This window comes from Eublepharis macularius, chromosome 7 (genome assembly GCF_028583425.1).
Source record: "Eublepharis macularius isolate TG4126 chromosome 7, MPM_Emac_v1.0, whole genome shotgun sequence".
Taxonomy (NCBI): Eukaryota; Metazoa; Chordata; class Lepidosauria; order Squamata; family Eublepharidae; genus Eublepharis; species Eublepharis macularius.
In genome coordinates this window covers 85310401-85382489 of record NC_072796.1, presented here as the reverse complement: position 1 = coordinate 85382489, position 72089 = coordinate 85310401, and the positions used below count along the sequence as shown (strand labels likewise).

The window sequence follows — 72089 nt, the reverse complement described above, 5'->3', positions numbered from 1 at the left end:
CACATGATTTCTTTATTAGTGGTGGGCCGCCCCATCCAAATGCATTCTATAAACAATACAAAGTAAATTAAAAACCAAAAAAGAGTCTTGCTGGATGAGACCAAGTCCTGCATGGTGCTTTCTATACAGGTAAACCATATACCTCTGAGAAGCTCATGAGCAAGGCATGGTGCCAACAGGCTTCTCCTGCTGTTGCTGTCCAACAACTGGTACACAGAAGCACACTGCCACTGAACATGGAGGTTTTTTTAAAAATTTTTAATTTTAATTACTAACATCAAAACTACAAACAGAAAAAGGAAAAAGGAAACAAGGGGAGAGGGAAAAAACAACATAAGAACACAGACTACCACTACAAGTATTGAATTCCCTTCATAATACAATTATTTAAAGTTAAACTTTCTAATATGCTATTAGATTGGTAGATTTTATAAGATATGAACTACAGTCAGGATCAGGTCTTCTCCCCCCCCCCCTGCATCTCTGTCTCAGTTCTCTTTGAACAGCTACAATAGCTGCGCTCACTCCCTCCTCCCCACTCCCCCCTTCAGATTCTGGATCTTCTTCTTGCTCGAACTCTTGATGATTAAGCACAAAATCTGTGCTTAATCAAAAGCTGTACTTCCGATATTATCTTGTAGGCTTGGTCTTTATATCTAAACCAGATGCCTTCTGGAAACAACCATTTGTATTTTATATCACGCTTTCTCAGAAGAACTGCAAACCTTTTGTATTTGAATCTTCTTTTCTGGGCTAAAAATGGAACGTCCTTCAATATTTTAACCTTATTGCCAAGAAAGTCCAAGTCCACGTTAGTCGAATTGTATAAAATGGTGTCCCGAGTCTTCTTAGATGAAAAATCAATAATAATCTCGCGAGGCAGCTGACGCTTCATTGCATATTTTGAAGATGTCCGACGGACTTCCAGAATATCTCTTTTTAACTCTTCTTTAGTTGCCTTTGCGAATGATGCCAAAAGTTCCGACACCAAATCCTTTAAATTTTCACTTTCCTCCTCCTTCACATTCTGTAAACGCAATACCGTCTGAGCACGATCCGCTTGTAGTCCTATCAATTGATTCTCCAAAAGCGTTACTTCTTTGTTTGTAGCTCTCATGAGTGTTGCATTTTCACGAGCAGATTCCTCTGCCTCGTGCGCTACATCTTTAATGGTTTTCACTTCATTTTCAACTGAGCCAACCCTTTGTCCGATTTCATTTAGCTTATCAACAAAGGGCTTCATAGCTTCAACGACCGACCGTTTAACCACCTCTTCAAGAGTCTTTCCCTTCCCCTGCAACGCAGCTGAAACCGATTTGCCCACAGCAGGGCTCTGCTTTTTCGTCGCCATCTTAGGGGTGGGGGGGAGTCTGCCAACTAAGTTCCAAAACTCAATGAAGGGGAAAATATCCTAACCTTCTTAAGCTTCAACTCCCACCTATCCTTCGCATATGCTTAGAGTAACAGAAGGGATCTGCTTACTTACAGGCTTTCACCTTAAATCTGCTTGTTGCCATTCTCCATGGCCCGGCAGCACGCGATGTGCTGCACAAGTCTGCCGGCCTCCATAGGAGCAGACGGGATGTTTACCCCCTGGATCGACTTCAGGGGGCTCTTCCTGCAGCGCTCCGGACCCTGACCCCCTACCTGGGAGTCCTGGGGGTTAACCCTCGCAGGTCAACCACTCGGTCAGGCTGCTCGGCCGCTTCCTCCCGGACCTGCGGAGAGGAGCATCCGACATGGCCGGGAAAACAAAACCGAATCAACATGGAGGTTTCATTTACCCATCAGGGCTAATAATTTTGGATAGATTTTACTTCCATAAAATCATCTAGTCTGTTCTTAAAACCATCTAACTTAGTGGCCATCACTAATCTTGTACCATAGTATACTATAAAGTAATAACACGGAATTATGTTAAGTAGTACTTCCTTTTATCTATTGACAGTCCGCTGCCACAACTTCAAAAGGTGAGGATCTCCTTCAAGGCCTACCTGCATTGCCCATATATTTTAATTATTATGGTTTTAAATAACTTCCTGGCATTTTGAAGTGATTCGCTTCGCTCTTTCTTTCAGTTTCATTTTGATGAATCCTTTTATTTCTTAGAAGTGTCCTATTTTGAAATTAAATATTATTGTGTTGAACTTTGAGGCAACTTTCCACTTAGAGATATGATGAATTTAATTGCACTTTGAGCACAGTTCCCAGTTGGTTTAACAACTGTTTCATATTGCACAAGGTCCAGGTTTAATACCAGGATTTTCTCTCCTCTAGTTGATTCTGAGTAACCCCACAGATTAGTCATTCCAGCATCAGGGAAAGGAACTCTTGGGAAAACAGAGTTAAGCACTGGCATGGCTTCAGCAACAGGATGGAAAGTACAGAGTTCTAAAAGCAATGTATACATTTGTTTTAGTAGTGTAGATATTTCTGGAACAGCACTTTGTAACTGGCTATAGCAAATGAACAGCATTAGATAATGTGTCCTAACAATGCTCCCCCTGTCTAAATATTTGTATTCTATCCATCAACATTGTTTACTACAGATATGCAGAGACCAATCAGCTTCCCTGCTGGACAATTCAGTGTTGTATATGCAATAGCAATTCATGTGGAATGATGTTCATCTTAGAATTTCTCTATATGAGACATCTTAGATGAGAACACTCAGCTGTAGGGAGATGCAATGCTATCTGGGAAGCGTAGTTTAAAAAGACAGAGCCAAAGGCTCTGTTAATTTCACCTCCCCTTTGGGGAGGCTTAGAAGAAATTAAGAAACTCTCTGAAGAGTGATCTTTGCCTGTTCTGTAGAGAGGTGAAATTGACAGAGCCTTTGGCTCTGTCTTTTTAAACTACGCTTCCCAGCTAACATTACATCTCTCCACACTTGCACATTCTCATATAAGATGTCTCGTGTAGAGAGACTCTTAGCTGAGGATAGGAAATATGTATTTTCAAATGCCTAATTACAAATGACTGTAAAACTGTAGAACTACTACCTAACAATTATTTCTTTTAGTTTTGTATGTTATCCTGAGCTAATCGTTTTAGCTCTTCTGTGGGATGAAAAATAATATACAAGTAAGGAAAAACCAAACAAAAAGAGTCACTTCATGGTAGAAAACATTCCCAGGCAAAGGGCAGATTTGTCTGTGGAAGGAAAATTTGTCATTTACATGGGTTTCATTTCAAAAGGTTGAAGATATATAGGGATGTGATATATGAATGTGATAGAAGTGATACAAATAGGTATTTGAGTGAGTAAGCTCAGTGTGGCAAGGGGAAGCAAGCTCCTAGCTGATTATTTTAATAAAATACATAAAAAAGAGGTTATTGCACTTAATAGCATAACTTTAGAAGCTTTATTTCAATATATAATTCAGTACTTTTTGTTAGTCCACACAAAGACCAGTTGCTTCTTGGGCAATGCTATCCTGAGGCACAGCTTGCCAGCGGCACCCATATGCCCACATACTTGTGGTGCCACTTGTCTTCTCCCTAAGGACTTTCATGGGAGAACTACATTGGTGGATGAGCCTGGCAAGGTGTGGCAAGGCCACAGCCGGGAGCCCACACCCCTCCATTCCCCTAAAAACTCTGCCAGCATTCCTCCAATAGCTGTGCCACCCCCATGACAGGCATGAGAGTGGCAAGCAAAGGCAAAGTGGCAATGCATAGTCTATGATCCCTGCTGCCTGTTGATACAGCCATCCTCCCTGCCAGAGAGCAGGCAGCTGGGGACCACATGCCCCTATGGTCATGGCACCTACATAGATGAACATGGGCAGAGGAACTGCCCAGCCGAGTAGCAGGCATGTGCACCCCCTTGGAGATGCAGCCCACAGCAAGGGAGATATGTGTTAACTGCCCTGCCACAGGGGAGGGACCCACTGGTGAGGCTGGCCAGGGCATCCCAGAGCACCTCCATCACTTGCTGTGTCTACTCCTCTGGCACTAGGCTCATCCACCACATCAGCCAGCTCCATCTCCTCCTGACTCCCCCAGGGTTCTAAGCCAGGGACCCATAGTGATGTGGTGCCCTCCCCTGTGCCCTCCTGACCCATGGCACCCAATAACTCAGGAGTAGCATCCATACTGAGTGGTTCACCTGCATGAGAGAAGCAAGGGAACTAGTGGCCTGCGAAGGGGGCTGAGGCTTATCCTCAGGGGCCCTGTCCACCCCAGTCAGCACCGCTCCTCCTGATCATGACCTCACTGGTCAGGACCTCAATCCCAAGGCTGCCTACTATGACAGGAGGGACCACAACATGCATGACCACCTCCAAACCGGGCAAACCTTCCGGCACTGCCCGCTCATTTGGGATATGCACACACTTGAGGGTATGCACACACTTCCAAGCTGTCTGAAAGACTCATTCCAGTACTTCATAGTAGACAACTCCATCCTCATGGCATGCCCCAGGGCTGACACTCACTCCACCACCATGCACCAAAAGGCCCAACAGTCAATGGTGGCTGATGTGTCTCTAGTTGTGGGATGGGCAATACTGACATGTTCTACTACCAAGCCATACAGAAGAACCTTCTTGGCCTCAGTCTAGTTTGGCTGCCACTGTCCACCTTCCTCTCTGGAGCTCTCCATGGTCATGCCACCCACACACAGAGGAATGCAGAGGCGAGGTTGCACAGCATGGGAAAGCCCTAAAGGAGAGACTCCCCTCATACCCCTGGTTGGCAAACTACAGGATGGACATTGAGCAGCAGGAAGCCACTCACAGGTCTTAGGTTGTGGGCCAAGAGGATGGTGAAGGTGATGGGTGCTGGGCCAGGTGGAATGATGGGCCCCTCCCCGCTACTCCTGCACTAACTCTGCCCTCCCAGAGCACCCATGCGGGAAGACCTCACCTGTTGTGTCTTAGACCAGGATATTTGGGTGGCACATCAGCGCCGGAGGAGGTGCCAGACCAGGTGATAACAGGAAAATATTTGCACTCTCTAGATCCCAAACATCACCTGCCTGGATAATTTTCACCTTGACAGGGTGACCATCCAGGACCTCTGTGAGGAGCTTATGCAAATGCTCCAGGGACAAACCCCAGCCCTCAGGGCCATTCCTGTCCTACAGAAGGTGCTGCTGTTCCTCCATTTCCTGATCACCAGATCATGCCAAGGTGTGTCTGAGGTCCTGGTTATGTCCTGGATGCCATGCTGGGTCACCTCTGGGAGCACGTTTGCTTCCCCGTGGAGAAGGCTGCACTGGCCTCCATCCAGGTCAGGTTGACCTCCCTTGCTGGATTCCTGAATGTTGTGGATTCAGTGGACGTTACCCTCTGCATCCCCCCACAAAGAGCCCCAGATCTACTGGAATTGCCACTGCTTCCACAGCATCAATTATCCAAGTGGTGTGTGACCACTAGCGCATCTTCATAGACTTGGTGGCCAAGTTCCTCAGGAATGTCCACAGTGCCCAGATCTTCATGATGTCCAGCCTGAACCAGCTCTTTGTTGCATGGCTGAAGGGCAAGGCTGGCTGCTGCATAGGTAGTCAAAAGGGGCTACCATGGGGAGAGGGCACTAGTGGTATATGACTTCCCTAATCATGCAAGTGACCAGGGCGACCCACTCTGTGAGTACTGCAAGAGAGCTGGAATGAGTTTGCACACCAGACACATGCTCTGATCTCCCCAGACTGGTATTCCACATGGAAGCACCAATTCAGGGGGGCAATGCCCCCACCTGTTTCTTTTCTTCAGTACTTTGTGGATTAATGGTCCCAGTTGGAACAGGGGAACGATGGGCAGCCACCTGTCCAGACCTCCACTTTCACTGGTGTAGAGTCGACCCCCCCCCCCAGAGGCACTGAGCTTCTCTCCTGGGGGTGTGTTTGTGCAGCACACGAACAACCTGCCCCTTCATGGATCTTCCTCACCCTCTGACCACCATAGTCATCTGCCTGGCATCTCTGACCCTAGAGGCACTAACGGGGACTGATAGCCCTCACTGCATACAGGTGAGACCCCGTGTCCCACCTTGTTTGCTTTACCACCATGTGAGGGGGGGGCAGTGGGATGGAGGCAGCATGCCATGGCAGCCCCCATGAGGTCAATGAATCCCCATTTCATGTGGAGGCTGAGCCACCCAACAGGGTGTCAGACTGTGGCTAGATAAGGCACTCTCTGCAAGGTTCCCTTTAGAAGCAAGAATAAGTCCAGTGTCTGGCAAAGGAAGTTTTATTGCAGAAAAGGTCCATTATAGTCCACTGTCCTGAATAGGAGACTCAGGATGGTACATGATCATTGTTACCAATGAAGAGCAAGCATAGGATACAGAGTAACAATACCCATCTGGAACAGCCTCCCCCCACAGTTCTCAAAACAACATCTTTCAGTCCTGGGAAGCTGCTCTCCTTCAAGGCCAATGCTTGGTGGAACGGTGTTAGACACAACAATCTCCTCTGGTGGGAATGCTGCCTGGGAACTGGTGCACCTGGGGAGAAAGCACGTAAACACTAGAAGCATTAGAAAATGGAGTCAGTACAGTTTAGATACATACTGGACCTGACATTCTGCCCCCCTTAAAATAGATCCCCCCCTGGCTTATATGGATAGCGAGTATGAAAAGCTTTGGTTAATCTAGGAGCATGAACATGTGCAGAGTTCACCCATTCATCGTAACCAGAATCAAAGTCCTTCCAGCGAATGAGGTAAAAAAGCTGGTTTCGCTTGAGCTTAGAGTCCAAGATTTGTTGTACCTCATAGTGTATTTGGTCGTCAATCAAAGTTGGAATGGGTGGAGCTTTGATGTGCCATTTGTTGTCGGTGGGAGCTCTCTTTAGAAGGCTGACGTGGAACGTATCATGCACATGGCGCAGGTTTTTAGGCAAAGTTACAGCAACAGTTACTTTATTTATTATTTTGCGCACAGGAAAAGGTCCTAGGAATTTTAGAGCGAGTTTGCGGCTGGTTTGAGCTAGCTTTAGGTTTTTTGTGGAAATATACACATGATCTCCAGGTTGTAATTCCCATTCGGCCACACGATGGCGATCTGCGTATTTTTTGTAATCCAGTTTGGCTTTTTCAAGGTGTTTCTTAATAAGAGTCCACTGCTGCGCCGCCTCCCCCCACCATGAAGATACATCTGGCAGTTTAGAGGAATGGAGAGGGGGTGCGTCTAACGGGAAGGGATCGAAGTGAGTCCCGTACACAATTTTGAATGGAGCCTCTCCCGTTGAAGCGTGTACACTGTTGTTATAGGAGAATTCGGCTAGGGGGAGAAGGTCCACCCAATTATCTTGTTGAAAATTAATGTAGCAACGAAGGAATTGTTCTAAAATTTGGTTAGTCTTTTCGGATTGTCCGTCGGTTTGTGGGTGGTGGCTTGAACTGATGCCTTGTTCAATATTTAACATTTTCAAAAGCTCCCGCCAGAAGTTGGCAACGAACTGTCCGCCGCGATCCGAAATCACCTTGGACGGAAAAGAATGTAATTTTACGATGTGTTTTAAAAACAGATCCGCTAGCTTTCGCGCGGAGGGTATAGCAGTACAGGGGATAAAATGTGCTTGTTTGGAGAACAGATCTACCACCACTAAAATACAATTATGTCCTTTTGAGATAGGTAGATCAGTAATAAAATCCATGGATATTACGTCCCAGGGTCTGTTTGGCGTTTCCAATGGTTGCAGGAGACCCGGAGGCTTCCCTTTCCTGGTTTTGGCGCTGAGGCAAACAGGACAGGAACTAACGTATTGGGAAATGTCTTTGCGCATGCCCGGCCACCAGAATTGTCTTTGGACGAGATGCAAAGTTTTTAGATACCCATAATGCCCAGCAGTGGGAGCATCATGACAGCGCTGCAAAATTTCCAGTCTGAGGCTGTCTGGGACATACAACTTGCCCCCGGCCAACCAATCCCCTTGTGGGGATTGGGTCAGTTTGCTCCGCGGAGCTCTATCCCCCTCCTTCTCTATTTCAGCTTTAAGTTTCGATTTCCATTCCTGGTTGGCTGGGAGGGGCTGCTTGGCGCGGCTGCGAGTAGTCACCACGCCCCCAAGTTGCTTAGGCGAGAAGACCGTGTCGACCGTCTCCGCCCGTTTGCTCCTATGTTGGGGCATGCGCGATAGGGCGTCCGCCAAAAAGTTAGTTTTGCCCGGGAGATAATTTAGAGTGAAGTTGAATTTTGAAAAGAATTCCGCCCACCGCAATTGCTTGGCATTCAGTCTGCGTGGGCTCCGGAGGGCCTCCAAATTTTTATGATCTGTCCAGACCTCAAAAGGATATCGCGCCCCCTCCAGCCAATGTCTCCAGTTAGTAAGGGCTGCTTTTACTGCAAAGGCCTCCTTCTCCCACACATTCCAATTCCTTTCCGCGGCAGAAAATTTTCTAGACAAGAACGCACAAGGACGCAATTTTCCATCCTCCCCCTTCTGTAGCAAAACCCCCCCTATCGCCGTATCGCTGGCGTCGACCTGTACTATGAAGGGGGATTGTTCGTTGGGGTGGGAGAGGATGGGTTCTGTTACAAATTGCTCTTTTAGGCAGTCGAAAGCCGTTTGGCAATCGGGGGTCCATTGTAATTTGGAAGAGGGCTTCTTAGCTTGGTCCCCTTTATCTTTGGTTTTCAGCAGTTCTGTTAAGGGGAGCGTGATTTGGGCGAAATTTGCTATGAAGTCTCTATAAAAGTTGGCAAAACCCAGGAAGGATTGCAGTTCTTTGCGGGTGGTGGGCGTTTGCCAATCTTGTATCGCCTGTATTTTGGCTGGATCCATTTTCAGACCCTCTTGGGAGATACAATACCCAAGGTAAGTGAGTTCTGTTTTATGGAATTCACATTTGGACAATTTGATGGGCAGTTTATTCCTCATCAAGGTGGCTAGGACCTTTTGTACCATTTGAACATGTTCTTCCTCGGTGTCCGAATAAATTAAAGCATCATCAAGGTACACCACCACCCCTTTGTACAGAAATTCGTGTAGAACTTCGTTTATCATGGACATGAATACAGACGGGGCTCCCGTCAATCCAAAAGGCATAACTAAGTATTCATATTGTCCGAGGGGCGTATTAAACGCGGTTTTCCACTCATCCCCTGCCTTGATACGAACGTGGAAGTAGGCATCTTTTAGATCTAATTTCGTAAAGATCTTACCTTGGGCCACAACGTTGAGAAGGTCTCGGATGAGCGGTAGAGGATAGGCGTTGTTGGTGGACACTGCGTTCAGTCCCCGGAAATCTGTGCAGAGTCTGAGTCCCCCATCCTTCTTTTTTACGAAGAGGACCGGAGCGGCGTGGGGGCTAGAGGCTGGGCGGATGAACCCACGTTGAAGGTTGGTGTCGATGAATTTCCGGAGCTCTTCGCGTTCATGGAGACTCATGGGGTAGAGTCGTCCTTTGGGTAGCGAGGCTCCTGGTAAGATTTCCACCGCACAGTCCGTTCGTCGATGCGGGGGTAGAGTGTCCGCTTCCTCCTCCGAGAAAGCGTTTAGAAAAGGCCAGTAAGGTTCGGGTATTTGGTTGACTTCTTCTTGGGTAAGGAGGGCCTTTTCTTTCTGAGTAGGGTCTTCGCCCCAGTTCTCAAAACAACATCTTTCAGTCCTGGGAAGCTGCTCTCCTTCAAGGCCAATGCTTGGTGGAACGGTGTTAGACACAACAATCTCCTCTGGTGGGAATGCTGCCTGGGAACTGGTGCACCTGGGGAGAAAGCACTTAAACACTAGAAGCATTAGAAAATGGAGTCAGTACAGTTTAGATACATACTGGACCTGACATTCCCCCTTCTCCCAATGTTGTCCCATGCCTGTGATCACCGGGATGGTTTCAGTTGCCCCAGAACTTGATACTCTCCAGGGGTTAGTGGATGCCATCCGAGCACAATATGAAGACCCCTTAGAAGAAACCAGGGCCCGAACAGAATTGCAAGCCCTCAAACAAGGCAGCATGTCAGCAAGAGACTATGTTACAAAATTCCGGCAATTAGCAGCCAAGTGCCCCAGGTGTGAGGAGTCCACAAAAATTATTCTGTTCAAACAAGGACTTAATCCGAGACTTTTGGACAGAGCCCTCATGCACGACAATCCCCCAACGCTGTTAGGTTGGATTCAACTTGTTTGTGAAGTGGAGAATCGCATTTTAGAAGTCCGTTTGGTTGAGCAACAACAGCAAACGGGACAAAGAAGACCATTGACCTTACAGAAGGGAGCTCGGGGAGCTGGCTACGCCACCCGTGGAGCGAGAGATGCTAGATGGCAACAAGGGCTGTGTTTGCAATGCGGACAGGCTGGTCAATGCGGACAGGCTGGTCACTTTGCAGCACAATGCAGCGGACAGGCTGGTCACTTTGCAGCACAATGCCCCTACCGGGGACATACTGAACCTGACACAGGGCAGAGGAGTCTGGTGGATATGCAAGGCTGCCCAGGGCTGGTGGCCCAGGGCTGTGGTCCATCCTTGGGGATATGCTGTTGAGCTCTACCAGAAGGAAGTGGCAGGGGGCTACTGTCAGCCTCAGGCGAGCAAAGAGGCAGGGAAGGACTAGCTATTTTACACAGATTTTACTGAACTGCCAACAATGACAAGGATGCCTGGCCACATGTCGCCAACTTCCCTCAGCCAGTGCAGGAATTGCACCTGTTTGTGCAGCAGTCAGAGCCATGAGAGCCATTCCTTGTGCTTCGTTCTCAGGAACAGGGTTGAGTCATGTGCTCCTCAGGGAACGGCCCCATGGGCAGAGCTTAGATAGCAGCTGAGGAGGATCACCAGGGGCTGGAATAGCCATGCTCCTTAGATTCCCTGATGCATAATGACCTGCCTGAAAGGGAAACAGACATATGTGTAGCAAGGGGCTGGGCCTTGCACAGACCATGGCCAGGTCTGCCACATCCTGGGAGGGTGTCCATGGCCAGGGGTGGCAGCAGCGGCTTCATCATCTTAGGTGTTGCTGGCTACCAGATGATGGATGCCCCTCTGGTGGGAAAATTCTCCTCATCTGCATTTGGCTGTTCTGCTCCCTTGGCTGCTTGAAGTTCTCATCCTGTGAGGGAGACAGTCAAGGGATCATGCTCCCACCATTGTGGGGGAGTTGCAAAAATGAGTACCCAGTCACGCTGACCACCCGCAACTGCACTCTCTACTCTGCTCAAGGAGGGGCACCAGACCAAGGGAGTCTGAAGACTTCATGGCATGAGCTTCTAGGAGCCCCTCCCCCCACAGAACAGTTGTGTCAAGCATAGCTCCCAGGGAAACTGTCTCTTTAGCAAGCATGTGCTGTGCTCCCCCACTAGTGAGCCTCAACCACAGAGGCCACTGTTGGTGGGGCTGGTGAGGGGAGAAGGTAGGCCAGTGTGAATGAGCAAGCCAGGGCAGTCAGTTCCTCAGCTCCTTCTTACCTGATGGTGTTCCCTTGCCCCTCCCCAAGCCAGGAGACCAGTAACCTGTAAAGCAACTTGAGTGGTGGTTGTTAGACATTCCGGACTTAGCTTTCCTCCCATATGTGAGTGTGAGGTGCACTCTGGATGCAGTAAATTTCCCCTTGAGCACTCTTGCCTCACCACCATGAGCACCTTCTCCCTTCAAGTCCCCATGGCAGAGGTCTCTTAGGCACAGCCTCCGACTGCCTCCCCACCTACCTGGGTTCATGGGCACCCTAACTAAAGGTAATATAGGGAGGTTAGAGGACTGATTGGCCACTGGAGAGGGGGCTCAGCTGCCATGGGAGGAGCAGGCTGGTTGCCATGGTAGTTGGCATCCTATGCTCCACCTGGCCACTTCGTCAGGGCCAGACATGGGAAGGGAGAAAGTTTTCCCCTACAATGGGAGCCTATAGGTTACAGCATCACTTTTCATGCATAACTTCCCATCACTGCAGGGGGCTTCCCAGGTCCGAAATGGCTTAGGGAGCAGACTAACTCACATCTCACTCCCCAGCCCACCTCCTGGCCGACCAGCACAAGGACTTACACCCCGGTTACACCCTCACCCGGCTATCATAGTGGAGTTTAATGCCAGCATAAGTCCAGGATACACCAGCGTAACTCTTTGTCAGCTTCTAGGGTGCTCCCCCCCATACATTGAACTAAAAGGCTTTTAAATTTCTCAAAGCCGTGTTTCATATTGCAACTCTACTAACTTAGAGATAGACAGTAAAGTATGGCCAGCCACTTATCCTCATGGCCAACAGACACTTAAACTGGAAACATTCATATTTAAACATATGTTCATTAGCCCTTTGTGGACTGGCCTTATTCATATAGCCACTTTATCATAAGTATTTGAGACAGAACCTCAATACTGAACCTGGGTTAGATTGTGCTCATACTGGCACATAACTGGTCTGGCACATAAGAAAGCAGCTTATGTATACATGCTAGATTTGTCCTGGGCATGTAAATTCTAAAATGTTTCTGTGACTCTACCCTTAGCCTTCTTACCTTTGTGTAGAGTTAAATTCTCAGCTCTGATCCCTAAATAACTGCAGATGAAGTATTTATACTTAAAACTGAATGTTTGCATTTCCAGTGAGAAAGGTACATTTTACTGTGTGCTTCCTTTGTGCAAATAGCCCAAGCTTGTACCAAAGTCAATTGAACAAAAGATCTTTCATCACAAACAAATCCTCTCCTATCTCTGCTTATATAGATTTTTGTCTAGACAGCTACCTTTGGAATAAGTGAAACAAATACTTGTTTTTTCCATATGACCAAAATACTGAGTTTATAAAGGAATTTTTTTCTTTAAAGATACCAGCACACTCATGGTTGATATATACTTACAAGTGGGAACCTGCATCAAAATATGGATTCAGCTGTGGTTTATTTCCATTAGTGCTGTGATTTTTGATGTCCTCTTTTTTGAGTTGCTTTTGGTATTGTTATGTTTTAGAGTCCTGTTTAGTTCTTGATAGAACAGTATCCAGGTTTTATAAAGGGTAGTTCTTTGTTTTAGCATTTTATTGTTGTTGATAATCCAGTCAGATGGGACAGGATGATGGAAGATACATACTGTTTCTTTAAACAGTTCCCATGGTTTGAGGAAGCCCCACAAGAGCCGTATGGGTGGAGAGAAAGGGAAGGGGGTAAAGCTTGAAGCTGACTTTTACATTTCCCCATTTGTTATGGTTTGCTTGTTTCCCTTGGGTTCAAAGTCTCTCTACACAATATTTGTTACACAAAGATGCTCAAGAGATGGGAGATGCAATGGTAGCTGGGAGGCATAGTTTAAAAGGGAGCCAGCAGAGATATTCCTCAGAGGGTTTGTTAATTAGATGAAATTAACAAACCCTCTGAGGAGCGATCGGGCTCTGTCTTTTCAAACTACCCTCCTATGGAGAGGGGAAATGGACAGAGCTTTCTGCTCTGTCTTTTTAAACTTCACATCCTGGCTAATATTGCATCTCCCGTCACTTGAACATCCTCATGTAAGAAGTATCATGTACAGAGACTCTGTCAGGCAGTCAAGGTGGGATCACAGTCACTTTGTTTATGTAAGGAGAGGAGTTAGTGTTTTGAAGTGTGTCTCCTTGGTTACTGCAGCCAGAGGATTTGGAGTGAGTGTTTTTTACCAGCACCGTAACATATAGTTTGACCCCAGATCAACCTAGTCCTTATACCAGTATATTGCAAAAGTATGAGTGTTGGAGAATCTACAGCCAGCAAAGAAGAAAAACACCGTGACAAATTAACTATACCGAAATAACAATCCAACAATAAGAAATTAACCAATGAAATTAATTATATAGAAACTATAATATCCATTTAATGCATGTAGATGGAGCAAAATGATATAGAAGGCAACAAGGGCCATTTCCACAAACGTTGAATAATGCACTTTCAATGCACTTTCGCAATCCTTTGGAAGTGGATTTTTTGTTCCATACATGGAAAATCAGTTTCAAATGTTCACTAAAGAGTATTGAAAGTGGATTGTCCAACGTGTGTGGAATCAGCCAAGGTCTAACCCGGAAACAGGCAATCACGATATAGCACATACAATTTAAAGATCAGTTTAAAGGTGCAATGTGCTTGTAAACAGTAAATCATTGAATCCTATGAAATATACAAAGTGCTAATGCCTGTACATAAAGTGACAGTGCCTACTTGTTATATCCAGAATGCTGTACAATAAAACAAATCACAAACTCAATAAAATACAATCAAGGTACATAAAAATAAAGTCCAAAATCCATTGTAAGAAGATTCTTCACAGCATGTCCAGATGTAACTGCTATGGGCCAACTAGCAAAGCCTCCCATTTCAATATTTCTTCCTTGTGGCAGTTACATAAAGAATGGTCTTCATTTCATGAAAACTGCTGTTTGTAGTGGGATATTGGCAGGCACTGTTTTGGGACTGGAACTGTTTTGACAGAGAATGCTCTGTCAATTTCCCCTCTCTACAGAGCCAGCAAAGATCGCTCCTCAGGGCATTTGTTTATTTCCTCTTTGCCTCCCAGAAGGGAAAGTGAAACTGACAGAGCCTTTCAGGAAGTGAAGAAGAAATAATTAAACCCACTGAGGAGCAATCTTATACTGGAACTCAATAACTTACCAACTTTGGATGGTGTTTGGATGGTTAGCCAGTCTTAAGAGCTTAGGGGAGCTACTGGATCCAGCCATGTTAATGGAGAAGCAGGATGGAGCAATTGCTATGAGTATCCACTTCATCTTTACTAGCCTGTTAATTGTCTTCTCTGGAGTCAGTTGACTTGACCACAAGATCCATGTTGTACTCTCCAGACTAGATTATTTAAGATGCTGTATGTGAAACTGTCCTTAAAGGCAACATGCTGGTTTCAACTACAGGGGAATGTGGCTGCCTTTTTCTTGACTAGGAGTAGCTGTTAGGTTTGTGCACATTACCCTGGTTTTAGAGCAACTACACTAGTTAACTATATATGCTGGGTTTCACTAAAGGGCCGATTCTACTTCTAAGGCTGTACTAAGCCTGGACCAGCATACCTGACATAGAAGGACCTGTGCATTGTTTCTGTTTACTGTGCCTTTTTCTTCAGGTGGCACCAGCTTCAGCTTTCCATTCAAATGCCAGTTCCGTTGTAACAACCACTATGTGGAATGAGTTCCCAGAGCTCATGCAGAGGTCCCCTTTGTCACCAGGTTTCCAGGAGGCCTATAAGACCATATTATTTTAAAAATGCTCTCCCTTGAATCCTGTGGGCAGAGTGGGAGTTGTTCCTTGGAATTTAAAAAAAATATTATTCTATAAATTTTCTCTATTTTTTATTTGTCTAATATATCTGGGTTTTAATTTATTGTTTGTTGTAATTTGTCTTGAGGTTTTAGGAAGAGTGCCAGGAAAAATGTAAATAAATAAAATGGTTTTGTTCTAATTTTCGCCTCTATTAAGTGTCAGCTGTACTTAGAGAAACAAAATTAGCTTTAGAAATATCACAGTCAATGGTCCATAAAAACTGAAAACAAGGTCTGTGTCAAAAGTGTAAATCGTGATGTGAGATTCATGCTGTTTACAGAATTTATGTGACTTAATACTAATTAACACTGTAAATCAAAACTCATTTCAGTATTAAATGGCAAAATGGGCTCTACCTTGAGTAATCTGTTTAAAAACAACACAGCCTTTTGAGGAACAGTGTGTATATCTCCTGTCTAGACTCTCCAGTAGAATTTCTTTTCCAACAAGCCCCATAAACTTGACATACTTCTAGTACCAATAAAAGGGAGTCTTCATAACATGGCATACTTTCTAATAAGAATAAAATGGAGTATGAAAAGCCTGGATCTGTTAGTAGACTGTCATTAAAACATTCTCCAGAGAATAATACCTTGCAGGAGATCTACAAATTTTCAAACTCCTGTCATACCTACGGGACCGCCTCCCTCTCTATGTTCCTCCATGGCAGCTTCGCTCATCTGACCAGGCTGCAAACAGGTGAAGTCAGCAGCAGCCCGTGCACGGGCTTTCTCTGTGGTGGCCCCTATCCTGTGGAATGACCTGCCTGAGGAAATCAGAAGAGCCCCCACTCTCCTGGCTTTCCGTAAATGATGCAAAACCGAACTATTCAAAAAGGCTTTTTACTCAAATGGGAGGGCTGTATAGTAGGAATGGGATCTCAGATGCTTTACTAACAAGCTGTGGATCATAGACTTCATCACCATTTTTGCCTTATATATTATCTGCTGCTTTAAATATGTACTCCTACATACAACCAGTGCTCTATGTTGTCTAATGTTAGTCCTAGAATTGATTATGTTTTGCTTCAGTATTTTCTACTATGTCTTGGATCTATGCTAATGCCATGTCTTTAAACTTGTATATGTTTACCTTATGGTATTGTATTGAAATGTACTTAATTGATAATGATTGTATTAACCTCATACTGTGTAATGCGCCTTGAGTCTCAGTGAGAAAGGCGGACTATAAATGACGTAAATAAAAAATAAAAATAATAAAAATAATAAATAAATAACCAAGTGTCTGTGTGTGTTTGTGAGAAATTAATCTTCTTCAATTTAGCATGTTGATGGGGTGGGGTGGGGTATAACTGTTGCAAGCATTCTAAAAAAACACAAGATGTTCTGTTTTGTTTATCTGGGAATTGCTGACACATAACTGTCATTAATTCTCTTAGGTCATATGTAGAAAATAGACTTCCGGCTGGGGATCCATTAAGGTCTAATGCAGCTCTAAGAGCTGAGCTGTCCGTGCCGCTGTTTTGAAGGCTGGAGGGGCACAAATTGCCTGCAGCCACCTGTTCTCAGGCGGAGAACAGGTGAGAACACTCGAGAACCTGAGGGCACGTTGATCTCGGGTGAGGGGGAGTTTCTACACAATGAACTCCCACCCACCCTTGTGGTCCCACCCGAAGAAAGGTTGCCAAGATCTCTGCAGTGGCTCTGGAGTCAAATTTTGGCATAAGACCTACATGCCCAAGCTTCAGCAAAACAGCAAAGGGGCTGGATTCGATCAGATAACAGAAGCAGCGACTACAACCCAAGAAAAACGCTAAAGGAGGTAAAGATCGCTATCTCTCAGTACGGGACAGATTTTAAAAAGAAATAAGAGGCAAAAGCGGATTAAAGAACTGCAACAGACTAGTTATATAAGGGGGAAGATTCCGGCAAGAAAAAATTTGAAAAAGTAAATTTGTAATGAGAAGCTAGCGCGGAAATTGGATTATTGTTTACATACCTGAGGCAGGGAAGAGATAGTAGACTGTGAGAAAGCTTAAAAATTGCGAGAACTGCTGTGCAATGGAGAGGAACAGGAAGAACGTCAGAACCATAAAGAGACAGAAGAGAAGGGCCCTTTTCTTAAACACCGGAAGTAGGGCGATGCCATTTTGAAAGAGGGCAACTGGCGACTTCAATGAAAAAGGAAGTAGGCCATCTTTAAAGAAGGTAAGGGCGAGCGCTTCAGTACAAAACCATAGAGAAAAAACGCCCGACATTTTGGACAGTTTAAAACAGCGTTTGAGAAAAATAAACTGCAATCGGACTTTTAAAAATAAAAGAAAGTAAAAAAGTAGAGTCACGGATTTAAGGAAAAGGGCAGACTCGTGGGAGCGAAGCACAGCTAGCCCCACGATGTCGAAGAAAGAGTGGCAAACTATGATGGAAAATTTGGATAAAAAAGTTTCAGAGGGAAATAAAGAGCTTAAGGATATGATGCTAGAGATGGCGAAAGAATTAAAAGACTTTAAAGAGACGCTTAAATTGGAGATGGCAGAACTGACAAAAGGTATGGGTAAAATACAAATTGACCTACAAGCTACACAGCAGAGAGTCAATGCAGTAGAGGAAACGGTAGAAACTTTAACAGACGTGCAAAAGACTGAAATGAGAGGGATGAGAGACAGAATGGCCGTTGCAGAAAGTAAACAGATGGAAAAACAACTCAGATTTCGTTCGGTCCCAGAAGTAGAGGGAAAATCAGCCCAAGAGCAGATTACAGAAATTTTGGCAGAATACCTGGGGAAAGAAGAGGAAGAAATTGCAGCTTTCTTGGACGTGGTGTATAGAATCAATTCCAGATTTGCAGCCCAGAGGAAGTTACCAAGGGACATGATTGTCCAATTTACGACTAGAAGCACAAGAGAATTAATTGTGAGCAAACAATTTCAAGATCCATTAGAAGTCGATGGAAAAGTGGTGAGAATTATGAAAGAGTTGCCCAGATCGGTGCTGTTCGAGCGGAAGAAGTATAGAGAACTGGTTCAGATGTTAAAGGAGCTGAAAATCAGATATAGATGGGAAATACCAGAAGGACTGACATTTGAGTTTGGTGGAGTTAGAAAGAGCATCAGATCTGGCCATGAGATGGAGACTTTTATTAGGGAAAATGAAAAGGACTTACCAAAAACTATAAGAAAGTGATCATGGAATGTAAAGTTATATCTTGGAATGTTAATGGACTAAATTCACCTTGTAAATGCAAAGCTACTTTCCACTGGCTAGCAAAACAAAAATGCAATATAGTTTGTCTGCAAGAGACACATATTAGAAAGCAGGATGAAAAATATTTGAAATTTGTTAAATTGGGAAAAGAATTTGTTGCCGCCTCTAAAAAGAAAAAGAGGGGAGTTGTATTGTACATAAAAGAAGAATTGCAGCCCAGACTAGTTTTAAAAGATGCAGAAGCCAGATATATAGCAGTGGAAATTATTTGGAATTCTAAGAAAATATTGATGATCGGGATTTATGCACCTAACGGTGCAAAAGAAAATTTTTTTAAGGACTTAGAGAAACAATTAGATGAATTGACCTATGATCATATAATTTTGGCGGGTGACTTCAATGGAGTTACAAACCTGGATGAGGACAAGCAGTCTAAAGCTGCTCACAAAAAAAGAGGACTATTACCAAAGACGTTTTTTATGCTTAAGGAACAAGAAAGTTTAGAAGATGTGTGGAGGAGACAATATCCTAAGAATAGACAATATACATTTTACTCTGCAAGACATTTCACATTATCAAGAATAGATATGATCAGGGCCTCTAAAGAACTGAAATTATGGACTAGAGAGGTGGAGATAATGCCAAAGGTAGGCTCAGATCATAACCCAATTATGTGGAGATTTGGGGAAAATAATAAAAGAAAAGGATGGAGAATAAATGAGGACTTGTTACAAATAGAAGAAAATATTGCGTTGCTGCAAAGGGAGACCAAATTTTTCATACAATATAACCTGAACAAAGAAGTGCCCACCAATAAAGTATGGGACACATATAAAGCGATGATAAGAGGCATACTAATAGACCTGAATGCAAGAACTAGGAGGAAAAAGGAGGAAAAGAGATCTGAAATTTTGGATAAAATAAAAGCCAAAGAGATACAACTTAAGAAAAGACCGGGGGGTGGGGGAGTCATATCAGGATATTAAAATTCTGCAGGAACAATTGACAGCAATGGACAATAAAGAATTAGAGTGGAATTTAAAGAGGATGAATCAGAGGTCGTTTGAAGGTGCAAATAAACCTGGGAAATATTTGGCGTGGCAACAAAAAAAAAGGAAGAAGAAAATCATAAGTAAAATTCTAGAAGATGATAAGGTGCTTATGGACCAAGCGGCTATTAGTAGAGCCTTTTTTAAGTTTTATGCAAAATTGTACCAAAAAAAAGAAGTGAGTAAAGATTTAATAGCGGAATACCTAGAGAAGATGAAAATTCCGACAATTCCTGAAAAATGGAAAGAGAAATTAAATAAGGAAGTGACGGAAGAAGAAATAAAAGAAGCTATACAATCAACGAAGATAGGAAAGGCGCCAGGACCAGATGGACTAACGGCAAAGTTTTATAAAGTGATGGCTAATGAACTGGCGCCATTCCTGAAAGAGGCAATGAATGGAGCGATGCAAGATCAAAGGATTCCTGACTCATGGAACGAAGCCAATATATCGCTGATACCGAAGGAGGGCCAGGACTTGACCAATGTTAAAAATTACAGACCAATTTCGTTGAATAATGACTATAAAATATTTGCAAAGGTGTTGGCAGAGAGGTTGAAAGGATGGATGTCGGAATTCATTGCTGAATAACAGGCGGGATTTTTACCCAACAGACAAATTAAAGACAATTTGAGGACAGTAATAAACGCTATTGAATACTATGACAAGCACTGTGACAGAGAGGTTGGTTTTTTCTTCGTAGACGCAGAAAAAGCATTTGACAATCTGAACTGGGATTTTATGTTTGCTACCATGGAAAAGCTGCAAATGGGAGAAAAGTGCATACAAGCGGTTAAGGAAATTTATAGAGACCAGAGTGCAGCAATCATAGTGAATGAGGATTTGACAAAAAAAATTGAAAATCAGCAAAGGAACCAGACAGGGATGCCCGCTGTTTCCATTGTTGTTTATTTTGATTTTGGAAATATTAATGATTCAAATATGTGAAGATGACACAATCCGAGGTATGAAAATAAAAGAGTTTTCTTACAAGGTCAGAGCTTTTGCGGATGACATAATGTTAATAGCAGAGGATCCAATTGAAAATATGCCAAAGGTAATAGAGAAAATAAAAGAGTTTGGAGATTTGGCTGGATTTTACGTGAACAAAAAGAAGTCAAAGATTTTATGTAAGAATATGACTAAACAGAAGCAGCAAGAGCTAACGGAGATAACAGACTGTGAGGTGACTAATAAAGTAAAATATCTTGGCAGTGAGCTGACTGTGAAAAATATAGATTTGTTCAAAAATAATTATGAGAAACTGTGGATACAAATAGAGAGAGACTTAATAAAATGGAACAAACTGAATTTATCATGGCTGGGAAGAATTGCAGCAGTAAAAATGAACGTCTTACCACGTGTGATGTTCTTGTTGCAAACTATACCAATTATCCGAGACTCTAAACAATTTGATAAATGGCAAAGGAAAATCTCAGATTTTGTGTGGGCAGGCAAGAAACCACGAGTGAAAATGAAGGTTTTACAAGATGCGAAGGAAAGAGGTGGCTTGCAACTGCCCAATGTAAGACTGTATCATGAGGCAGTATGTCTTGTATGGTTGAAAGACTGGATAATGTTAAAAAAACGTAAGTTGCTGGCCCTGGAGGGACATAAAAAAATATTTGGATGGCATGCATACATGTAGTATGACAAAGTAAACGCGGACTCTATGTTTTTGCATCACTATCTTCGGAGAAGCCTCTTCACGGTCTGAAAGAAATACAAGTTGTATATGGAAGATGGAATTCCTTCATGGGTGGTTCCGTATGAAGTAATAGATCTGAGAACTGTTGATAACGAACAGCAATGTCTAACCTACAAGGAGATTACACAAATACAACATTCAAAGCTGAGAATAAAGACAGAAGAAGAATTGTCTCCTTGTTATGGATGGTTCCAGTACAGACAGATCAGAGACCTTTATAATGCGGACTGCCAGAGAGGAGGAATAAGATTGGAAAATTCGGAGTTAGAGGAAGTGATACTACAAGAAGGCAAGAAAGAAATATCCAAGATTTACAAATTACTTTTAAAATGGTTTACGGTGGACGAAACAGTAAAAGTCCAGATGGTGAAGCGGGCAATAAACTTTCATAAAGAAATAACAATGGAGGCATGGGAGTACCTATGGAAAAATACAGCGAAGATTTCAACTTGTACGAACATTAAAGAGAATGTGTACAAAATGATTTACAGGTGGTATTTAACACCAAAGAAAATTGCGCTAGGAAATACTAATATGTCAGACAAATGCTGGAAATGTAAAAAGCATGAAGGATCATTTTATCATATGTGGTGGACATGTGAAGTAGCTAAACTGTATTGGGGAGAAATAATTGAAGCAATAAATGAGATTTTACAAATACAAATAAACAAGAACCCAGAATTGTTGCTACTGAACTTGGGAATGGAGGCAGTTCCAACGCAGTATAGAACATTATTATTTTACATGACTGCAGCGGCTAGACTTTTGTATGCGCAGAAATGGAAGACACAAGAAATACCAACTGTAGAAGACTGGATTTATAAATTGCTGTACATGGCAGAAATGGATAAAATGACAAGGAAACTTAAAGATCTTGACCTAGGACAATATATTGTTGATTGGGAGAAATTGAAACAATTTTTGGAAAAAAAGTGGGATGTAAAAGGAGAACTGTGGCAGTTTGAAATTTTTTTAAAAAACAATGTTGCAATGAGAAGAGAGAAGGGATCTTACCATTTAGGGGGTAATTATAATCTAAGCTAATATAATATTTAAGGGAATTTTACATTGAATATATGAGATAATGAGAAGGGGTATATAGATTTCTCAATGAGATATACTATATATGATATATAACATAAAATAAAGGGTTAGTGGATCAGACTTTACATTATAACATATTATGTGGTTATGCTATATGGTGTTGTGTGCTGTGCTACATTGGTGGCATAGCATACAATATATATATATAATATATTACTATAATATATACTATATTGATAGTGTATTTGATGGATTATATGCCTAAAAGAAAAGAAATAGTATAAGTTTAAAGTAAGAGATAGTGCGATCCCTGCTATATATTATACTATATTGTTATGTTATATTGATATGAGATATACTATATTGATAGTATGTTTGATAGAGTTTATGTAAAAGAATAAGAATGTGCTTAGAGTAAGAGATATTATGATTCAAAGTTGGTAGGAAAATATAAATGAAATAGATTTAAGTAATAAGAAGGGTTAAGGGTTGGAAAGCTGTTGGAAGTCAATAGGGAGGGGGGAGGAAAAGGGTGGGGGACAGAGTAAGGGGAAAAATGGGATTATGTGTGTTAAATTTGGAAATTTTTTCTTTTGTTTTTCCACTCACCAATAAAATTTTATTAAAAAAAAAAAGGTCATATGTAGAAAATATAAGCTGCTCTCCTACCATCTCCACTTTATATGTTGTATTCTGTATTCATAACCATGTTCAAAATACACCCGAACAGCATCACTTATGACTGGTGTGTACCAAACTGCCACTTCTGCTAGCAAACACAACCATAAAGAATATTACTACTTAGAAATGCATTTAGTAAATGTATGTTAAGTTATAGCCAAGTTGGATGGAAGCTGTTTCTCCCCCCACCCCTTTTTTTGGTTGCTTCTGTGTGTTTTTTTATCTTCTCTGTTTGTGGTGTTAATATATAGGTTTGTGGTATAATATATAAAATAATAAAATTTATATTTTAAAAATAAAAAAACAGATATAGCATATTATTAAAACTACATAACATTTCTCTTCTCGATTCCTTCACTTATTTATAGTCGCCATTTTATATTCAGCATATTTTTAAAACTCTTTCAGCCACATAATCAAAAAGACTTCCCATTCTTCCTGAAATTGGTCTGTTATGCATATAAGAAATCAATTTAGTCATTGGCAGCATATTTCCTGTCCCTTAATCTTTTTTTCTCTAGTCAGAACACATCTTCTGAATAAACATCTCCCTGAAACTGGTGGTGTTAGCAATCAGACCCTTTCCTCATTCTAAAAGGGTAGTTCATGGATATGAAATATCACAAACCCCTTGCCTTAAGTTCCAGATGCTGACTGGCCCCAGGCAGAATAGATGCCAGCTGGCCTGGAGACTGGACAGTTACCAAGAAATGAGTCATAGGGGGTGAAAGCAGAGATAACGAGGTTTCCTGAGGAGACTCCCAGCTTAATCTCATCAATGCCCTTCTGTGCTTCCCCTCACCCAGCTGACCTAATCAGGCTATTCAGCAAACTTGATATCCTTCCTGTCCCACACTTACCAGGTCAACAAGCAATATTTTTACCTATAGCCCAGCCCAGATAGTCATAGCAAACCTTTCCCAATTTATTGTTCCACCTATGGACAAGACATTAAGGTATTGTTTTTGGAAGCAAGATGTCAGTTTTGCTCCAGTGTACATTCCATAAATGAGCTGGCCAATCATGTGCTCAGTGTGTGTGTGTTCTGGGACCCATCCACACACACCCAAACTTGTTTGGGCTTCCTCTCCCAATAGAGACAGTTCTCTAAGGGGAAAATCCTGGTATACATAGGTGGAGATTCTAGTTATGCCCCTCGCTGCATCTCCTTTAATGATAATTCCCCCAATAAATTAAGCAGACCTCCTATTTGGGTAACAATGCCATGTTCCAAATGTTTTTAATATACTAAAATGACCCTGATTTTTTTAAGTCACAGGATTATGTGTTGACTCATATACCAACAAGTTAACCAATATAGCCCAGATAACCAATACAGCCCAATATGTCCCAGAGCTGATGAGAATTTACTTAGAAGTTTGCAGTATTCAACAAATCTTAAAATATTGCACTGTTTATTTTAATACAGTATCTTTTATATGGTTCTGCTACAAGGCTGATTAAAAATAGTCCATTCTGGTTTTAGTTTTGCACACTTTAAAGTTGGGTGATAATTTCATAAATATTAGAGACTAGGAGAAATTCTGAACTGAATTTTATTTTTTTATTTTTTTATATTTCAATTTATATACCACCCATCCTCAGGGGCTCTGGGCAGTGAACAAGTTAAAATCAATAAAAACAAGAAAACAACAATTCTAAAATCAACATACAAAACAATAATGAAATAAATTAACCAGGTGCAATGGTGGGGAGAACCCCCCCACTCCAAAGTTGGGAGGCCGACATGGCACCACCCCCTTCAACCACCGAACGCCTGGTGGAACAGCTCTGTTTTACAGGCCTGGCAGAATGATAATAGGTTCCGCTGGGCCCGGGTCTCCATTGACAGAGCATTCCACCAGGCTGGGGCCAGGACTGAAAAGGCCCTGGCCCTGGTTGAAGCAAGGCAGGCTTCCTTAGGGCTGGGGACCACCAGTAAATATTTATCCGCTTATCGAAGCGGTCTCCGGGGAACATACAGGGAGAGGCGGTCCCGAAGATATGCCGGTCCCAACCCGCTCAGGGCTTTAAAGGTAAGAACCAATACCTTGAACATGATTCGAAATTCAACTGGAAGCCAGTGCAGCTGGCGCAGGACAGGTGTGATATGTGACTGGTAGGATATACCAGTCAGGACCTGCGCCGCTGCATTCTGGACCAGTTGTAGTTTCCGGATCACGCCCAGGGGTAGCCCAGCGTAGAATGAGTTACAGTAATCTAGCCTGGAGGTGACCGTTGCATGGGTCACTGTAACCAGGTCCTGGGGCGTCAGGTAGGGGGCAAGTTGCCTGATCTGACAAAGATGGAAAAATGCAGACTTGGCAACCGCCGTGACCTGCACCTCCATCGACAAGGAGACATCCAGGAGCACGCCCAGACTCTTCACCACTGGCAAAGTTGCCAGTGGTGTCCCATCCAGGGCAGGGAGCTGGATCCCAACATCTGGCAGCCCCCGTCCCAGCTGCAGGACCTCCGTCTTCACTGGGTTCAGTTTCAGCCTGCTCTGTTTCAACCATGCCGTCACAGCCTCCAGAGCTCTGGCCAGATGGTCTGGGGCCATGTCTGGCTGGCCGTCCATCAACAGAAAAGGCTGGGTGTCATCCGCGTATTGATGACAGAATCTGCGTATTGATGAATGAATTCAATGCAGAAAAAACAAGAATGTACATGTTAAAGCAATAGCATGGCATCGTGGCTAGGAATGAGCTGTGATCCAGGAAGCTTTGTATTAAATTTTTATTCATTTAAACTATAAATTTCACACCACAGCACAGAGAACAAGAAAAAACACACAGTTCTAAACATAACACACTAACAATACATATATCTATACAATTAAGAGGAAAAGAAAAAGGAACCTTTGATCCAGGAAGCTATAGACCAACTCTCATGTCTGTCATTAACTGGCCTTAGGCAAGCCACAAAGTTCCATCTTTAGCCCAACATCAGCAATAAATGATTAATAACACTGGCCTGCCTTACAGAGCTGTTGTAAAGATTACAGTATCAATGCATGTGAACCTTTTGAGACATAGAAAGCAGTGCAGCAGTTAGATAATCTTAGGTTCTTGATTTAATGTCTTATGGAGGTGCACTTTCAAATGGTTCTGACGGGAAAATTGACTACAGTACTATTTAAGCAATGTTTCAATTAACTATTTCTTCAGAGCTGATTTTTTCTCTTTTGCTTTAAGTTCCAGAAGTGTCAAAAACACTGAACTTGAACTTCTTTGCACATCCTCAAAAACATTCGGAGCACAGTGGCCATTTAACTCAAAGGAAATGTTCCTAGAGAACTGTTGGTGGCCAAGAGTGAACCAAGAGCTGTTGATGGCCAGGAGCAAGCCCAGTAGCTCTGCCACTGGTGCTTGTGTAGGGACTATTAATTGGAAACAACTGGAGTAAACTTACTTGTTGCCTCCTCCCACACTGCTGTTGGTTGGTGATGTGGAAGGAGGCAGTGAGTAAGCCAACACCCATTGTTGGTCCTACTGTCTGGATGAAAGTTGAGTGGTCGCTAAATACTAAGTTGTATCACTTTAGAGGGTGCTCAGCTTGGTTCATTCCTGGCTCATGCAAGTCTGCCCCTGAAAGTGTTATAATGCGTGAGCTGCAGCTCACAATCTTTGTAAAAATATATCTAGCTTAAGCTGTTATATGGTAATTTCTATATCTAAAAAGCAACACAAAGAATATTTTGTCATCTGAAAATTAAACACTTTAAAGCAGCATAGTGTTCTAGTGTCAAGCTGTTTTTGTTTTTCTATAGCAGCTCCTCTATGTTTTACTATAACACCTGAGGCCCCAGTGTTTATAGAAAGACACCAAGTAGAATTCTTCTATGAAGAAAACAGAAACCCAATGCTGGCAAAAATCTGGACCAAGCTAGTTTTGAACACTTAACAATAATATCACATTTTATGCTGATCCCCGCCCCCCCCCCGCCCCAAACCTTTTCTTATTACTGTGGCTAAAATGAATTACCCAAACTGATACACAAGTATATAAATACTTTAAGCATGTTCTTTTCACGTATGCAAATTCTTATGCTGCCAGTGCTCAAGTTTTAAAGCACAGAACTATTGAACTCCCTACTCTTTCTCAAGCATGTTAGTTTTCTTCATCTGTTGCCCTGCAGCCATAGCTGAGCATTATTATATTGTTCCTCCTGCTGCTGCATGACTGGAGTGTTAAGGAGCAGTAAAGGACCCCCATCTAATTATTTTATCCAGCATGCTCAATATACCTGTCCTCAGCTGGGAATGCAGTGTGCTCTCTGCATGGCACAGTACAATGCTAGAACAAATAATTAAAGGATGCCTGCTGTCAGTTCTCTCATTTTACTCGAAGAATCCTGATCCGGGAAGTTTTGAAAAAACTTAATTTGCCAAACAAAATTCTCAGATAGGCTGCTAATTGCAAACAGCAAGGCAAACAGCAATAGCTAGACTATTTTCTTTTTACACTGTTTTGGCAGGGCTGGTTTAGATTTGCTAGGGAAAGACAGGTGAGTAAAGAATAACATCAGATTAACTGCATAATATTACAAGCAGATCAAGACTAGAGATGGGCATGAACAGCAATACGAACTTTAAAAAGCCATAAACAGCCCAATCAGCTGTTCGCGAACAAGCTGTTTGCTGTTCGTGAGGCCCCATTCTGGCACCTGCAGATCCCTCCCTCACTGTCTGCAAAAAACCCCTCCCCCCTGCTCTTTGCTTCCTTGTAACAAATTTGGAGTTCCACTCTTGAAAGGAAGACCTGCCTATCAAGCTAAATTGGCCTTAGATTGGGGTTTCCAGGGCAACAGCAGGAGTTCAGACAGAGTTCAGACAATCCCTGCCTCAGGTTGCCAAGGGAATTAATTGCAGGTGCTGGACTGTCTGGCTTGACCAACAGCAATGAACAGCAATGAACGAGGCTTGCAACCACCACCTGTTCCTTTAGAATGGGGCCTCATGAACAGCTTGTTCGCGAACAGCTGATTGGGCTGTTCGTGGCTTTTTTTAGTTTGTATTGCTGTTAGCGCCCATCTCTACTTATAAGCCAGGAAGTGGTTTAATGGCTGTTTTCCCCAGTGTTTTGCATTTTATGAACTGTTGCTAGTTTTATGCTGCCTTTATCTGTTTTTTTTTGGTTTAATAGTAGTTTTTATTGTTCTGATGGTCTTCATACACATTGATAAGTTGCTAATTAATAATAAATAAATTAATACTAAATAAACTATGTTTTCTTTGTCTTTGTCTTTGCAAATGCTGAGTTATTTCCAGGTAACTATGATTTTCAAGGGGTTAAGAGACAAACAGTGAAATCCTGAGACCACTTTCCTGAGAGTAAGCCTCACTGAATAGATCTAAGTAGTAGACCTGATTAGGATTGCACTGAAAGAATGCTTGTTTGTCAAAAATTTTCCCTGTGTAACTGAAACTGTGTAGTTTGAACTCTGCCAGGACATTTTAAATGAGAAATCTCCCCTGCTACACTGATTCATAGCTGAGAATTATGCATTCTCCAGGCAAAATATTTGTGTTCTTTTTACACTAATTTGAAATTCATAATTGATAAGACAGCATGGCATACACATTGCATTTCCATGTATCTTACTAACTAGTTGCATTTCCATGTATCTTACTAACTAGGTTTTTGTATGTGCATTTTCAGGGAAATAACTGGAATCTTTCTTTTCTTTTCTTCCTTTCTTTTTGCTCATCCTTTCCCTCAGAAAAATGTACTCAAGTAAGGGAGCTTGACAGGTCACACCAAAAGAAGCATGTGTGAAGTGGAAAGCATATCAAATGAGCACTGGGAAATAAAGCTCTTACGGACCTTTCCTGACAAACCAAATACTGAAGAAAAACTCTTTCTCTCTCCACAAAGGCATTTAAACTCTATGTGTTTTAATAGGTTAAGATATAATATTTGCCATTTTCTAACTCCCAAGCAAATGGGGACAAACTCTGGATGAAAATTCACCGTATTTTTTTGGACTAAGAGCTCAAAAAGCATCCACTCTCCCTTTCACAACAATTATAGAGAAATCATGACAGAGTATATTTTAGAAAGGGAAAGGGATTGTATGGGTCTTCTGTGGGTGAGGGAAACAACAAAAAGAACAAAAAATATCCTAAATTGCCATGGTGTTTCAGTTTCCGTCAGTTAAAAAAACAAATTGAGGTTTTCTGATGGGGGGCACTTCTGTTGTTTATAACATTTCCCTTTAATGGTTTGGTAGTTAAAGGATGGTAGGAGGTTAATGGGATGAAAGAATTAATGAGAATCACATTTGCTAGACATGTTCTTCATGTTTAGGTGGAATTTTGCTGAAGAATCTTAAGGCAACATGAAATCTTACGGCAACATGAAAACAAACATCCATGATATTATCTTCTACTGAAGCAGCATAAAAGAAAAATGGTAGAAGTCATAGTACGGAATTGTGATGTACCGGCATAGGACACCATGCCAGAGGGGTGGGGCAGAGGCAGTGGAGGAGGAACTTCAAAAGGAAGATGTGCAGCCCAGGGTCAGGTGGGTGTTGAAGAGTGGAGTGGTGGAGGTGGAGAGCAAGAGATAGAGATGGGAAGGATCGAGGAAGCTGAGTCGCAAAGCCAAAGCAGCTGCAACTGGTTGTGCCCTGAAATGGGACAGCAGGGATGGAGGTCCAGTCTCAGTGAGCCAGGGAGGCAGGAGCTGAACTGTTCAGTGCAGAGCCCAGTCAGGCAATCCAGGACTCCCCATCCTGAATGACGCTACAGTCTACCCGCTAGATAAGCAATCTGGTGTTGTGCTCAGGAGGATCATAGGTGATGGGAGCACAGGAAACACCAGAAGCTAGGAAGCCTCAGTCAGGCCAGAGATGACTTGGAGATGTAGCTTGCTATTAAAGGAGCTGTGCCTACTCTGAGGCCACTGGGACAATCATCACAGGAATCTTCATAGACAACAGTCAGCTGATTGATGCATAAATGAGATTTAGCAAATTAGTAAGTAAAATATCCTCGTGGACTGAATTATAGTACTAGGAAAGCTGAATTTCATCTGTATAACTGGTGATGCCATTGGAGGCTGAATATAGTAGGTCTGCAATATAAATTTACTCACCTCAGGATACTTGTTACTTTACAAGACAGTTTTAAGCAGAGTTACATCCTTCACAGCCCCATTGTCTTCAGTGGACACTGAAGGGCATGTATCTGTTCAGGGTTGCACTGTTAGGCTGCAATCCTAAATTATTGCAAAAGGGTAGTCATGTTAACAAAATAAAATAAAAGTACAGTAGCAACAACATTTATTTGAATACGAGCTTTTGTGAGTCACAGTTAGGGCTGCCAGTCCTCCCACTATAGTGGGAGGCCTCCAGCTGGCAGCCCTCTTTGCCCACCTCCAGCTGGCAGCATTGTTTGCTCCAAGAAGTTGTGAGATACATTTTTTTTATGAACTCTGGCATCCCCTGGGAAAACTCAAAGTGATGTAAGGTAACTTTAGGAATCACTGGAAACACTGTGGTTTTACCACAGAGTTTCTGGGGATTCCTAGAGCTACCCTATGACATTTCTGAGTTTTTCACCAAAATGATTTAGCAGCATACAGGACATCACAGCCCCCCTCTATGTTTCCACTGCCAAGTCTCCCACTGGTTGCCAAGCACAGCCTAGTCACAGCTGACTTTTTCAGATAGATATGTGATGGGGAAATCATACCTGGAATTCTTATCTTCCCCATAACATTTTCCAGTATGATTTTCCTGTTGCAAATGTATCTGAAAAAGTGAGCTGTGACTCATGAAATCTCATATTGAAATACATTTTTTTAGTGTTAAAAAAAACCTAACTCCTGGGAGTAAGTTCCATAAAATAAAATAAAATGGAACTCACTTCCACGTAGATTTCCTTAGAATTGTTCCCTCTACTGTTACCTGAATTGATCTCCTTACTAGTAAATAGAATTTGTGGGGGGAATTAGCAAGCAAGGAAGACAGCTATGTGAGAGGCCTGTAACCACAGGATCTTATCACCAATAATTTACAGAGTCCTTTCCCAAGCATATACACACACAACGCTGGTGTTCTTAATTAAAGGGTAGCTTTTATTTAAGGGGTAAATGCATACACTCACAAACACACAAGAGGCCTAAGGAAAGCAGTGGTGAAGGTGGAATAGATTTGAGGAATTGCAAGGCAATAATTGCCTATCCGAAGAGCAGGGAAATCTGTGGAGGGAGAGCTTCAAACACCAGCATTCTCAGCCAAGGGAGCAAGAGGCTTAGGGCAAACCTCAAGGGAACAGCGCTTTGGATCCAGTAAACATGTATGAAGAGAAAGAGGCTTAGGGAAGCGACCCTAAGGGAGCAGCCAGGAAGCATGCACAATTTGTATGGGCCAGAGCCCTACCTTTATAGGTAAAACGGGCCCTGAGGTGGAAGAACCCACATAGCCATTAGAACAAAGATTCCAATGGTCAGTTCCTGGGATTGACAAAGGGTTTGATTACCTTGATTGTTAGCTGTCAGGGCATGTGAAAGCAAATGCAAAATTTGTTCTAGCACTGCACAAAGGGGCAGTTTGTTAATGAAGTCCACCGGAACTAAGATGATGAATTTAGTTGGGTGAATGTACTTTCCTAGGAATACTAAATACTTATGAATGTCATTTGATTAGCTTCTCAATCAAGGACAGGAGATCTCATCATGGAAGGAGGGAAAGGAATGTGTTAAGTGGAGATGACTCTGCAAGACCTTCGTTGCACTGGATTCCTTAGGGGTGGAGTGACTGTAAATCCAATCACCTCTAATCATTCATTCCATTCATGCCTGGATCTCCTGAGCAGGATTCAGCAACTGTTAGCTGGCAGTCCTCTGGCTGCAGTACAAGCTGCCATTTTAAATCCAGAGGCCTGGTGATTTTTAATATCACAAGCAGCCATGTTAAAATGGCTATTAAAGACGGTGGAGGCCCAGCTAACTGCTTACACTACCCCTCACTTAATCATGATTGCTGCAACTGATATAAGCAACTTTAAATCAGTAGTTTCTGGTGGGTAGCTGTGTTAGTCTATAATAGAAGAGCAAGATTCGGGTTCAGTTGCACATTAAAGACCAATTAGCTTTCAAGAGTCAGAACTCTCTTCGGTCTTTCATCTTTAAGATGCTACTGGCCCCAAATCTTGTTTTTTTAAATCAGTAATTTACAAAGAAATACAATACCCTGAGTCCAGCAATCAAATAATCATCAAGGCTAGGAAGGTCACATCTACCTAAAGGGAAAGAAATATATTGTGTAAATGTGACATTTGCAAAAACCTTGTTGTCCAATTGCACTGAGGAAAAGATTTCTTTTGAGCAATAAAACAACTAACAAATTTATATATATATATATGAACCAATCATTAAAAATTTGATGTGCCATGCAAATCAAACATTATTCATACCAAAACAATACAAAAATGTCAATTAAGCACCCTAATGTGTATTTTTTTAATCCCAGTTTTTGTGATATTCTGTAGCATTGTGTGAGCCAAATTAGAACTTGTATAAACAACAGTGATTTTTCAGTATTCTTGAACACTATTTTTTAAAAAATCTCAGTGAAATTCCCAACCAAAGGAAATGCTTATGGATTCAGGTGGGGAAATGCTGCTCCCAGAGAAGCATTCATCCTCTGAATAACTTGGAATTTATGGGCACAGGTGGTCTATAAAAGGGCCGTCATATAACATAAGATCTGTAATATGAAAGTCAGGTCAGGATGATGAACGCTTTCCACTCACTTAAAATAATTAAGCAGGAAATGCACGTGTCTCAATTAGTGAGTGAATTCCATTTACATTTTTAATGGTACAAAATGATGAAAGAGGCATATTCATTACAGTGAAAATGAGATTGTATGACAAAAGTATCATTAAAGTTTATTTGTATGCCACAGAGTGGGACACCTCTGAGATTTGTAATAATTTTTGCATGTCACTCCTTTTCACTGTCAATGTGGGGGCATAAATTGTAGTTTAACAATACATGGAATAGTATCACTTCCATCATAGCACAGGCTTCAATAGAGGTGGAAAAACAAGAGAAATTGAGCTTGCAAATCATGTGTATTCTCAAATATGCTCGTTTTTTTGCTTTCTTGATCATTACATGACTTTTTAAAAAAATCATGCAGTATTCAAGACTCACACTCAGGGCATTTCAAACATGCTCCAGTAGTTTTTCCTATTTACTAAATTCATTCTGCCCCACAACTGTAATTAAGCAATCCAACATGGCTCAAGTAACAGCAATTGTCGTAATTTATGCTGGCGCTTTCTTCACTTATATGGCTACCCTATTTAGGACTGCATAGCAAATACATTTTTATTGTATGCCAACATATCTTCCTATGCACAAAACTACTATAAAATATTGCAACTAATGGGATAGTTGCAAGTAATTTCCAGTTTACTTTCTGGAGCAGTTATTAGCAATTATATAAATTTTTTTACTCTATACCAAAAACAAAAAAATAGGACTAAACTACAATATGCTTTGATATTGCAGTCCAAATTAATTCTCCAAATATTTTAGGGACCTGGTCCTATGAAGCAAGTGCCTTGGATATACCTTGAATCACACAGATAAATGAGAAAAATGCAATCTATTACTTATGAGGCTGGATCATAGTATAGGTTTTTTATAGTCCAGTGATCTTATATCAAGATTAAGAATGTAAGAACATTATAGATAGAATATATTCTGAATACAAAATATACCTAGGACAACAGATCATGGGATATCCAATGAGAATAAAGACATCCTTATATGTGAAATAACGGAAAATCTCTTGGATATAAAGTTTCCCACCCCCAGGAGGGTGGCACAATAAAGAAGGGCACCACATAGCAATAGGCAACTAGCAAGATAAAGACCTACTGCGGTAAGGTCTAGAAGACCCACTATACTTAAAGAACACCTTAAAACTGGAAATTAGTAACACAGTTAATCAAAGTAATTATCAAAAATATTTTTATCCGAACAGCTAGGCATGAACAAATCTCAAGAGCATTGACAGACAAGAGTTCCTTCTCTAATCCCAAATGGGTACTCAGCTATCTGGGTACCCATTTGGGATTAGAGAAGAGAAGTTGTTCATGCTTTTAGAACTCTGTTGGTCAACGCTCTGGAGAAAGCTTCAATGAAACAGGAATCCAGTTTGCGCCCCGCTGAGCAGTTGATAGCTGTATTTCCTTCATTCCCTGCATGCCTGGCATCTGCATTGTGAGACCTCCAGCTCAGGAATTGGCTTCTTGCTTCCTGGTGTCTTTGGGTTTCCCTGAAGAAATACAAAGAAGAGAGCTTTGCCTCCACATTCATTTTGTATGGACTTTGGAGAATCCAGACTTACTTACGGGGTTGTTTAAATCTAGTTGATGCTCAAATCTATTGGATTCTGACTGACTTATCTTTGGAACACTGTATTTGTATTTTGTTTATTGATTTGTTAATGTCTAGCTGTTTGAATAAAAATATTTTTGATAATTACTTAGATTGACTGTGTTACTAATTTCTAGCTTTAAGGTGTTCTTTAAGTATACTGGGTCTTCTAGACCTTACCACTTCCAGGAGAGGCCTGGAATCTCCTTTGGAGGCTACAGTCCATGGCATTATAACCTGCCGAGGTCCTACTCCTCTGCAAACCCTGCCCTCCACAGGCTCCACCTCCAGAAATATCCTAACCCAGAAACAGATAGGATTCTACCAAACCTGAAGTTGATTTTACTGTAAAAAGTTTAAGAATGTGCTTAATTTTCCAACTGAAGTCAGTGTGACTTCTAGTTCTTTTATTTTGACAGGATTGTGATCCTTACATATGTGTTTCATATGTGACTGAATTTTTTGTGCTTTATTTTCCTTTCAGCTTGAACATTAGTACAGTGGTCCTTTTGTGTTCAAATTGTACTAGAGATCCAGCGAGATCTTCTACATGAGGAAGCTGACTCTGAAATCAAAATTCTGTTCTCACATAGAAGTTGCTGCATCTTCAAGCATTGTAACAGTTGCTTCATCACTACCTTGAGGCAGTTTGTACTGTGACTCAGGGAGAAGGACCACTGTCAATTTCAGTCTGCATGCTACAATCCTCTGCAGCATACAGGACTGTGCTAGACTAGGAATGTGCAATTTGGGTTTCCAATTCACAAATTGGCCCCAGCATGCCAATCAAAGCTTCCTGAAGCATTGTTTCACTTCGGAAAGCTTCAAGTCAAGGAGTTCAAATTCCCCTTTCTGTGCCGCTGTGCAGCACCAGGGAAAGGGGCATTTAAACCCCAGTTTCAACTGCTTGGCAGGGACTTCCCCGTCAGGCAGCTGAGCCAAGCCAGCGGGGTTTAAATACCCCTTTCCATGCTGCTGCACATCAGCACGGAAAGGGGCATTTAAATCCCGGTTTCAGCTGCTTGGTGGGGACTTCCTCACCACACAGGTGAAGCAAGCTGGCTGGGGATTTAAACTACCCCCGCCACTTATTTCACCCAGTGGGAGGGGGAGGAGGGAAGTTAAACCTCCTACACTTTTCTTGCCACTTGCAAGAGGCTAGAAAAGTGTAGGTTTACCTACCGCGCTGCCGCTCATTCACCTGATGCTGGAGAGATGGAGGAATTCCCCCGTCTTCCCTCCATCAGGTGAATGAGTGGCGGTGTGGCAAGTTTAAACTTGCTGGGCTGCCGCTGCCTCCTTCAACCGATGGAGGGGAGATGGAGAAATTTCCCCATCTCCTCTCCTTTGGGTGAAGGAGACAGCGGCAGCCTGGCAAGTTTAAACTTGCCACACCGCCATTCACCCAATGCCAGCTAGACAGGGGGATCTCCGCCGTCTCTCCAGCATCGGGTGAAGAGGAGGCAGCCACGACGGGGCAAGTTTAAACTTGCCACACTGTCGCTCACTGACCTATGCCGGGGAGACAGGGGAATTCCCTCCTTTCCCCTGTATTGGGTGAAAAGGAACCTGTGCAGCTAGACCCCTGCCCCCAAAGCAAGCTAAATGCAGGAACGTGGTTTTTTTTTTAAGCACATTCTTTTGTCTGTACGTGGAAGGTTGTTTCTTTAGTTAATAAATATTTTTGTGATTGAACTTCAAATTCTGTGTTTATTGCTACCTTTATTAGTAAATTACAAGTAAATTAGTAAATTATTTATTACTTGCTTAGATCAACTGTATTTATAACTTATGGCTCAATTTTTTAATCAGATGAACAGAAATACCTGTTTATCATATTGATTTATTTATCCCCATCCAATTTCTATTTTTTAAATTTCTATTTTTTCTTTTATTTAGCCTTAACAAGTGTGCTGGTAAATGTTTATAACAGTACCTTTCACATATATCACCCTTTCCCCACTTTTATTTTTTATAAGTCAATTTGCTTTATAGGTAGTAGAAATTTTAAAGTTTCAGATAAATTCGTTTTTGTTTCAGCTATATCTTGTTCTGATGTAATTGGAACAAATGTCAAGAGCAGTTCAGTGAATCTATTATATTGCTACAACTTGTGCTCAATTTTCTTGAAATCAGTTTTTTTCATTCACTTGTTTATATGGCAATATAGTTTGTATAGATTATTTTCTGGAGCTCCTCAAGACCTTATTCACAAGACTCTTTCATTCACTTGTTTATATGGCAATATAGTTTGTATAGATTATTTTCTGGAGCTCCGCAAGACCTTATTCACAAGACTCCTCTTCTACTATAGAATTTTAAAAATCTCAGTTGTCAGTGTTGCTGATTTTAGAGTATCTTAACTTTCATATTTCTATCACTGTATTATAACAATGCTTTCTTTTTAACTAATGATCTTCGGAGCTTAATACACTTCAGCCACAGGCATATTTCCATTTTAATATCCCAACCAGATATACAGGGGAGATACTCTGCTATATTAATATGATACTATTTAAGCTGTCTCCCAGCTCGTCTGAAGATGCAAAATATTTACTTACTCATCCTTTTACCTACTGTTAGATACTTCACTTTCATGATACTCTATAAAAACAACCTAGTTTAATATTATAGCTTCTTCCAGTACGGATCAGGCATCTGATGAAGGGAACTTGATTCTCGAAAGCTTATGCTACAATAAAATAAAATTGGTTAGTCTTAAAGGTGCTACTGGACTCTTTTTGATTTTCCAGTAATAATGTTGCTCAAACTGATTATGCTTGCTAATGTTGCTGAAACTTTTTCTTTTTTAAATATATAAATATATTTTAAAGAAACTTCAGATTCTGAATGTCACTTTCAACTACTTTTTGTTTTTTATAGAGCACATGGATGCTCCCTATTTCTTCTATAAGAGCAAAACATACATGTGTTCCATTCAAAAGCTCCATTTGTATATGCATAAACCTCTTGAGTAAACAGACTGCCATCTTGATTCCCATGGAGAGAACAAACATATACACATACAAAATGTGCACACGAGTCAGTCTTTTCTATAAACATGAATTAGAGCAGCCATTGTGGATGGAGGGAATGTATGTTAAGAGTCCCTTCCCCAGTGCTGCTTTTTGAGCCCCACCTGTAAAGGTGAGGCAGATAGCAACCAGAGACAGGATGTTTTCATTCGTTAAACCTCATCTTTAGAATGTCCTTCCCCTTGAGGCTCACCGGGCACCTACTGTATTGTTCTTTGAGAATGAAGCTGTTTACTCAGGTTTTTAACTGATGTTTGTGTCTTTTTCAACAACTTGTGTTTATGGTCTACCACTAGGCTTATAGCTGTTCTAATGGCTCGTGTTTAATGTCATGTTTTATGGTTTATTTTTAAGATTGATAATTTTAAATGTGTTGTGTTTATGATTTTCTATATTGTTTTTACCTTGTAAGTTGCCTTGAATATCTCTAGAGAGGAAACCTATACATTTTCTTAAATAATAGTGATTGCTGTACTCATGACTCGATCATTGGATTGCCCCTGCAGTAGACAGCAATGGGAAATGAAATGAGAGTTCTAAAGACTCAAACACAGGGCTGGATGTCTATGTTAAACTACAGAACTTTCTAGTTCACTGCATCTTAGAATATCTCTGCAGCACCCTTTTTATGAAGCTCTTGTTTTCATTAGCATGATGATAACCTCCAACAAACCCTGCAATTGTATACCTAGACAGTTCTCATAACATGTGCTGAACATGAAAATGTCCTCTCCATAGGTGACTCAGCTCTTGAATCAGAGCTTTCAATTGTTTCTGAAAGATTTCTGTATGTGATGCTTAGAGGGTCTTTTTTAATGTGAATGAAATATTACTAAACTTTGTAATAAACCAGATGTTGGTAATCCTTAACAATTACGAGGCAATGACTAAAGTTAAAGAGCCCTTTGTGATCACTTGCTTCATGAGTATTCTGGGTCTCTGTTACAGATGCCAAAGTCCTATGGGTACAGATAGTGTTGCAGTTGCCAACCACATATATCCCATCAACTGATCTGTGATCAGAACAACTTCACTGAGCGATTAATTGGAGTTTGATGAGTGACTGAACATCTTGCATAATAGTATGTATACATGATTGACCTTTGCACATGCATGATGTGTAACACGTGCAGTGACCATAGTGGTTGTAATTTCCTCATGGACAAGGAAGTATAGTTAACCAATCTTTTACAGTATACTAAACACCAAACTTCAATTGCTTATAAAACATTACAGAATAAAGAGTAACAATTCCTTGTTTATGACTTGCCCAGCTTATACTACCGCCCCAAAAGAAATTTGAATTCCCATGGTGCTCCAGGGCTCCACTCCACATACACTTTCTTCTGGATCTAGAATGACCTGGTTCACCAGGACACTGCTTTTTAATTATGCCCAGAGATAACCAAATACTATGGCTAGTAGGAAAAAAATTACTGCAGGGCTGCCAACCAGTTTTAAAGTAGTACAGGATGTTTGCCATGCCAGTGAACTAACCCTGGGCATGGTTCACAATAATCATTCCCATGGTATTATGGTAAGTTCACCTCAAACTGAATTTTGCAGCATGCCTAGCTCCATATGCCTTTCAATGGAAGCTGATTTACTGACTGGAGCTTTTAGTTAGTTTGTTCTAAAATCTGACCTTTTTAAAAAACCCTATAAACTTTTACATATTACTTACTTCACATGGATTAGAAATCTTTTATACTATGGATCTATTTTTGCAAGGCAGAAAGATGGAGTTGAATGGCCATTTTTAGGCTATCTGGAATGTTGACAGTGCAATTAACTCTGCATGAAGAAATTTGCTTTCCCAGTAAGAATAATTTTCTCTGCTCACCAAAATCATTCTTGTTTTGTGCTGCTTAGCCACCTTATAATCCTAAATCAGAAAAAGTAGAACAAATTAATGACTTAAAACAATTTTCTTTGTAAATTCACCCATTGTCCCTTTAATAGCCATCTTGATTGGTTCAGAGTTTCAAAAGAAGAACAAACTGCTTTATGCTGAGCAAATTCACAAAATACTCCCTTTAGAAATTTGTCCTTTTGACCTACAATCACATACAATAACAATATACATTCCTTCTTTGGTATAGTATTCATGATTGCCTAGTCTTGCTTGAAGTAACCCTCCCAAAGTTTTGATCACAGAGGGAGAGAGCAAAAAAGCCTATAATGAAAACGTATCCATCTGTAACATCACTTGCTCCCTACACAACAAAGTAGTTAATCTCTCTGAGCCCCATGCATCCTCTCCCACACCTAACAGACAACAATGCGGTATATTGAGCTGCTTTAATCGATAAAAGCTGCTAAACATACGAAAATAAAGTTATATTTTATAGGCATTGCTATTGTTGAGGAAATGTCTTAATGAAAACCTGCCACACTGTGCACCAGTTACCATTTCCCAACATCCATCAAAAGCCACTTCCAATAGGATTAATGTTTCACCAAAATGTATATTATGAATAAACTGCTCATAATGTTCGATAAAATGCATATAAAGAGTAGTAAGGAAAAGGGCATGCATTACAGTTCAGCATTTTGCAACCCACTTCTAATTTCTACTTTTAAATCACCATGCCTATCATCCAGCTGTTTGTAAAAATGATTTTAATACCTCTTGAAAGTCTGAATTTTTAAGTGTTCAAATTTCAGTGTATAGGCTGCTTATTTGAAGGAAGAGTTCTTTTCTCCAGAACTGTCCTTTATTCAGCTTAGAAGCAGAACCTGCTGAAATCTTATCTCAGCTTTAATCATACATATCATTTATGAGACACAAGATTGGATTGCCATGTCAGTACCCAGAACAAGATTGGATTGCCATGTCAGTACCCAGAACTGGCATGACTTGTGTAAATGACATGATTCACAGAAAATTTTATTGCAATTTTAAACAATCTAGCCATAAAATACCAAGAACCGATAGCGGCAAAGCTCATATTTTTGGCTTAATTTGTTTTCATGTTGTTCCTACACTTTTACAAGTAAGAGCATGCTTTCCTTCCATATTCACACCCTATGGTTTCCACTTAATTTGCACACACCAAATGTTCAAAATGGTTAAACCTTCTGGCTTGTGCAGTGTATTAGTGAAAGATCCAGATGTTTAGCATCTTTTAAATATATACAAATGTAAGATAAGCTTAAATCAGAGATATGTGGCATAATGTAAAAATCAAAACTCTTGCTTCAGATTGTCAAAAATATCTTATATTATTTCTTCTAATGGTGCTCTCTTGATGAACATATTAACTATAATGTTAAGCTCTGTCTTCTGAGAGAGGTGTTTATGTCCATGTAGAATAGTCATGTGATTGAATGGTCTTGCCCCTTGCTTGACCACAGAGAAGTCTTTATTCTTTGAAAGCTCTTTCTTCTTGGTTAATTTCTCAGTTGAGTAAATAGTATTAGTTATATTCCCAGTGGAGTTTTCTCTTGCAGTCAAGTCTTTACTCAAGGATGAAGTACTCAGTGTGCTTTCACCAGAGGCAGCAACATCTCCCTCAGTACAGCTTTTCTGCTTCCTTACTACAAATCTTGCCATGGTGATGATGGTGATCTGAATCCAAATAAAGAAAAATACTTGGATTGTGCAGGCAGAGAAGAAATATATTTTTTATCTAGGAGAGTCAAACTCAGGACTGGATTAGGGGAGGGAGGGGCCTAAGGCTAATGAAAAAAGGCCTTGTGTGTGGTGTACCAGTGTTGTATAATGTTTACAGTGTTGGACTATGATTTGGAAAACCTTTGTTCAAATCCTCAGTCTACCATGGAATTTGCTGAGTGAATTTAGGCCAATCGTGCACTTTTAGAGTAATCTACCTCACAGGATGTAGGATAAAATGGAGGAGTGGCTGGCGAATAATATACAGTAGATAGTGGATACATAAGGGACATGTAAGTAGCACATTATACCAGAAACCAACAGATCAGCAGACATATCTACATGTCTCTAGCTACCACCCCATCACATCAAGCAATCCATTGTGTATAGCCAAGCCCTACGCTATATTTGCATCTGCTCCAACCCTTCAGACAGAGATATTCACTTGAAAGATCTACAACAGGCATTTTTGCAACAGTATCCCCCTGACAAGGTAAGAAAGCTGGGGTGTGTGTGTGTGTGATCTTGTCTTGCTTATAGACAGCCTGCTGACCTAAAACACCTACTTACTCACTAAACTATTTAACAGTAACATGGATTCTAGTACCAAGGCCTGCCAACCAAGATGCCAACTTTGCTCTCATATCTATCCAAGCAACATCATATCTTTTCCGATATGTATATTTAGGCCTTAGATGCCTGGGTCTGTTTTGATCTTTGAGGAAGGACTTATTCGGGACAGGCCTAAAAGCAACCACTGAAGGAGTTGATACCACACCCATGATTCACCCAGACTTGGCAGCTTGCTACTGTTCAACAGCAGCCCCTTCCCACAAAAGCCAATGCAGTATAGTAGTTAGAGTTTCAGAGAAGGATCTGGGAGAGCCAGGTTCAAATTACCACTATGCTGTGGAAGCTCACTGGGTGCTTTGAGCCAGTCATACACTCTCAGCCTAACCTACCTCACAGAGTTGTTGTGAGTATAAAATGGAGGCAAGGAGAATGATGTAAGCTGCTTTGGGTCCCCATTGGGGAGAAAGGCAGTATTTAAATGAAATAAATTAATAAATATACATGAAGATGGAGGGCAAATAAAAAACTGAAAAGAATTGCTCATTGCTCATAAGTAAATTCAAGTTCAATGAATATGTAGATTTTTGAAACCACAGAAAGATATCTGGAAGAGATACAGGACAGCAACTGCTATACATAATATCCAGTTATGCCCTGCTCTTCATCATATGAGAACAATTTATACAAAACAGTATTTCACATCAACTAACAATCATTATTGTGGCACCATGCTAACTGGTTTAGAGAATTTAAACTAAGTTTATACTCAGAGGACAAGAGTGGGAGTGTCAGAAGATGATTAAGCTTAAGGGAAAGCAAAACAGGTGTTACATTTATAAAAATTTCCTTTATTTTAAAAAATGATACCTACTTGAGGTGGCTCACAAAGTAAAAACAATACAACAGATTAATAAAAACAACAACACAAAATGTAGTATTAAAACTGGTAGACTGGGCTGTGGAAGGAATACCTCAGCCCCAAGCCATTTAGTGCCTTAAAGGTAAGAAGTAGCATTTTGAATGGTGGCTGGAGATGGACAGGCAGCCAACACAATCTTTCACCACAGGGGTGACATGATTCCTTACTCCAGCACTTGACATTACCTGGCTGCCACTGTTTGATCAGGTAACGTTTCTGGACAGTTTTCACAGACAACTCCATAGGCAACAGGGCTCTTTTATATTCTTTTCACCAGTCATTCCTAGTTTTGTGAAGGCTTTTTGATTCAATATAAGCAGTATTCCCCTCAACCAGAATCTCCTTGCTTGAGCAGTCCTATTTCAGGATGAGAATTTTTTTCTTTTTGATGTCATATCCAGTGTTAGTTCTAAGACTAACCAATTTTACTGTAAAGTTGGTTAGTCTTAAAGGTGCTACTGAACTCTTTTCTTTACTATTTTGCTACTACAGACTAACACAGCTAACTCCTCTGGATCTATGACAATGTTTGTTCTAGTGTAAGTATATCTCTATTTCCATACTTGTAAAGTCTGTTATTGTCACTGTCTTATGCTTTACTATGATGATTTGTAGTACACAGAAATATTTAGTTCTTATATGCTCTATGCATGCATGCTCATTAATACTAGCAATACGAACAACTTGATTTCCACCAAATGTTTATTGACCCTCCCAGGGGATGGATTTCAGGGGCATTACAGACCAAAATGAGAAGATAGAATCAGTAAAAATCGCCCCTTTTCTGATTGTGGAAGTGATTTCTGCTACAAGAATATGTCAATAGGAGCCAACAAAATGAAATCATTGAGGTTTTTTATAAAGTGCTGAAATTCTGCTGCTTTCAGTTTTGATTCTTCCATTCTTAACTAGTCTTTCCATAGCCTGAAAGAAATATTTTGCAAATGTAATGCATGTCTGACCATGCATTTCATTTTTATTAGTTGATGCTAACTATGAATGCTTTGGGGACATAGGTGGGATGTTGCCAAACAAATATCAAGCAGAAAATACAGTGCTACAGAATACCTTAAAAGCCTTCAAATGAAAACTTAACTCATAACTTCCATCTGGAAATTACAAGGCCAGATGGCTTCATAAATTTCCCAAAGAAAACATACAGCTGCCAGTTCTTCCTGTTTGTATTTGAAGAAGTTATTTGATCAATCAGTATCATAGCTTAATGTTACTGTAGAAGGTAGGCCTCCTGTACCAGAAGCCCTCTTTTATTTCAAGTATACATTGAAGATTATCATTTTCAGTAAACAGCTGTAGTGGTTTCATGGATTTCAATAGCACTAGGCAGGAATGAATCAATAAACAGCCTAAGTCTGACTTTTACCCAGAGAATCTAAAATGCCTTACTTACTGATAGAAGGCCAGATTATCAGCAATTACACTATGTACTATGATAACTGCTCAGAAAGAATTTATCATCACCAAATGTGCTTGAATTTACACAGAGTCTCTGACAAAGCAGATTGTAGCTCACAAGACTGATTGATCCTCAGTGAGTCACGAATCCGATAAAGAACGTTGTTTGACTGGCACCCTATTCAATTCTACTAGTTAAAGTCCTTTCACTTACTTGAGGCTAGCAGCACTAGATTCCACCTCTTTGTAGAACCTAGCCTTCAAAAAGATCCTGCTGAATTAATGTTCTGTCAAAGAAACAACTGTAACCACATTTGCATTCTTCACAAATAGGTCAGATTGTAGCAACAATGCAATGAAGACTATTTGGAATTGTCTAGCAAAGCCACATGTCATCAGTTTGTTCCTGGTGACTTCCCTCCATTTTCTTACTGGGAACGACTCCCAAAATTTGAACTACTTCTTATTCCCCTATGTCAACTCAGGGGACATACCTGGATCAGCCCTCTTGTCTCATCCCTTTTCTTCAAGCTCAGAAAGAAAATATTATTTTACTGTTCAAAATGCTTATTATCCTTTGGATTATTGCCCAGCCCACTGAGAATTAGCCCATTAGTGCTGGAACAAGATCCCCTGCCTGGACCGCACAGAAAAGTAGCTATAGCTCCTTCTCTGCATTTTTTAGTCTTTTTTATCCCCCTCTAAAGTGGGAAGTTTGTGCTTGGATCACTTGAAGCAAATATTTCTTGGTGTGGGCTTCTAGCACTGGTATGCTTCATATTATTTTGACTAAGCGAGGCCAAATCTTTGTATCATTTCCCTCAATAAACTTTATGTTTTCATTCTATGTGTTTTCATTCTATCATTTGTCACTTATAGAGACACCTCACCCCTCTGTCAACAGATTGCATTTTGTGAGTCACTTCCTATATCTGGAACTTTTCTTAAGTTGAATATAGAACCTAAGCCACTAGCTCCTTTAGCATAGGGATGAGTGGTGGCAGAAGGAGGAGTTTCTATCTTACCCTCAGTGTGAATATGTTTTATGGTTTGTTTGTTAGATTGTTTGCCACCTCAGACAGGTTCACTGGAGAGGTGACATAAAAATTTTCTTTAAAAAATTAAAATAAAGAATATGTGTTCATGTTGGGAAGTGGGCCACATTGATGTAGACATGAGTCTAGAGTACCACAACCAAATAGAAAGTTCTCCCTGTCAGATTGACCAAAAACAAATAGAGGAAACCCACAGCTGGGAGTGGATACTATAACACAATTCTCAAAACTGTTTTTTATAATTAAATAAGTGCAAAGTGCTATGTGTTAAGTACATATAAATGCAGTTTAAATACATTTACAATAAATATCTAAAAGACATACAAAATATCCACAATCCAATAAATACAATATTATGGCCAACTAAGAGCCTTGCTACAAGTGACATTTTACATGTGAAGGATAAAGGATCATTCCCCCCCCCCCTCCAGCAAGACGATTTGCAAAAGCTGATGTTGCCGTAGGCTCTCTCTGTCTCTTCAGGCAGCGAGGGGAAGGAACAAAAGGAAAAGGGGTGGGGGAGAGGAACTTCAGTTCCCAGAAAGACTTGCAAAAATGATCCTTTATCCTTCATGTGTAAAATGTCACTTGTAGCAAGGCTCTCAGTCCACAGATTGTAATAGGAAACTAACATCCAACAGAGAGTTTGCAGTTCATTCTTTCTCTTCTCTAAAGGTGCAATAAAATCCATAGATTGTAATATGAAACTGGCATCCAACAGAGAGTTTGCAGTTGATGAGGGAGAGCCAGAGGAAGCTTCCCAATATGCCAGCTTGGCTGGCAATACTCCAGGGAGGGTGGGGTGGGGATGCCCAAGACAGGGCAAGGCCTGAGGTGGGCAGGGATTACCTACCAGGGAGGCCCCATAAAAGTGGGCACAAAGGGAAGGCCGAGGAGGAGTTGTTAGGAGACAGAGGTGAGAGGGCAAGAGAGAGAGAGAGTGAGTCAAGCCAGAGTGTGCAAGCAGTCTGTCTGCCTAACAGAGGGAGAGAGGGTTGAGGGTTTTGTAACTTCCCTCCTCCTCCCCTTTCTGTGGCCAACCCAGAGCCCAGCTGGAAAGTGAAGCCAACCTGGTGGGCGCCCCCCCCCGACTCCGACAACCCCAGCCTGGAGTCTGACAATGTGCCTAGATGCTCATTCATTGCTGACACTCTGTGTGCCCTCAGAGGAATACCGATTTCCAAGCTGCTGGTGAAAAGCAAAGCCTGACAAGTTTGGTGGTGGCAAAACTCAAGAAAGTATAGCCAAGGGGATAGGGAAGTGTGGGTTTGCTCCCCCAAACAAACCAAACACCCCCACATTCTTCCCCTGGCCATAACATCCTATTCTTTGCTTCTTCTAGAAAACAGCTTTAAAATATAGAATAAGCATGCAAAACCTATTTAGTATCAATTATTTACTTAGATTCAAAGATGAAGCTTACAAACTCAACTGAGTAAAACAAGATTCTCAATGATAACCTTTCAGAGAAATAGACTGGATATACGTACCTCTCAAGAAAAAATGAAATATTTCGATGACAGCTGTTGCACTTGTCAGAAAAAAAACATTCTACCTAGAAAGGTCATGATACCATAAGAGCTTAGAAATGAATTTAGTATAAAGAAGAGAGCATCCTCTCAGTGCCTGTAGATCAGTATTGAAACAATTAAAGAAATTTCAGGATGTTAAGAAATGATCCAGCAAGCCTCATTCCTGCTTGTCCAAGAGCTCGGAAATTTCTGCAGCTGTCAGGTCTGCAGTTGGCAAGACATCAGATTCCTGTGCTTTATGAAAATGAAGGCCATGGGCACAGCAGTAGTACTGTAGTACAATTAAAAGAAAAGTTGAAAGGAATCCCAGTGAACTGGATCCTTCTTCATCTTTATTTAGTTTATTTATTATTTATTTATTTCAATTTCTACTCCGCCCTCCCCGCACCGGCAGGCTCGGGGCGGATTATATTCACAGATGTTAAAGTTTACAATTTCTCAATTTAAAATCACAGTAAATACATTAAAAATTTAAAAATTTAAAATTACAGGTACAAAATTTCAAATGGCATAGGGTATGTAATTGAATCCTTCATCCCACCGTCACTGAAAAATTTCTTAAAGGGAAAGGTTTTGGAGGTGGATGCTCTGATACGGAGGGCCCCATTCTATTTCTATTCAGCCAGCAGGGACCCTACCCAGCATCAACCATATGCCTGGTGGAACAACTCCGTCTTACAGGCTGGGAAGAAGAATAACATCCTGCTGGGCCCTGGTCTCATTTGACAGAGCATTCCACCAGGTTGGAGCCAGGACCGAAAAGGCCATGGTTCTGGTTGATGCTAGGCAGGCCTCCCTGGGGCCAGGGACCATTAATAGCTGTTTATCTCCAGATAGGAATGACCTCTGGGGCACATATAGGGAGAGGCGGTCCCGAAGTGTTAGCTGGTAAACTTTTTATCCCTCTCCAGCCAAAGCTCTTTGCATCTCTAAGCACTGAATTGGTTGGTGCTTGGAGATTGATGACTTATCCCCTATTCTTTTCCTCTTGCCATTTACTAACTTGCAGCAGGGCCTTTCTGCTATTAACTGTGGAGGAGGAAATCTTAGGTCCTTCCAGACTACGTCTGCCAAAGTGGCATCCCATTGCTACATATGGGGCTCTAGTCTCCAGTAATTACAAGGAAATCAGTCCTGGTGATTTCTCAGAAATGTGTTCTCGATCAAGGGCACAACATATATCATTCAAATGCGCTCTCCAGATTTTATGAGCAACAGGATTTAGAACAACTCATAGAGCAACAAAATTGCATCAATTTTGTAGTAAAGTTTATTTTATTTTAAAAAAAATCAAATTTCACATTACCACATTCAGAAACTTAAAACAAAATTCCTTTTTTAAATATTAAGCAGGATGTTTCATGAGCCTTTTGTCTGGATCATAATCTGTTTGATTGTTTTTTGAATGTTTCAAAATCAGTTGAAAATGCACATTCTTGTACAGCTTTCCCAGTCTCTTTCTATTATCCATCATCTTAATTATGCATGTAAAAAAATTAAAAATCAGCTTTCAAAAGCATGGTTTCTTGGTTGTCTTGGTCCTGATGGGGTGGGAAGTTTGGGAAGCACTGGGGTTTGTTGGTAGATACTTGCCTATTTTGCCTCCCTGTCTGATTTCCAAAACTGAGTGTGTTCATGTTTATTTATATTATTTGCAGGTATATATTCATGCAGTGCTACTTGGGGAAAGTAATCTCATGAAGCCAATTCTGAGCATGTGGTAGCATGGTGAATGCTGTTAACTGATGAACACACAAAAGAAGCATAAACAGTCTATGTAGTAGATTTGAAATTGTGCATGCCCTCTCTGTAGTAACCCTTGGTACATCTATAATCCAAATAAGCCAGTATATTGTTAGCATATATTTGCAATGGCTACTGGGCCAGCTACCATGCTGAAAGACAGCACTGCTTACATATAAAACTACTAGAAATGTTGTCCATTTTGAGTTGCAACTTGCAAGCAAACAACATCAAACAGGTTTGCAAACTAGGCAAGCTGAAACGATGATTGCAATTTTAGATAAGCTCTCAGAGTCAGCAAACCTGGTTTCAAGGCATTTTTTAAAATATGAAATTTTTCTTTAACTCACCTTAACTTTGAAATGCATATATTCTGACTCTTCAGCTGAAAAACAATATAGTCTAGTTTTACGAACTAAAAGTAGCACCATGATTGAATTATTTCTGTTCAATACTCACAGTACCAAAGTATGCTGTGAATATTTTTGTTTAAAGAGGCGTTGTTATGACCTGTACTTTCTTCAGGGTAGATTGTTCTTTTAATCTTCCCTTTACACCCTCTGGGTAGTTTGTTGCCACCAGGAATATATTATTCCAAAATATTTTATTCAGATTTCCCCTTTGGTAATGTGTTTAAGCGTCAGGCTCCTTCGTGGTTCTATGTGGCCCTGAGGATATGAATGGGATATAGCAATGACAGCTACACTGGGATATAACAAAACAAAATAAATGTTTATTTTTCAAGAAGCGTATTGGTTTCATAAAAGTAGTTCTTAGTTCTTAAAGTTACTTCCTTTACTCTCATTCACACAGCTGGCCTCTCTTTCCCTGACTGAGAGCCTTGCTACAAGTGACATTTAATACGTGAAGGATAAAGGATCATTTTCGCAAGTCTTTCTGGGAACTGAAGTTCCTCTCCCTTACCCCTTTTCCTTTTGTTCCTTCCCCTCGCTGCCTGAAGAGACAGAGAAAGCCTGCGGCAACAGCAACTTTTGCAAATCATTTCTCCAGTCACAAGCCTGCTCTCAATGATCTTTGGGGCAGGCAGCTGCAACTTTCTCAGCTTTCTCCGGAGCATTCCCCCCCCCCCCCCCACAACAAGACGATTTGCAAAAGCTGATGTTGCCGTAGGCTCTCTCTGTCTCTTCAGGCAGCGAGGGGAAGGAACAGAAGGAAAAGGGGTGGGGGGAGAGGAACTTCAGTTCCCAGAAAGACTTGTGAAAATGATCCTTTATCCTTCACGTGTAAAATGTCACTTGTAGCTTGGCTCTGAGTGTCCTTTCACAAACATGCTCAGTTCAGGTTCCACACAGGTTATATTTCTCTCATAAACCAACTTATTCAGGCAGCACACAGCTAGCCTGCTTTCTTCTGACTCTCATTCACAGAAATATTAAACCTGCTCAGGCAGCACACAGCTGGCCTCTCTTTCCCTGACTGAGTGTCCTTTCACAAACATGCTCAGTTCAGGTTCCACACAGGTTATATTTCTGTCATAAATACTTCAGTATACTCAGGCAGCACACAGCTAGCCTGCTTTCTTCTGACTGAAACCTTTCTCTCTGCCCTGTCAGTCTCAAACTGCATTCACTCCGCCCACACTCTCAGTCATCAACCAATCATATCACTCACTCATCCCTCTCTCACCCCCACTCTTCACCTAGCTCAAACCAAGCATTTAAAGACACATGCACACATTTACTTGAAATCATTACAGGCGTGCATCTCTAGTATCTGTAAAAAATAAAATAAGTAATTATTACTGCTGTCTTAAAATACAGATGTTTAAGGACTCAGCGACTGATATCTGGTGGGTTAAGACAAAATGTTTCATCCCCCTCCCACAATTGATGCATCATTATCCTGATAACATTTTTTAAAAATGAATTGTTTTCCAAGGTAATGCATAATGGCATTTTGCTATGTAGTTATAAAGTGGTGTGAATGCTCATTGCTCATTTACCATTCTACACTATTGTCAAAAAATACATCCTGGCATTTCTAATGGAGCCTAGCATGACCAAGAAACAGGCGCAATCTGGAAAGCATAATATATTTATATCAACATATTATATACCAATAGACAAGTGGCCCTGATCTGAAGGTATTTAAATCTGGAGACTGGAGCCATGAAATGACAAGAAAGATCTTCCTACATACTTTAAATGTCCCAGGTTCGCAGAAAAATCTGAAATCTAAAAAAAAATACGTGTGTAGAGGTAGAGTTTAAAAAACCCATAGTGATAAAAGAAGTGCCTGTAGCTTTAACCAGATGTCCTCAGTGGCTGTTGCTAGGAAACCATAACACTTTAGCCAGTATTCCAGGCTTCGCTGCTGTAGGTAAAAGGTAGGAAAAGGGGTCAGGACCCTTTCCAGTGTTGTTTTGGCTTTTGATAGAGGATTCATTAGGGTCAGACCCAGCAGCAAACATCAGATGACTTGATACAATAAGACTTGCATGATTTACCCAAGCCTGGCTGCTTGCTATTGTTCAACAGCTATTGTTCAACAGCCCCCTCCCTCAAACTGGTGTAGTGATTAGAGTTTCAGAATAGGATCTGGGAGACTCAGGTTTGAATCACTACCGTGCTGTGGAAGTTAATTAGGTGACTGTCACTCTAACCTTCCTCTCAGAGTCAAGAAGATTAACATAAACTGCTTTGAATCCCCATTAGAGATGGGCACGAACTAGAAAGAAAAAAAAACAGTGTGGTTTGTGATTTGTCGCATTTTACAAACCACGAACTTTCACGAACCTGCCCCGGTTCGTGAACCGGTTCATTTGGTTCATGAAAACATCACATCCAGGTCAGCAAATTGTCACTTTTGGGTCAGCAGAAGGCCACTTCCGGGTCAACAGAAGGTCTTCAGGAAGTCCATACCCCGTTGCCTAGGGAACTGATTGATCGGTGCCAGGCTATCTGCAGTGACAAACCAGAAAATGAACCAGCCTAAAGTTCATGGCAGTTCATCAGAAATGGGCTCTGACAAATCGCTAGTTCACAAACCACAAACTGGCCCGGTTCGCAAACCCCGAACCGGCCTGAACTTTGGTTCATATTTTGGTTTGTGCCCATCTCTAGTCCCCACTATTGAGAAAGGCAATATATAAATAAAATGAATTAATAAATATAGATGAAGATAAGCAGATAAAAAGTAAGTTGTTCAGTGGGTTTGAAGAATAAAAGGATATCGGGAAAGGTGAACATATGGAGGCAGCCAGATGAAGGAGGGAAAGAGAAAAAGTGTGAGGAAGGAGATACAGGAGAAAGTAAAGTACCACCCACAAAGCCCTTGCAGACTCCCCATCGTGCAACTGGGTCTGGCCCAGCTGGCACCATGCAATAGGTCCATATAGGAGAGCTGCAGGGGAGAGGGAAGGGAGAAAGGTGGAGACAGGTGGCAAACAAAGATGGGTGGGAAGAAGGATGCAGGAAAAGGGGAGAGGCTGTGAGGGGCAAGGAAGGGGAAAATTACATGGTGGGGGAGGGGAAATTAGATGTCCTTGCAGATCCCCACTTCTCTCTATATATAATTCTCAGTATGGCAAAATTTGAGGATGCTTAAATCCAGAAATTGCATGGGTAGACATGACATATCATTCTATATACCTGAGGAAATTCCCACGTTTGCAGAAAAATCTGAAATAAAATAACATTAGGGGGTTAAATCTCCCCCAAAATAATAGAAACATATACCCTCTACTGGGAACATTGTGGGAGTTGCTAGGTAACCGCTACAGTACTGCCAACCTTCCAGCCTTGCTTTGTTTCAGTAAAAATCAGGGAGATAGGCAGAGCTTTCTAGTGCTGTTTTGGCCAGGTGGCCCAAAAATCATTGAAAGAGAAGCCATAGGATGAAGTATGATGTTTCTGAAGTTAGCTTCAGGATTGCCATTGAGGGGCAACCTGCTTCTATTGCTTCCCTCCTTCCCAAATCAACCCTGCCCGAAGTAGCTGGATTTTGAAAGGGGAGGGATATGAAGCAACACAGGTCTTCTGGGCTGGGATGCAGAAGCATTCCTTACTGCCTCTGAGGTGCTTGGAAGTTGTCTGAGTTTGATGGGGACATAACCAAGTCTGGAAAATTCATTCTTTCCTCTGTCTTATGGAAGGGCAGATGGGAAGGGGGTGAAAAGGACTGGGATCTGGGAAAGAAGAGCCTTTAATTAGTTGAGAATAAATCCAATGCCAACAATTTTTATAAATATAGACTTTGTAGGATTGCTAGGCAGCTCTCAAGCATTGTTTTAACCAAATTTTATACAGGCGAAGCCCACTTTGTATATCTCCCCAGTGTTTAATGAGATTTTGGGGGTGGGGGGGAAGGCAGATGAAAAGGGACTGCATTTTAAACTGACTGACAGTAAAAATGTTTCATTATCTGTGTTGTTGCTGTTTGTTGTTGTTTATGTTCTTGTTCTTCATATGTATCCCCTCCTCCCACCCCAAATGCATTTTTCAATGGGAAAAACTACAGGACTGTATTAAGCTACTTTTTAAAAGCTTGTGATGAAGAGTGCCCTCAAGTCATAGCTGACTTATGGCGACCCCTAGTGGGGTTTTCATGGCAAGATACTAACAGTGGTTTGCCATTGGCTAGCTCTGTAGTCCTGGTCTTCCTTGGAGGTCTCCCATCTAATTACTAACCAAGGCCGACCCTGCTTAGCTTCTAAGATCTGAAGAGATCAGGCTCACCTGGGCAATCTAGATCACAGCTTTTAAAAGCTTATATTTTACTATATTATCATTTCCCCCCTGCAGTGTACTCCATATAATGTTAATATGTTGTTGTCATGTCTGCACCCATCCATGCCATTTATGTTTCTCTGATCTAATATATTGATCTCATGCATTGATAATATGATTGTGCTTTGTACTGTAGTCACATAATCAAGTACCAATGTTGACCTGCTTGAAAATGAAAGTGCCTTACTCCCAGAACAAGCAACAGTTATCTCTGAAAGTATGCTCAGTGACCTTGCAGCTGTAATGTAACTCTTCACAGGGAAAAGAGGGTGTTTTGATTCCTTGTAATTTTCTGCCTTTCTCTGTCCAGACTAAGCTATTGTGTTCTCATGGAACTTTTTAGGATTTTCACTAAATGTTAACTGCTCAAAGGGAGGGGGGAATAGTGCTCCTTATATCAATAGTGCATATGCTTGTATACTCATTCCTGCCAACCTATCCCATCTATGGATGTACCCATGAACTTAATGGATCTCTAAATAAAGACTTTTTCAACCAATGCACTGGAGTGCTTGCTGTGAGGGGTTTGGGGATCTATCTGCCATGGACTGCCATCCCTAGAACTGACCGTTGTTGCTATGCCCCATCTCAAGACTTACCTGACGGGGCCCATTTGTGGGCTGCAGAGTAACAGGGTGGACACAGGCCGACCTCTATTTCCCCAGGCCCCAGCAGCTTCCAGTGGCCTCTTCATGGCTGTTCAGATTTCTGGGCCAGCCAATTACTAAAGGGCGGCCAGGTTGGGGGAGGCTGCTAGTACACCTGGAGTTTGCAGTCTTCAGTCAGGTCTACCAGTAGCGGTTAAATTCCTGAGTAGACATGGGAACGATCTGAATTACGATTTCAAAAAAACCCCGATTTTGGCGTTTGCACCATTGTGACTCAGCTAATCAGTTCCGTCCATGGCAACCGATCCAGCAGTCGAGGGTTTGCTTGTTCGGGACTTGATCGGATATATCGGTTTCTCTTCAGAATTGCAGACACTCTGGTACCAGTAATTTATTCCCAAGGCAACGGAGCCAGGGGAATGAGCTGTGTTTGCCCTCCTTCTGTCGCCCTCGAAACACGAATGGAAACCCAGCTTTCCTTGATTAGCAGGCTTCCTTCCAACCACGGAGCAGCAACCCAGGGGAGGGAGGGGGAAGGGGGTGTTCTGAAGCCATGGGCACAAAGGAAAGGCAAAAGGCAGCGTGGGAGGCTGGGAGGCTGCCCACGCCGTTCGTCTTTCCACAGGACAAGGGGCGCGTGGGCAAGCCGGCCGCCCCTTGTCCTGGGGAAAGGCAAAAGGCAGCGCGGGAGGCTGGGAGGCTGCCCGCACCGTTTGTCTTTCCCCAGGACAAGGGGCGTGCGGGCAAGCCAGCTGCCCCTTGTCCTGGGGAAAGGCAAAAGGCAGCGCGGGAGGCTGGGAGGCCACCTGTGCCATTCGCCTTTCCCCAGGACAAGGGGTGCGCGGGCAAGTCAGCTGCCCCTTGTCTTGCGGGGCAGGTGAACGGCGCGGGCAGCAACCGAGCCACTTGTGCTGCCACCAGCTCTGCAGCACACTGGGACAGCCGGCTTGCTGCGTGGGGGGGGCGACCTAGGATCATGTGTGTGTGTGTGTGTGTGTGTGTGTGTGTGAATGTCCCCTCCCTCCCTGAAGGGATGTGGCTCATCGCCGCCTCCCCCTGCCTGCTGGGCCTGGCGGCCACTGCCACCAACCACTATTCCTATATCGCTGGAAACAGCGGGGCGCCCTCCCACTTTGGCCTTCCCGATTCCGTATTGGAAATGGGACTTGATCGGTTAGAATCAGTGGCCTGGGTTCGGCAGCAGCCTGGATCCACGAACGGCTTAATCGGTATTTTTTGGGGGGATCATGCCCATCTCTATTCCTGAGCCGGCCAGACCTTGCCATCTCTTGACTTTTGACTGGCTTCCCAGACTTGGCTAAGGGTTTGTTTCTTGGCACTTGGTGTGGTTGATGTTTCGTTCATGGAGTAGTATTTGGGTTCTTCATACAATTTTGGCTTTGGGCTTGTTTCTATTAGCTAAAGTTGTACCTTTGTCACAACTTTAGGTAGTGGCAATTTTGGCACTGAACGTAGATTCTTTTGTCAGGATCTGCCATGCTGGGGGAATGTAGCCTGTGTAATGCCATATTAATTTCTGTAGTTGTTTAGTCTCTCTCCCCTCTAGGTCCCTTCAAGTATATTTCCATGGGAGAGGATGCTGTGTCTTATCTGTTTTCTTCTTAGTCGACCTTGATGAACCAGCATTCCCACAGAGAAGCTGCCTGCTATGTGAACTCTGGGGGGAGGCTGGGATTTGAGACTTTGAAGTGTACCAACTTTCATTTTGTAACTCATTTCTAACAAAGCTTTGCTCAGCCAGGATCTGCTTGGTCCTGGAATGTGGACATCTGGACCTGAATGCTGTCTTTCTAATAAAACCTTTTGAAATCATAAGACCTTGTCTTCTTGCAGAAGGGAGGAAGGCAGACTCTAGCCAAATGGAATGCCATAGCCTGACATTTTGTTAGGAATCCTTTGTTTTTCCCCAACGCCTCACCCAGGGAGGATGGATACCAAGGAAGACTTGATTGATCTGTCTAACCCCGGCCCGGAGGATGGGGGACTCCCAGACCAGTCTCAGATGGTACCCGCCAGTGACCCTGAGACTGTGCCTGATCCTAATAATAATGCCGTTCCGGATGGAGGATCGGAACCTGTTCCTGATCGCGAGCAAGCTTCTGACAGCAGGACGGAGCCTGTGCCAGACAGCGAGACGGAACCGGCCTACCCGACCGAAGGGGGTGCCTGGCTGAAACTGCGCAGAGTTCCTGGAGAGGATCATCTGATTTTGCTACCGACACCGCGGCAGTGGGGATCCTGGCCTTGAGAGGCTAGGGAGAGGCGCGCAGGCACCATGTTTTTCTGGTCGATGATAGACGTGAGACGAACCGTTGGGTCGACGGAGCCAGAGGGCCCGAGCATTGTGTGGGATTTGACCAGGTCCACCCGGAAGGAGCACGGGTCAGTACCCAACCTTGGTATAGGTGGGACACAGAGTCTGGTCGCCTGGAAGAGTGGGACCCCTGGGGGGGAACCCAAGATACCCAGGACTGGGAGACTACGCGACACGAGCTCATGAGTTGGGACTACATGGATGTGAATTCAGCCAGAGCCTGGAAGCAAAGCCACATGCAGCAACTGGAGAGTTGAGCTCAGGCGGTGGACTCCGGAATCTCAGTCGTCACCGGCCTGATGAAAGCAATACTAGCCAGCATGACCGTGGAGGAGCAGTCGTTGCCAGGGGGAGGAGAGGAAGGTCCCATATGACCATGGCCCAGGGACCATGTCCCTCCGAGGTCAAGAGAGCCGTTGGAGTTCAGTGGCAGCGGGGAGGATGGAAGGTCGGATGGAGTTCCGTACTACTATCATCGGATGGAGGATAGAAAGGGGGCAATGGAGGAAGACCTAGCCCAGGCCATTTATCTCATCGGCGAGTTGGTTAGGGAGCAGCGTGAGGCGTGAGCAGCGGCAGCAGCGGGACAAGTAGCAACCCCGTCCGCTTCAATGCTGTCGGCAGCGCAGGGCCAAGTCCCGCTGGGGACCTAACCAATCCCTGGTCCAGGCGCCCTGAGCCGACCACCACCGCTGGCCCTACTAGGCTCTCTTCCTCGGCTCCAGGCAACACCAGCGGCACCAGCGCCACAACCGCTACTACCGCAACAGCTCCAGCATCCGCCTCCACCTCAGCAGATGCCAAGCCAAGTAGTGCAGCCGCCACCACCTCCACAGTTGGTGATTCCACCACCTCCTCCCCAGCAGATACCACCACCTCTGCCTCCTCAGTGAATTCCACCACCACCACTTCCGCTTCAAGTGCAACCTCGACAGGTAGTACCCCAACAGCCGCCGCCACCGAGGCAACCACCTCCAGTGCAGCCCGCGCTGGTACTGCCTGGACCTCAACTACCCCCACAGCCGATCCCGGGTTTACTTCCACCGGGTCTGCCGGGGCAAGGCCCGAGAGCTCCACCACCTGGAGGCGCACCCAGACCCCAGCCGCGGGGGGTTATAGGACATGTACCCCGACCCCGAGGTCTGATGCAGGGCCCGGCACCTGTGGGACCCCCTCCGGCTCCATGGCTGGTGCAGCCAGAGTACCATGGGGATGGATTAAACTAGAGGCCACCTTCAATGGTGATACACAAAAGTTGGGATTTTTCGTGGTCCAGGCGCTGCAGTTTTTCAATCGTTGGGGATACCTGTTTCCGTAAGGCAGCCAAATGGTACATGACTTTGTATGATTCGGGAGCTCCTGAACTGGACACACTGCAAAGTTTCATCTCTGCTTTACGAGCCCAATATGAGGATCCACTAGAAGAGGATCATGCCCCCATGGAACTACAGATGTTGCGACAGGGGGCACAACCGATCAGAGACTATGCTGCCAAATTTCATCAATTAGCAGCCAAATGCCCCCACTGTGAAGAAGGAACCAAGATAGTAATGTTTAAAGGTGGCATGAACTCCAGATTATTGGATCGCTCCCTAATGCAAGACAACCCACCAATGCTATTGGGCTGGATACAATTAGCCTGTGAAGTAGAAAATTGCATTCAACAGGTGAGGCTAGTAGAGCACAACAAGCTATGGGGTCAAGAAGAACACCTGTAATAGCCAAAGGGGGGCAAGCAGGTCCTCCAAGCTGCAGAGCGCGAGAAACTCGTTGGCAACAAGGATTATGCCTCCAATGCAGCCGAAGTGTACACTTTGCAGTGCAGTGCCCATTCCGTGCACCAACCCCCACCGCCTTTACTCCTGCGCGCCCAACTCCAGCACCGAGGGCAAACTGCAGCCGAGGGGTGCAGAAGCGAGGCCAACAGGAGAAGGGCCTAGAAGTGGAGGAAGTACTTATGGAGTTAGATATTCAGCCCGCTGAAGGTGAGGAAGAACCCCCTAGCCCCCAGTTGGGAAACGAGATGGATCTGTCGTGAAGGGACCTGAATGGCAGATCAAAGAAGAATCCACCCACAAAGAAGTGAGAGAGAAAGGGTCTGTATTGTTTCTTCCGGTTATATTGCTGAATCCCAAGAGGGGAACTCTTATATGAGTAGAAGCCTTAATTGACTCAGGCTGCTCTAGAGACATTATAGCACCAGCACTGGTAAGCGGATTAGGTTTGGAAACCAGAGAACTAGAAACCCCCATCATCTTTGAGCAAATGGACAGGTCTAACATGAACCCGGTAAGCCTTGAAACAGAACAAGTACCTACCGGCATGGGGGAGCACTGGTAAAGCAGATGCTTCGTAGTCAGTCAAGCAGCCAAATATCCCCTCATTTTGGGCAGCCGTTGATTATGGGATCATAACCCGTATATAGACTGGGCTAAAGGCATTGTCATGTTTAATTCAAAATATTGTGAACAACATTGTTGGCAAGTGAAGTGGGGGACAAAAAAGCCACCCCGGATGGAGGAGGCTCTTCTAACTCAAGAAGAAATCAACCGCATCCCAAAGGAGTATAGAAACCTAAAGCAAGCTTTCAGTGAAGAGGAGGCAGACAGCCTGCCCCCCCATCGAGCCACAGACTGCGCAATAGAGATAATTCCGGGGGAAAGTCTACCAAAAGGCAAACTATACCCCATGAGCCCATTGGAAAGAGAAGAGCTGCGGAAATTTATAGACAAAAACTTGGAAAGAGGCTTCATTCGTCCAGCGAATAGACCTCATGCGGCACCAGTACTGTTTGTTAAAAAGAAGGATGGAGGATTAAGACTGTGTACCGATTTCAGAGGAATTAATGTTGTCTCAGCAACCAATGCTTATCCCATCCCATTGATTCGAGATCTGCTCAACGTCGTGGCTCAAGGTAAGATCTTTTCAAAACTGGATTTAAAAGATGCGTATTTCCATGTTAAAATCAGAGAAGGAGATGAATGGAAAACCGCGTTCAATACGCCATTAGGACAATATGAATATCTTGTCATGCCTTTTGGCTTACCTGGCGCCCCATCTGTGTACATGTCCATGATCAATGAAGTATTGCACAAATATTTGTATAAGGGAGTAGTCATTTACCTTGATGACGTGTTAATTTATTCAAAAACAAAAGAAGAACATGTGAAATTAGTATGTGAAGTGTTAACCACCTTAATGTGCCACAAGCTCCCTATTAAGCTTTTCAAATGCGAATTCCATAAAAAGGAACTGGATTATTTGGGATACCGCATATCAGGGCAAGGTCTAAAAATGGATCCTGCACAGGCCGTGCGGGACTGGCAGACTCCCTCCACACATAAACAATTACAATCCTTCCTAGGCTTTGCCAATTTTTATAGAGACTTCATTGAAGGGTTTGCCCAAATTGCCATTCCCCTTACTGATCTATTGAAAACCAAGGGGAAGGGAGATCAAGCGAAAAAGCCTTCCTTTAAATTGGAATGGAGCCCTGCTTGCCAACTGGCGTTTGACAAGCTCAAAGCCCAATTTACGTCTGAACCAGTCCTGCAGCACCCCGACGAAAACCGGCCCTTCATAGTGCAAGTTGATGCCAGCGATGCCGCGATTGGGGGGGGGGTGCTCTTACAGAAAGGGGAAGATGGGAAAGCCAGACCATGTGCATATTTGTCCCGTAAATTTTCGGAAGCTGAACGACATTGGAGCATGTGAGAGAAGAAAGCATTTGCTGTAAAGGTGGCGCTCACAGTGTGGCACCACTGGTTGGAGGGGGCTAAGCATCCGTTTGAAGTATGGACTGATCATAAAAACCTGGAAGCCCTTAAAAGCCCCAAACAACTCAACGCGAAACTGCTGCGCTGGGCCAAGTTCTTCTCCAAGTTTAACTTCACACTCAACTTTCTTCCGGAAAAAACTATTTTTTTAGCAGATGCTCTATCACGCATGCCTCAACACCATAGCAAGAGGGAAGAAACCATTGACACTGTCTTCTCCCCCCGTCAGCTAGGAGGTGTGGCCACCATTCACAGCCAAACGGCCAAAGCCCAAACGGAAGAAAAGGGGTGGAGAGCTAAAGTGAAAAGCGAGGTGGAAAAGGAAGGGGAGGGAGCAGCCAAAGCAAAAATGTCTCAAACGGAGGAGGGAGACTGGGTTAAAGATGACAGACTGTCATCTGAGACCTGCCAGCCTCAGAAAAGAGGTCCTGCACCAGTGTCATGATGCCCGTACCGCCGGTCATTTCAGTTACTTAAAAAAAACCCATTTAATACAAAAACAGTTTTGGTGGCCAGGCATCAGAAGAGATGTGTCCCAATATGTCTCCTCTTGCCCAACCTGTATAAGTGCTAAATCAAGAAAAGGAAAACCACCAGGACTCTTACAACCCTTGGAAACTCCCAATCGACCCTGGGAAGTGATATCCATGGATTTTATTATAGATCTGCCTCCCTCTAGGGGCTGTTCCTGTATATTAATGGTTGTGGACTTATTTTCAAAACAAGCACATTTTATCCCATGCACAACCATCCCAACGGCCAAGAAACTAGCTGAAATATTTATGAAACATATTGTAAAGCTACATTCTTTTTCATGTAGAACTGAGAAAACTGGAAATATGCATCATGATTCATTTTATGTTCCTTTCCAGGCTTTCAACTGAGATGAATGAAACCATTTCCGTTTCGTGTCTTCATTTGTACCAGATGCTTTCTTTATTTCCACCAAGTAGACTGTAGGTGAAGCTCTATCAACAATGTAACATGGTCCTTTCCAATTTGGAGCTAAAGGATGCTTCATTTTTGAAAAATCCCGGTACATCACCTTGGATCCTATTTCCCATTCTATGGATCATCTGCTTGCAGTGTTTCTAAATCCAGTATAGGAGGAGGTAGCTTTTTAGCCTTTGACCTTGTGGTCATAGCTACCTTTTCTTCCTCCCTTGGAGGTTTTGATCTAGCAATTCGCTTTGCTAATGCTTCTGCCTTGTTATTCCAGTGGGTTTCTTTAGAGTTGCCTTTCTGATGTGCTTTTACCCACATGACTTTGATTTTTCCTTTCCAATTCTCAATACATCCAGCAATTTCTCTCCACAAATTGGCATGCGCTACTGGTTTGTCATCTGATGTACGCATGTCATGAGACTTCCAAATAGGTAACCATACTAAGAGCGCTTGCTTTATCCAATCTGAGTCTGTGAAAATTGCAAGGTTCTCAGTACTAGCTTCTGTATTGAACACTTCTTTTATGGCATTGAGCTCTGCAGCTTGAGCAGAGTGTGGTATCACTATTCCACCCTTTTCTAGTCCATCATTTACCCTGATGCAGCCGTAGGCTGTTTTTGGGGTTCCCTTCTCATAGAAGCAAGTCCCATCTGTGCACCAAACCTGGAAATTCTGTTGTAGGGCTGCTTCCATTGAGATTCCTGATGTTACAGGCCATTCTATATGTTTGTACTCAGGTAGAGGGCAATCGTGTTCCGTCCCTTGAATGATTAATCCATAGGGAGCAGGAGATATCACCTTCCCTTTTTCTATTTGGATGCCTCGATTAATGATTGACAGTGACCAAGAGGCAATTCTGGCATTACTTATGTGGCTGTCTTGGATCTTGCCAGAGACTATATACTGCAGGGGGCTGTGAACTGTTTGAACGATGACCTTACTTTCCCCAAGTATGTATTCCCAATGTCCCAGAGCCCAAAAAAGAGCAAGAACTTCTCGTTCACAAAAGGTGTAGTTCTGTTCTGCACCTCTAAGAGGCCTAGATGCATAAGCAATAACTCTTTGTTTCCCATCTTGGGTTTGAGTCAGTGTTGCAGCTATTGCCCTATCAGTGGATGCCAACTGTATCTTATATGGCTCCCCCATTCGAGGGTATGCTAAAGTTGGTGCTTGTGCCAAATCTTGCTTCAGCTGGTCAAGTGCTTCTGTGTGTTCTGGACCCCATTCCCTTCGTCTACCTTTCTTTAATAGAGCCCACAAAGTACGTGTCTTATCAGCAAAGCCTTCTATGAACTCTCGAGAAAAGTTTAACATTCCCAAGATGGCTCTAAGAGAATGAGCGTCAGTGGGGAGTGGCAATTTTCCTAAAGCTTCCACCCTTTGTGTATCTGGAGTCCTTCCTTCTTGGCCTAAGTGTACTCCCAGATATTTAACCTCTTGCTGTACCAGTTGTGCTTTATCCCAGTTAATTTTGAACCCTGTGTCTTGCAAGAGTTGTAGGACCGCCCTAGTTGCATCATGTGTGAACTGCAGACTCCTCCTTGAAATTAAAATGTCGTCCACAAATGAAATGACTGCCCCTTTGTACTCTGAAGGGAGTTTCTCTAACATCTGCACCACGGCGTTGTGGCAGATTAAGGGAGCAGAATGGAAACCTTGCGGGACACGCGTGTAGGAATATTGTTTCCCTTTGAACGTGAATGCAAACTTGTACCAACATTCCTCAGCCAATGGGATGGAGTGAAAGCAATTTGCTATGTCAATCACACTGAAGTACTTTGCTCCTCCTGCTATGGCTGCAATTACCTCTGGGTAATTGGCTACTACTGGAACGGTAGCTGGTGTAACATTGTTCAGAGCATGAAAATCTACTACTAACCTGTAAGTTCCATCCTTTTTCTTTACTGGCCAAATGGGTGCATTGTTAATGCTTTCCATTTGAACTAGAACTCCTTGATTTACTAGAGATTCTATAATCTCTGCAACTGGCTCCTCTGCCTGTTTGGGAAAAGGGTATTGCCTCTGTGGCTTCGGATCCTTTCCCACTATTAACACTTTTGCATCTATTTTTCCACACTCATTTCTGTTTTTGATTCCCAGCTCAGGGAATTCTTTTATCCATTCCTCTTTCCCTTGAGGTTTTATTTCCTGAGGTTCCTTTAAAGCACTTGTTTTCTGTACTGAATAAATGGGAAGAGAGATGTCTCCCCCATCAGGTATCTGCCACAGGCAATCATTGGACAAGTCTACCACCAACTGGTGTTCTTTTAAAAATGGGTTCCCAATGATTCCACATTCCTGATTGTTAGCTACACAAAATTCTATCTCAGTTTGCAAAGATCCTATCTGAATGGGACAAAGATTCATTACTTTAGCAGAAGAATCATGTCCTGCAAATCCTGTCAACTGTATTTGGTTTGTTTCTTTCGCTGAAAAATCTTCAGGCACATGTTCAGGGCTTAAAATGTTGACAGATGCTCCCGTATCTAACAAGATAGAAAGAGGCTGTTTCTCCCCCTTCCCCAGTCTTGCCTCCAAAATGGGTCTTCCCCAACGATCATATGTCAAATCTACAATTCGTTTTGGGTACTCCTGGAGAGGGCCCCCCTATTGCTGCTTAGAGGTAGAAGGGATAGAATCCTTGGGCATGGAAGAAAGAGGACTCTTACCTTTCAGGACTCTTGCACATGCTTGTGGTGCTGCCTTGTTTTGTGCCAATGCACAAGCTGCATCCTCTTGCTGTTTTATTATTTCTGCCAAACCTTTAATCAGTTCAGTAGTGGGTTTCCTGTCCCATTTCTCTCTTGGTTCTCCAGCTTCCATCAATTTTTCCCATATCCCAGATCTAATTCCTTCATTCCAATCCCATCTTGGTGGTCTTGGAGGACATTCCCAGTTTTGCACCCCTGAATCCTCTTGAAATCTCCTAGGTGGTGCATTTCTTCCCCCTCTAGGACTAACCCATGCGGTGTTAGGTCTGAAATTACTTCCTGAGGTGTTTGTGTAATTGTTTCGAGGTGGACTGGCCCTGAAATTATGCTGCTGTGTGTCTGGTGCACGATTCCAAGGTCCATTGTTAGAGAAAGTTACATTATGCAAGACCCCATGTTTGTCTTTTCCTTTTTTGTTTTCTGCCTTTCTGCTTTCCCTAAACAAGTTTCCTGCATTTTTGATTCTTTCCAGGAGCTCTGGATAAGTCATGGGTCCAACAACAATTGGTCCTAAAATCATTTTTGTTTGAACATTCAAGCCATCTACCAATTCCCGTTTAAATTCTACCGTATTAAAGTAGGGTTGGCCGTGAACAAGACGGACAAGGTCACTAGCGATTCCCAAAATTTCCTTACGCTGAATGTATATCTCGGGTGATTCATCTGGTTTTTGTTCCTCCTGGTAATATGCCTTTGAAATGCTTCTGCCAGGCATTAATGCTTTTACACAGCTGGCAAAAAATCCTCCCACACTTTGAACTCCATTAGTTGCATGAAGATCAATAGTTGCCCAAGTCTCCGGGTCTGAAGACTGTCTAGCAATTCGTTTTATGTCCTCTAGGGCAAACTCTGGGTGACGATTGGCCTCAAAAAGTCATGACAAAACTGTTTCAGCATTTAAAGGGCCAAACTTCTTTGCTGCTGCTTGTAATTCATTAAATTTCATTGGGGCTACCTCATCTATTTGATCAATTGTGGCTTGGCCACCGTTCCGCTGTGTGCAGACTGATCTTCTGAATACAGGCTCTACTGGGTATGGAACTTCAGTATCACAGTCTTCTCCCATCTCTTCTAGTACTGCTTGTGTGTTTTCATTACAAATACTTTGGACTACTTCCCAGATTTCTTCCTCACAATCTACAAGATTCGGGTCACATTCAGGGAAAGAATCCAACCCTTCTACAACTGCAGAAATCAATCCCCTTCTTGCAGCTAAAGCATTTTTCAGTTTCTGCATATGTTCCCGGCATTTCTTATGCTCCTGTCCTTCCATAGGTGGCTTGTGTCCTGTGATCACACAATTTGCTGCTTGAGTCTCTGCTATTTTATTTGTTAGGGTAGACACTCTTTTTTCCGCTTGTTCTGCCATTTCTTTCCAGATTTGGCAGTCTGCCTCCTTTTGCCTTAAGGCTGCGGAGTTCTGTAAATTTTGAGCCACTCTATCAAGATTTGCTTAAATCCTGTTTGTCTTTCAAGTCCTTAATTTGGTTCTCTTGATCATTTATTTTAGTCTTGCACTCTTGAAGTTTATTATTTTGCTCTTGAAGAGTTAACCACAGTGTCCATATTCCAAATTTATCTAACTGCTTTTTGTTTTTGGTCAAGCTTTTCAGTTCTTTAAAGGTTAAACTTGCAGCGTCCAAAGGATTATCTCCCTGGAACATTTTGGGTTTCAGAATATCGATTTTCCCTTTCTTCTCTACCCATTTCTGCAGCGGATCTTTATTTACGTTCTTGCCTTTCTTTTTCCAGGTAAGCAATTTAGCTTTCTGTGACTCTGGTTCAACGGATGTCTTATTCCCCATGTTGCTCTAATGGTTAACTTTTTATTGTTGCACAATCGTTTGCTCTCTTTTCCCCTGGGTTTCTCTGTCAGTTCAAAGATATGCACGCCAATTCTCCACCAAATCTGTTAGCTTTGCCCTTTTGCCAACAGCTTACTATGCTAAAGGGGGGGATCTTTAGTATACCTTCAACTGAGTCAGATTTTTCCAAATGAAGAGAGAGCAAGGATACAACACAGGCCTGGACATAAATTTCAGTACGTTTTATTCAAATCATTTTGCATAGGTTACATAGACTTTAAGTATCGTGGTACAACATGGTCTTAGCATTGCAATAGCTTGATTAACAATACAACAAGAACAAGGCATAGTAAATCATCTTACCAATCCTGGAGATGTCCCAGAGATTCTTGTTGATGGAAAGAATGGGAGAGCGCTTTACCAATCTGAAAGGGAAAGGAGAGAGATAGCAAGGAGGTATTCCTTCCTTTCTCTCCTCCTAGCTTCTTAGACTCCATGATTTTCTTGCTCATTTTTATACAGTTTTGGCCTACATCATCCCATTCAAATTCACCAATGAGATTCTTCAGAGTCATTCCTGGCACTGGAAATCACCTAAAAATTGTAACATTTGCAGAATTTGTGCTGAGATCGTGACATCTGTAAAACGGTCAGGTCATTCTGATCCCTTAATATTTGTTATCATTACTCATATGAATATCATGTATCAGCAAAAATCCCCTAGATCTTAGCTTATTGCCACGTTTCCATTCAAAGGTTCATTTAGACTCCATTTTATTTGGTTCAGTATATCCTCAGTTCCTTCTGATTAAGGCCTATGTGATTGATATATGTATAGTGATTGCTGAGTTATTTCATGTAGAGATATAGTGAGATTGATTGAGCTGTGAATATATGAATATATGTATGCATGTATGTGTGTTTCCAGCAAAACAATCATGTGGTTAGTGTCAGTGTGATGTTATAGTCAAGGCAGTGTTTCTAAGTGACTTGAACTAGTATTTCTGTCAGTTTGACTGTTAGAATTTCCTCTTGAAACCAAAAGCTCTTTAAAAGAATCTCTCTTGCTGTGGATTTTCCTCATTTTCTCTCTTTAATTGTGTTATCATGATTGCTAGTGTGTGCACAGTGTTTTCCTTCTTCAGGCATAAGAGTAGATGTGAAAGTTACTGTGTTTTAACGTCTTTGAATCTTAAAAGTCAGAAAGATTGTCCGTGTGAAATTTGTCAGCCCCCCTTCTCTTCTCCTAGGCTCTGTGACATGTCTGACCCAATTTGGCTCTCGTCCAATTATTGATTTCCGTCTATGTCCACAGAAGCTAATGCAAACATCGGCAAAAGCAAACAGTATTTGTCCCTCTCTGTTCAGAGAACATGTCATTTGGAACGGTTACAGTAAAACAGTGAAGAATAATATTCTGGTGCTTTCCATACTTGAAAATGGAGTTCAGGATTATAGAAAATAGGCTGGCTTCACTATACAGGAATACAACATGTTAAAGGTTTTCTATTGCTTGGCTCAGTCATCAACCAAAAGGGAGACCGCAGCCAAGAAATTAGAAGGAGATTGAGACTTGGAAGGATAGCCATAAAGGAACTAGAAAAGATCCTTAATCCCAAGGAAGTGTTACTGGAGACCAAGATAATCCATGGTATAGTATTCCCCATTACTACATATACATGTGAAAGTTGAACAGTAAAGAGAGCTGAAAAGAAGAAAGTTGATTCATTTGAAATGTGGTGCTGGAGGAGAGTTTTATGGATACGACAGACAACTGAGTTCTAGATCAAATCAAGCCTGAATTCTCCCTAGAAGCTAAAATGAATAAATGGAAGCTAGTATACTTTTGTCACATCATGAGAAGACAATAATGCTATGAAAGTGGAAGGCAGTAGGAAAAGAGAAAGATGTAATATGATATGGATTGATTCAATAAAGGAAGCCATAGCCTTCAAGATCTGAATGGGGCTGTCATTGATATAAGTTTTGTAGGTCATTAATTCCTCTGTTCAGAAGCAACTTGACACATAACACATTCAGTATTAATTCTGCGTTAAAATTTTTAAACAGAAGTACTAAGCTAGCAGCAGACTGTGCTCATATTAATCATAGAATCATAGAGTTGGAAGGGGCCATACAGACCATCTAGTCCAACCCCCTGCCCAGTGCAGGATCAGCCTAAAGCATCTCTGACAAGTATTCATCCAGCCTCTTCTTGAAAACTGCCAGTGAGGGGGAGCTCACCACCTCCCTAGGCAGCTGATTCCACTTTTGAACTACTCTGATGGTGAAAAAGTTTTTCCTAATATCCAGTCGGTACCTTTGTGCATGTAGTTTTAGCCCATTGCTTCGCGTCCTACCCTCTGCTGCCAACTGGAACAGCTCCCTGCTCTCCTCCAAATGACAGCCTTTCAAATATTTAAAGAGAACAATCATATCCCCCCTCAACCTCCTCTTCTCCAAACTAAACATTCCCAAGGCCCTCAGCCTTTCCTCGTAGGGCTCAGTCTCCAGACCCCTGATCATCCTCGTCGCTCTCCTCTGCACCCTCTCGATTTTGTCCACATCCTTTTTGAAGTGAGGCCTCCAGAACTGCACACAGTACTCCAGGTGTGGCCTGACCAAGGCAGTATAGAGAGGGGCTATGACCTCCTGCGATTTTGATGCTATGGCCCCTTTGATACAACCCAGGATTGAATTAGCCTTTTTTGCCACCACATCACACTGACTGCTCATATTCAGTTTACAGTCCACTCTTACCCCAAGATCCCTTTCACATATACTACTGCCCAGAAGTGTATCCCCCATCCAGTATTTGTGGTTCTCATTTTTGTGGCCCAGATGTAATATTGTGCACTTGTCTTTGTTGAATTGCATCCTATTCACAGCTGCCCACTTCTCCAGAGTATTCAGGTCTTGTTGAATTTTAATTCTCGGGTGTTTGCTACCCCTCCCAATTTGGTATCATCAGCAAATTTAATGAGCAGCCCTTCCACTCCTTCATCCAGATCATTGATAAAAATATTGAAAAGTACCGGGCCCAAAACCGAGCCCTGCGGCACCCCACTGGACACCTCCCTCCAATCTGATGAAATGCTGTTGACCACCACTCTTTGAGTGCGGTCCTCCAACCAGTTCCCTATCCACCGAACTGTCCTATAGTCTACTCCACAGTCTTCCAGTTTGCCCATCAGAATGTCATGGGGGACCTTATCAAAAGCTTTACTGAGATCCAGATAAATCACGTCAACAGAGTTTCCCCGATCCAGCAAGCTGGTCACTCGATCAAAGAAGGAAATCAGGTTGGTCTGGCAGGATCTGTTAGGAACAAAACCATGCTGACTTCCCCGGATCACTGAGCGGTCCTTCAGATGCTTACAGATTGATCCCTTTAAAATCTGTTCTAATATCTTCCCAGCAACAGAAGTCAGACTCACTGGCCTGTAGTTTCCCGGGTCATCCTTCCTCCCTTTCTTAAAGATTGGGATAACATTCGCTCTTCTCCAATCTTGTGGCACATCCCCAGTCCTCCAGGAGGCCTTGAAGATGATGAACTGGGGTTCTGCAAGTTCTCTGGAAAGTTCTTTCAGCACTCTTGGGTGCACCCCATCCGGCCCAGGGGATTTGTATTCATCCAGTGCAGCCAGATGCCTCTCCACTACCTCTCTGTCAATGTCAATTAGCCACTCAGGTGTCCTGCCACATTTTCTACTATCTCTAGATGTGCCTGAGTTCTTCAGGGAGAAAACAGAGGCAAAAAAGTCATTAAGCCTGTCTGCTTTTTCTCTGTCCTGCATCAGAGTTTCTCCATCTATTCCCAACAGCGGTCCAATTGCCTCTTTTACCTTGTGTTTGCTTCTCACATATCTGTAGAAGTTTTTCTTGTTGTAGCGAGCCCTCCTGGCCAGACCCAGCTCGTACTGAGTTTTGGCCTCTCTGATGGCTGATCTGCAGTACCTAGTAACCCTCATATACTCCTCTTTAGAGGTCTGTCCTTCTCTCCATTTCCTGAACATTTCCTTTTTCTCCCTTAGCTTATTCTGGAACCCTCTGTGCATCCACATCGGTTTCTTGGAGCCCTTACCATGTTTCCGTCTTGCTGGGATAGTGAAGGCTTGAGCTTGCAAAAGCTCATGTTTGAGAATAGCCCACCCTTCACTCACTCCTTTTCCTTCCAGCACACTCCCCCATGGAATGACTCTCATCAAGCCTCTGAGTTCATCGAAGTTGGCCCTACGAAAATCTAACCTATGAGTCTGGCTACGAACTTCCTTGGCTCCCCACAGCAAATGGAATTCAAGAAGGACATGGTCACTTCCCCCTAAGGTCCCCACCACCTTCATCTCATCTACCAATTCTTCCCTGTTGGTTAATATCAAGTCTAGTATGGCCGAACCCCTTGTAGCTTCCTCCACCTTTTGAAAAAGGAAATTATCGGCCAGGCAGGTCAGGAAATTGCGTGATTCATGACGCTTTGCTGAGCCTGTCTCCCAGCACACATCAGGGAAGTTGAAGTCACCCATAATTACAAGGTTCTGATATTTGGATACTCTGCCAACTTGTTCAAAGAGGGCAGCATCCATTTCTTCTCACTGGTCAGGTGGTCTGTAGCAGACTCCAACAACAATACCCTTTGTCCTTCCTCCCCTTATTTCTACCCATATACTTTCCACCGGGCTGTCCGCCCCATTCTCCATAACTTCTTGACAATCAAGCCCTCTCCTCACATACAACGCCACTCCACCTCCTCTTCTACTCTTCTGGTTTTTCTTGAACAACTCATACCCATCCACTAGCACATTCCAGTCATGGGAATCATCCCACCAAGTCTCAGTAATTCCTACTATGTCATAGCCCTCTGTTTGCAATAGAAGCTCAAGCTCTTCTTTCTTATTGCCCATACTTTGGGCATTGGTATATAAACACTTGTAGCCTTGTACCTTTGTTTGACCTTTCCTACCCAGGTGGGTCCCCACTGTGTTCACTTCATCATTGAAGTCGCCATGTCGATTGTCCCCTGCCCCTTGCGGCATCAGTTTAAAGCTCTCCTGATGAAGTTTTCCAGGTTCATTCCAAACGTTTTCTTCCCTGCCCTTGAGAGGTGAAGCCCATCATGTGCTAGAAGGCCTTCTCTAAGAAAACCTATCCCATGGTCCCAGAACCCAAAGCGCTCCTGCCGGCACCACCATCTCAGCCAGCGATTCACCTCAAGTATGGTCCACTCCCGGCGTGCTCCTCTTCCTGTGACTGGAAGGATAGAAGAGAATACCACCTGAGCCCCCAATATCTTCAACTGCCTTCCAAGGGCTTCGTAATCCTCTTTAATTCTTGCAACAGTATTTGAAGCCATGTCGTTCGTTCCCACATGAATCAGCACAAACGGGTACTTATCAGCAGGCTTGATGAGTTTTGGCAGCCAGTCGGTAATATCCTGAATTCTGGCTCCCGGCAAGCAACACATCTCTCGGAATAGGGGATCTGGCCCAGAGACATGGCGTTCCATACCCCTGAGCAAGGAGTCCCCGATGACTACCACCTTCCGTTTTTTTCCACTTCCATGAGGCCCCATGTCTTCTGCACTCCCTCTTCCAGATCTTTGTGGTTCTCCTTCCACTGTCACCTCTGTCTCTATCCCTAGCACTTCAAAGTGATTCTTGAGCTCAAGTGGACCAGAGCATTTTCTTCGTTGATGCCTTCGGGTTTGTACTGTAGATCTGAGAGGAGGCTCAGAAGGGAGATCAGCTCTTTCCCCTCCTCCTTGACTTTCCTCTTCTTGGCTGTGCGGAGCCCCCAGGCTGTTGTCAATAAAATCCTCTCCCTCCTTGATCTCCTGAAGGGTGGTGATCCTTTCCTCCAGGCTCTGAACCTTTTCTTCCAAAACTCTGACCAGCTTACACTTCTGGCAAGTGAACTCTGTCTTCTCCTCTGGGAGGAAAACAAACATGGCACACTCCATGCAGGTGACTGTGAAGGGGGCTTCAGTAGACATGATTGCCTTCCAAATGTACCTAGAGTACTAGCAGAACCAGTATACGAGCAGAGTTTCAGGTCCCCCAGGCAGATCCCCAGGCTAAGAGCCACAGGGCAAGAGCCCTTTGGCTCTCGCCAAAGGCTCGCGCCTCTGGCGAGGAGGAGCCTTTTGTTTCAAAAGGTGCCTTCCTGCCTAGCCCAGCAGGGCCCCAGGACACTAGGGGGCGGGGCTTGTAACCACGAGCAACAGCAACTGGCTGCAAACAACAGCAATTCACTCAGCCCCCAACAGCCTCACACAGAACTTAACCAGAACCACTCTCTAGCAAGCTACCCAGAACCACTCACCCTCAGCTTCTCACACAGTAGCTAGGAAAGGCAAAAGGCAGAAAGACAACAAACCCTTACCTTCTAGCTTCAGCTCTCCACCATGTGCTCTTGCCTCAGCTCAGGTGCTTCTGCTCTGCCTCTGGCGAGGAGGAGCCTTTTGTTTCAAAAGGTGCCTTCCTGCCTAGCCCAGCAGGGCCCAGGACACTAGGGGGCGGGGCTTGTAATGTTGCATGGTGCTAGATTAAACTGTTCTCCTTTTAAGGGCTAAAGCATTTTTAGAACTATTATATTTAATAGACATTGGCCATCATTTTCTTGGTCTTATGTAGAAAGCGCCCTGACCTGGATAGCCCAGGCAAGCTGGATCTCATCATATCTCGGAAGATAAGCAGCGTCAGCCTTGGTTAGTAATTGGATGGGAGACCTCCATTGCCTGCAGACAATGTCTGTTAGGCTCTTGCAATGAAAACCCCACCAGGGGTCACCATACGTCAGCTATGACTTGACAGTACTTTCTGCCATCACCATGTAGAAAGCAATTCCTATGAAGGCTAAGGAAAAGTACTAGGGTTGCTGATATTTAAACTGAAGACCTCTCTGGAAAAATAAACTAGATTGTCTTTGGTAAAATTGTTCAAGAACAACCCTCCAATACAGCTATTGATTTATGCCTCTTTTACTGCTGTTTTACATTTCAGCAATTGTAAAAACTGTAGTTTTCTAATTTCAGCCAAAACTGGAATGCATGATTCATGCACA

At 42.8% G+C, this 72089-nt stretch overlaps 1 protein-coding gene across 2 annotated transcripts; it reads right to left on the bottom strand.

The window, feature by feature from the left end:
• Nucleotides 1-24370: 24370 nt before the first annotated feature.
• On the bottom strand, nt 24371-63663 carry LOC129334090 (uncharacterized). Of its 2 annotated transcripts, XR_008597470.1 has the most exons (5): nt 63184-63663; nt 39095-39136; nt 32015-32064; nt 29915-30037; nt 24371-25434 (listed from the first exon to the last, which is right to left on the bottom strand). XR_008597470.1 is itself a non-coding variant. In XM_054986036.1 (2 exons), exon 2 carries the CDS (start codon nt 25389-25391, stop codon nt 24765-24767), a length of 627 nt encoding a protein of 208 aa, XP_054842011.1. In that variant the 5' UTR covers nt 25392-25434; nt 29915-31602; the 3' UTR covers nt 24371-24764. The 2 variants fall into 2 exon arrangements, 1 of the variants encoding a protein (XP_054842011.1); XM_054986036.1 differs by lacking the exons at nt 32015-32064; nt 39095-39136; nt 63184-63663 and having other exon boundaries at nt 29915-31602.
• Nucleotides 63664-72089: the final 8426 nt, after the last annotated feature.

What these genes read in the sequence shown, in the direction of transcription:
- LOC129334090 (XM_054986036.1), bottom strand. Translation starts at nt 25,391, where the DNA reads ATGGACGGCCAGCCAGACATGGCCCCAGACCATCTGGCCAGAGCTCTG.